The sequence below is a fragment of the Procambarus clarkii genome, chromosome 43, assembly GCF_040958095.1.
Source record: "Procambarus clarkii isolate CNS0578487 chromosome 43, FALCON_Pclarkii_2.0, whole genome shotgun sequence".
Lineage (NCBI taxonomy): Eukaryota > Metazoa > Arthropoda > Malacostraca > Decapoda > Cambaridae > Procambarus > Procambarus clarkii.
In genome coordinates, this window is record NC_091192.1 from 12,180,732 (window position 1) to 12,252,820 (window position 72,089).

General features: G+C 45.0%; 1 protein-coding gene across 1 annotated transcript; it reads right to left on the minus strand.

The window, feature by feature from the left end:
- Window positions 1-23,438: 23,438 nt before the first annotated feature.
- On the minus strand, window positions 23,439-27,226 carry LOC138373634 (uncharacterized). The gene is made up of 3 exons (XM_069339970.1): window positions 27,176-27,226; window positions 23,790-24,698; window positions 23,439-23,654 (listed from the first exon to the last, which is right to left on the minus strand). Exons 1-3 carry the CDS (start codon window positions 27,224-27,226, stop codon window positions 23,439-23,441), a joined length of 1,176 nt encoding a protein of 391 aa, XP_069196071.1.
- Between the last annotated feature and the right edge of the window lie 44,863 nt (window positions 27,227-72,089).

Here is a 72,089-nt window from a genome sequence, read left to right on the forward strand (position 1 = left end):
TCGAATACTAATGACCCAAAGTGGATAACAAATAATTTAAAGAACCTTATAGGTAAAAAGAGAGCTTGGTACAAAAGGATTAAGAATGGGGAAGTCAGGTTAGAACAGGAATTCATACAACTGGTTAGAAATGTTAAAAAAGAGATTAGGAAAGCAAAAAGAAACTATGAAGTTCGCATAGCAGAGCAAGCGAAGTCAAATCCTAAAGGGTTTTTTTCAGTTATATCGAACTAAGACAAGGGAAAGGATAGGTCCATTAAAATCTGAGACAGGTCAAATAACGGATAATGACAAGGAGATGAGTAGTATTTTTAACAAATATTTTTATATCTGTATTTACTAAAGAAGAACTTAACAATATGCCTTGAGCCGAACAAGTCTATGTGGGTGGGGATGAGGACAGGTTGACTAGTTTAGCAGTTACCAGGGAGGATGTACTTAAACAATTAGAAAAACTAAAACCAAACAAATCCCCAGGGCCGGATGAAGTGTTTGCCAGGGTGCTTAAAGAATGCAAAGAGGAGCTTTCCGAGCCACTGTCTACCATATTTAATAAATCAATAGAGTCAGGCAGAGTGCCAGAGTCATGGAAGGTAGCTAATGTCGTACCAATTTTTAAGAAAGGAGTTAGATCACTTGCGTCAAACTATCGGCCAATTAGCCTAACGTCTATTGTGGGAAAGTTACTTGAATCAATAATTGCAAATACAATTCGTCTCCATCTTGAAAAACATAAATTAATAAATGAGTCGCAACATGGTTTTACAAATGGCCGTTCATGTTTAACAAATTTGCTAACTTTTTATTCCAGCATAGTTGAGGCAGTTGATAGTGGTAAGGATTGTGATGTTGTGTACCTTGACTTTAGCAAAGCTTTTGATACAGTGCCACATGAAAGACTAATTAAAAAAATAGAAGCTCATGGTATTGGTGGTGCTATATTAACTTGGATTAGGGCATGGCTATTCCAAAGGAAACAGAGAGTTAGTATAAATGGGGTTAAGTCAGAGTGGGATAATGTTGTTAGTGGAGTACCTCAGGGCTCTGTCCTGGGACCTCTGTTGTTTATAATATATATAAATGATTTAGATTCAGGTTTGAGTAGCAACATTTGCAAATTTGCCGATGATACGAAAATCGGTAGGGAAATTAATTCGGAGGAGGACTCACTATCACTTCAAGTTGATCTAGATAGGGTTTTGAAATGGTCAAATGATTGGCAAATGCAGTTTAATGCTGATAAATGTAAAGTTCTGAGGCTAGGTAATGATGATAGAGTTACAAGATACGAGCTAGATGGTGTTGAGATTGCGAAAGGGATCTGGGAGTTATGATTAGTAAGAATTTAAAACAAAAGGATCAATGCATGAATGTTCGTAATAAGGCGAATAGGACACTGGGATTTATTAATCGAAGCGTTAGTAACAAGACACCTGGTGTGGTTCTTAAGCTATATCTTGCTCTGGTTAGGCCCCATTTAGATTATGCAGTTCAGTTTTGGTCGCCGTATTATAGAATGGATATAAATTCACTTGAACGTGTCCAACGTAGGATATCTTGAGATGATTTCGGGGCTTTAGTGTCCCCGCGGCCCGGTCCTCGACCAGGCCTCCACCCCCAGGAAGCAGCCCGTGACAGCTGACTAACACCCAGGTACCTATTTTACTGCTAGGTAACAGGGGCATAGGGTGAAAGAAACTCTGCCCAGTGTTTCTCGCCGGCGCCTAGGATCAAACCCAGGACCACAAATCCCGCGTGCTGTCCGCTCGGCCGACCGGCTCCCTCTAATGACTAAGTTAATAAGCTAAGTAGGATGACTAAGTTAATTCCCCAAATTAGAAATCTTTCATATGAAGAAAGATTAACAAAGCTTAAGTTGCATTCACTGGAAAGGCGAAGAGTTAGGGGTGACATGATAGAGGTTTACAAGTGGATGAATGGACATAACAGGGGGGATATTAATAGGGTATTAAAAATATCAACACAAGACAGAACACGAAACAATGGGTATAAATTGGATAAGTTTAGATTTAGGAAAGACTTGGGTAAATACTGGTTCAGTAACAGGGTTGTTGATTTGTGGAACCAATTGCCGCGTAACGTGGTGGAGGTGGTGTCCCTCGATTGTTTCAAGCGCGGGTTGGGCAAGTATATGAGTGGGATTGGGTGGATATAGAATAGGAGCTGCCTCGTATGGGCCAATAGGCCTTCTGCAGTTACCTTTGTTCTTATGTTCTTATTGGAGGAGCAATGATAGAGTATTTACACTCAGCAATAAACATTACGTCACTGGCTCTGTCATCTGGGACATTCAGCCGTAAACATTTGGGCATATTTCTGACTGACGCAGACATAGAAAATGGTCACCATACCTTTTCATTCGGACGGGAGACTAACATAAACAATTAGATGTCAAATCCGCTCCTCACACAGGTTTTGTAAACATTTTCTTCGTTGGACAAGCCAGCTGATCGCTCTCACGACCCTGTACTTGTGCTGAGTCTAAAGCTGGCTCGCATGTGACATACAACACGGTAACAATTAAGTTAATTTAAAGGTTTTCACTCAATAGTCAAGACGTACTATATTCTATATAATTAACCAAATATATCAGTGTGAAAGAGAACAGTTGAGTGTGACTGGTGTAAGAAGACGGAGTGAAAATATTGGGAATATAATGATAACGTCTTGAGACCTTCGTTGGCTGTTCGTTAGACAGTTAAGTGAGGCGCAGCTGTGTCTGGGTAACCAGTCACAGGATGAACAACACAGCGGGCTTTAACCCTACTGGGTGCGTGGGGGGGGGGGGGGGGGGGGGGATGTGTTGTTCATTGTGGGGGTGGGGGGTTTACACGCTGGAGGGGGGAGAGGGTTGTAACGTTTCTATTGTTACGTAAAGTATGGTGACAATAAACACAGGACACTAAAATACTATATATATATTTGGTCGAATATACAGAAGTACACAGGTGATACTTTGGTGTGAGTTGAGCGCACTGAGCGTCGGTACAGTATCTCGCAAGTGTCTGCTCTAGACCACACTTGAAAGTAGACTCTGGTTAATGTTTGCTATTCTGCTGCTTATATGCTCGGGCAACACCTCACCGTGTTGCCCGGGCAACGCCTCACCTCATTCATCTCCAAAGGTTGACAGGAATATTAACAATGCATTTGGAGCGAGTATATTATTGGGATAATCTACTCGCTACAGGGTTGTTCACGCGCTCTGTTCATCATAACGTGAGTAACATTGTCCAATAAGCTTGCTCTTTGGGGCAATTTTTGTGTGTCAATGGCAGGCATATATAGGGTTCGGATCCCGGGCGGGACAGAATGGGTTGGTAACCAGAATAGGTCACCTGGAGTAACCAGGAGTTATAGTGAGCTTGCTGTTGGGATGCATCCTGTTAGGAGAGGGACGGGGGAGGGAGGGTCAGTAATTCGGCCCTGGGGGGGGGGGGAGGGACCTCGATATAAGCCAAACATGTACAGTATGTATAAAATATATGTATATCTATGAATAACTCAATAAATAATAATAATAAAATAAAGAGCCTTAAACAGAACGTGTGTGGAAGTATCAGAGTGTGTATATATGAATGCTACACAGTATTCATCTATAGTCATCCATATATGGTGAAACACATGTGAAGAACCTCTCACACACTCACAGCTCCCTGACAAGAGGGAGCCAGCTTAGCTTAGCTGCCAACACCCACACATGGTGTCAGCAAGGCGGACAGCCCGCCTGCTTTCATACCTCTCACTGTATTTCCCACTTCTATACTTCCCTTCACCTATGCCTCTCCTTCCTCTTTATTTCCCCCCCCCCCCCCAAAAAAAAAATGTATAAAATGGTTGCCTGTCCCCCGATACAATGAATTTTTATATTTAAAGTATTGCTCGATACAATTCTTTTTCATTAAAAATTATTTTCTTAAATACATAATAATAAAAATGCACAAGTAGCAGTCAGTACAAGTGGCACAGCACTATACATATAATACTAGATAATATTATTGTTACAGAGCATCCCAGCACGGTAACTATAATGTTTAATATTTGGACCTAGCGACCCACTACTGTGTGGCGCCCCGGCAGTATGTAGCGCCCAGTACTGTGAAGAACCCGGCGCGCGAGCATTCTCTGGCACAGTTCCCTGGTGACTGTGCGACGTACCCAACACACCCCAAAGTACACTTAAGGTAACACAGCTTAAGCGACTACAAGTCGCTGGAGGGACACAATAAACCAATAAATAGTTTCACCTGGATATGACGGGAGGCGCGGACGGAGACGCCCACACATGATCTGGAGACAGGCTGGACCCCCTGTTGCACCCCCCCCCCCTACAACATTACCAAACAATGTCACGTCTTGAGACAGTAGTAGGAAGTGCTATGATAACAATCAATGGAAGAAGCCAGGCGAGACTCACTGACAACTCTTAGTAAAGAACTCACTTGAGTAACGTTGCAGGTTACGAGAGTTGCATTGCTCCCACTATAAGAGTAAGACAAGAATGTTGTCAGTAATAATTGTAAGATGTGGTGCCAACAACACTGAGGCTGGTGTTGATAGTGTAGCAGCGGTCGCTCGCCCCCACCCACCGCACCACGCTCCCAAACATCGGATCACTCCCTATATAATAACAATGAACCGAAAATATAACAATCGAAGCTCCCAGAAAAAAAATTACGTTGAATATAATTTTCACACACACACCCACACACACACATACACATACGCACACTGCTCGCGGAAAGGCTGTCGGAATGCCTTTGACACAGTACCCCCATAAAAGGCTCATGCATAAGCTGGAGAAACAGGCAGGAGTAACTGGTAGGGAGCTCCAGTGGATAAGGGAGTACCTAAGCAATAGGAAGCAGAGAGTTACAATGAGGGGTGAGACCTCAGATTGGCGTGAAGTCACCAGTGGAGTCCCACAGAGATCTGTACTCGGACCTATCCTGTTTCTGATATACGTAAATGATCTCCCAGAGGGTATAGACTCATTCCTCTCAATGTTTGCTGACGACGCCAAAATTATGAGAAGGATTAAGACAGAGGAGGACAGCTTGAGGCTTCAAGAAGACCTGGACAAGCTGCAGGAATGGTCGAACAAATGGTTGTTAGAGTTTAACCCAAGCAAATGTAATGTAATGAAGATAGAGGTAGGAAGCAGGAGACCAGATACAAGATATCATTTGGGAGACGAAATACTTCAGGAGTCAGAGAGAAAGACCTGGGGGTTGATATCACGCCAGACCTGTCCCCTGAAGCTCATATCAAGAGGATAACATCAGCGGCATATACCAGGTTGGCTAACATAAGAACGGCATTTAGAGACTAGTGTAAGGAATCTTTAAGAACATTATATACCACATATGTCAGACCAATCCTGGAGTATGCGGCTCCAGCATGGAGTCCATATCTAGTCAAACATACGACTAAATTGGAAAAGGTTCAAAGGTTTGCCACCAGACTAGTACCCGAGCTGAGAGGTATGAGCTACGAGGAGAGACTACGGGAATTAAACCTCACTTCGTTGGAAGACAGAAGAGTTAGGGGGGATAAAATCACCACATTCAAGATTCTCAAGGGAATCGACAGGGTAGATAAAGACAGGTTATTTAACACAAGGGGCACACGCACTAGGGGACACAGGTGGAAACTGAGTGCCCAAATGAGCCACAAGGATGTTAGAAAGAACTTGATCAGTGTCAGAGTAGTTAACAGATGGAATGCATTAGGCAGTGATGTGGTGGAGGCTGACTCCATACACAGTTTCAAGTGTAGATATGACAGAGCCCAGTAGGCTCAGGAATCTGTACACCAGTTGATTGACAGTTGAGAGGCGGGACCAAAGAGCCAGAGCTCAACCCCCGCAAGCACAACTAGGTGAGTACACGCACGCGCGCGCGCGCACACACACACACACACAGGGGCCTCGTAGCCTGGTGGATAGCGCGCAGGACTCGTAATTCTGTGGCGCGGGTTCGATTCCCGCACGAGGCAGAAACAAATGGGCAAAGTTTCTTTCACCCTAAGTGCCCCTGTTACCTAGCAGTAAATAGGTACCTGGGAGTTAGTCAGCTGTCACGGGCTGCTTCCTGGGGTGTGTGTGTGTGTGGTGTGGGGAAAAAAAAGTAGTTAGTAAACAGTTGATTGACAGTTGAGAGGCGGGCCGAAAGAGCAAAGCTCAACCCCCGCAAAAACACAACTAGTAAACACACACACACACACACACACAGTGATGTGGTGGAGGCTGACTTCATTCACAGTTTCAAATGTGGATATGATAGAGCCCAGTATTCTCAGGAATCTGTACACCAGTTGATTGACAGTTAAGAGGCGGGACCAAAGAGCCAAAGCTCAACCCCCGCAAGCACAGATAGGTGAGTACACGCACACAAATTCTCAGGGGAATTGACAGGGTGGACAAAGACAAACTCTTTAGCACGGGTGAAACACGAACAAGGGGCCACAGGTGGAAACTTAGTACCCAGATGAGTCACAGAGGCGTTAGAAAGAACGTTTTCAATGTCAGAGTAGTTAGTAAATGGAATGCATTAGGCAGAGATGTGGTGGAGGCTGACTCCATACACAGTTTCAAATGTAGATATGATAAGAGTCCAGTAGGCTCAGGAATCTGTACACCAGTTGATTGACAGTTAAGAGGCGGGACCAAAAAGCCAAAGCTCTACCCCCGCAAGCACAACTAGGTGAGTACAACTAGATGAGTACACATACACACCCACACACACCCAGAAACCCACCCACTATCTAACCCTCTCCCAGTCCCCCACCCCTGCCCTCTTCCTGACTCCCACCCACACCCTGACATCCACCCACTCCCTGCCATTGAGAATAGGGTGGGATACCCTGGGAATTTGGACACTCCTGGGAATAGGGTGTCCAAAAAGAACATGAAGATTTGGTACACGAACGCCGACGGAGTTACAAACAGAGCCTAGTAAATCAAAGAAAGAATTAGTGAATATGATCCTGATTTGATTGCAATAGTGGAAAGGGAAATAAACGATATGATTTATGATGCAATATTCCCAGGGAGATTCCAAGTGATAAGCAAAGAAAGACAACAAAGGCAAGAAGGAAGAGTTGCACTCCTAGTAAAATGGGAGTGGAAGTTGGAAGAACTCGAAAATTAGAGTGAAAACGCATAGACAGCCTGACAGATTGGGACACTGACAACAGACGGAAAAGTAATTGTGGTGCTGGTAATTTACAATCCCCCGCCAAACAACACAAGACCCGGGCAGGAATATGATGACAACAAAGCATGCATAGAGGCATTGCAGAGAGCAGCAACAGTGGCACACAGAATGAGAGCTAAACTTCTAGTCATGGGGGACCTAAATCATGGAGAGATTGACTGGAAATCCAGAAATTCTCATAGTGGGGAGGGAAATTAGTGGAAGTTGTAGACAGAAACTTCTTAACCCAGCATGCAAAGGAGAACACAAGAGAAACGGGAGGAGATACACCAAGTCTACTGGACTTGATCTTCAACCAGAATGAGGAAGACATTGAGAACTTAAGAGCATGAAATACCACTAGAAGCAAGTGACCATTGTGTCCTGGTGTTACACTACATGATGGACCTCACAACAGTGCCCATAAGACAAGGAGTCAGGGAAGGGAGAGCACACTATAAAAAAAGGAGACTACATGAAAGTAACAGAGTATCTGGGAAGTTGCAATGGGAGGAGGAACCTAAGGGGGAAGACGGTCCAGGAAATGATGGCCCAAGTAAAACTGAGGTGCAAAGAGGCAGAAGAGATATTCATACCACCATTAAGGGTAAAAAGTAGAACATATAATAACATGAGGTTTAACAGACAGTGTAAAGAGGTAAAATAAAAAAAGCAGGAGGAAGTGGAGGAAATACAGAAGGCAAGTGACAGAGGTAAACAGGTTGACCAGACCACACACTAGAAGGTGAAGGGACGACGACGTTTCGGTCCGTCCTGGACCATTCTCAAGTCGATTGTGACAATCGACTTGAGAATGAGTGCAATAGTGGAAACGGAAACATTCTTCAGCTACGTTATTGTGACTCATCGCCTGCAGAGGTAAACAGGGTTAGATGCAACAGGGCCAGGAAAGACTACATAACAGTTTGTTTCTGTCAATCTTCCTATGAAAATGATATTGCTTCCAAAGCAAAGAGACAACCGAAACGCCTACATAACCATATAAGAAGGAAAATGACAGTGAATGACCAAGTGACCAGATTATGAAAAGGGGGAGGCCAGTATATGGAAAATGATAAAGAAATTTGTTAGGAGCTCAATGCCAGCTTCCATGGAGTGTTCACTACTGAACCTGATTAGATGAGGAAGCAGCCCCTGATGAGACACTTCTAAATATTGAGGTAACAACAGAGGAAGTAAGAATGCAGCCAGCATCACTGGATGTAACTAAAGCTACTGGACCAGATAGAGTATCACCATGGATGTTAAAAGAAGCAGCACAGGCCCTCAGCATACCTCTAGCGCTTATCTTTAATGAGTCCCTTACAAGGGGGAGGGGGGGGGGGGTATTGCCCAGCTGCTGGAAGAAGACTACTGTGGTGCCAATCTACAAGTAAGGAGACAGAGACGAAGCACTTAACTGCAGAGTAGTGTCACTCACAAGCTTCCATCGCAAAGTACTTGAAAGAATTATAAGGCTAAGACTAGTTGCACACCTAGAAAGAATTGGATTTATAAGTAAACAACACGGCTTTAGAGAAGGGGAAATCATGCCTGACGAGCGTCCTGATAAGATAAGATTTTATGATACGATAACGAAAGTAAGGCAAGGCAGAGAAGAATAGGAAGATTGCATATTTCAGGACTGCCAAATAGCCTTTGATACATTACCCATACAGGCAGCTACTATACAAACTCGTCAGTGACAGGGGCGAGGAGTCGGACTGACGTAGAATAACAAGCGGGGTGCCTCAAGGATCAGTCCTGGGTCCCATAATATTCCTCATTTATATAAATGACTTGACTGTGCAAGAGTTGAGTCGTATATGTCTATGATGAAAGATTATGCAAAACTACTGAGGAGGATTGAGACAGATGAGGATTGTAAAATTCTCCAGGATGACTTGAACAGATTGTAGAGCTGGTCCGAGAAATGGCTGCTAAAGTTCAATACCAGCAAGAGTAAGGTGATGGATATGGGGACATGAGCCAGGAGACTGAAAGGCCAATACACAATGAAGGGAAACTACCTTCCTATAACGTCTAGAGAAAACGACCTGGGAGTGGACATAACACCAAACCTAACTTCAGAGACTCATATAAATGGAAGAACGTCAACAGCATACTCTACTCTGGCAAAAGTCAGAACATCCTTCAGAAACCTGAATAAGGAGGCTTTTAGATCACTGTATACCGTCTATGTGAGGCCAGTCTTAAGAGTATGCCGCCCCATCTTAAAAAACACATAAATAAGCTCGAAAAGATGCAGAAGTTTACAACGAGACTCGTCCCAGAGCTGCGAGGGATGAGGTACGAAGACAGACTGAAATAACTAAACCTGACGACGTTAGCAAGGAGGGAGAGGGGGGGGGGACTTGATATAGATGTGTAAAATACTTAGAGTGATTGACTGGGTGGAAACAGAGGAATTGTTTTCAATGAATATCAACAGAACAAGGGGGGACACGGATGGAAGCTTTAGACTGATACGTGTCATAGGGATGTTAGAAAGTTGTCCTTTAGCGTTAGGTTAGTGAGTAAATGGAATGACCTAAAGGAGCAGGTTGTAGAGGCTAACTATTCATAACTTTAAAAGCAGGTATAATAGGGAAATAGGCCAGGAGCCATTGCATTAGACAACCAATGGCTTGGAAAGCAGAGTCCTAGAGCTCGATGCTGCAGGCACAAATAGGTGAGTACACACCGCCTCTCAACTGTTATTAACTACTAATTTTTTTCCACACACACACACACACACACACACGCGCGCCCAGGAAGCAGACCGTAACAGCTGTCTAACTCCCAGGAACCTATTTACTGCTATGTAACTGGGGCATCAGGGTGAAAGACTGCCCATTTCGTTTCTGCCATCATCGGGGATCGAACCCGGACCCTAGGATTACGAGTTCAGAGCGCTGTCCATTCAGCTACCAGCCCTCCCCCCTCAGTGTGTGTACTCACCTAGTTGTGCTTGCGGGGGTTGAGCTCTGGCTCTTTGGTCCCGCCTCTCAACTGTCAATCAACAGGTGTACAGGTTCCTGAGCCTATTGGGCTCTATCATATCTACACTTGAAACTGTGTATAGAGTCAGCCTCCACCACATCACTTCCTAATGCATTCCATTTGTCAACCACTCTGACACTAAAAAAGTTCTTTCTAATATCTCTGTGGCTCATTTGGGCACTCAGTTTCCACCTGTGTCCCCTAGTGCGTGTGCCCCTTGTGTTAAACAGCCTGTCTTTATCAACCCTGTCAATTCCCTTGAGGATCTTGAGTGTTGTGATCATGTCCCCCCTAACTCTTCCGTCTTCCAACGAAGTGAGGTTTAATTCCCGTAGTCTCTCCTCGTAGCTCATACCTCTCAGCTCTGTGTGTGCACACAGGTATGTCATACATACCTGTGTGTGTGTGTGTGTGTGTGTGTGTGTGTGTGTGTGTGTGTGTGTGTGTGTGTGTGTGTGTGTGTGTGTGTGTGTGTGTGTGTGTGTGTGTGTGTGATATACATGTAGAAGATATGATAGAGAAAAAATTGGTTGCGAGACAAATTTTTTGACATTAGACAACCGACGGTTAGGAAGGCGGGGTCCAAGAGCTAATATCTTGAGCCAGCAGGCATAAACAGCAAACACATACTCACAAGTTCAAGTATGTTTATTGAGACAAGAAAAAAATACATCTCAAAGGGATAGAGTAGCTTAGGCTATTTCTATAAACCCCCCCCCCCTTCCCCTCACAAACCCATACAAACACCATTCACGACCCAACCTTAACTCACGCCTGTAAACCCACACTAATCTTCCCTCGGGAGATCTCGCATAAATTCCCTTAGCATTAACCTCGACTATTCATATACCATTTAGCCAGGCTTCCTTCTCTCTTGTCATTCTAAGAGCACATTAATTATAGAGAGGAGCCAGCGCGGAGGGAGATAACACGGCCCGACAAACACAAAATACACCAACATAAACACAAATAAGTACACCAGGCGAGGAAGGCGGACTCACAAGAGGGGGGTGTTCAACATACAACCTTGTGACGTGGACAAAAACAACAGCAAAAGCAGGTTAAGTAAGAGTCTGAGGAGCGCCCCCCCCCCACAAAGGAGACAACACCCCACAAAAACACTTGTGGCAAGGAAACAAATATGCGGTGAAGGAAAAGTCTCATACTGTTTCTAAAGGGTTCATCACAAGCTGTGTCTCAGCGTGTGGCGGGCATCGCTCCATCTCAGATTCCCCTTTCCCTCCCCGCGTCTCTCTCTCTCTCTCTCTCCTTCTCCCTCCTTTCTCTTTGTCCACCACCACCACCAGAGGCCAGAAGGTCACCAGCGGCAACGACGATGATGTAGTTTTAGCTACTGGGGACCAACTGTCCAGGTAGCTATAGTGAGCCAGTAATCACCGCAGCAGCGAAATGTTCTTTACAGTTATAGTCCGTAAATGGTGAGGTGGTGAACACCAGGTTATGTGCACACACGTCAGGGAGGGGCACCTGGTGAGGGAGGGGGGGGGGGGGGGGGGGCAGGGAGCGAGGGAGGGATGGAAGGTAAGGGGGATTGGTAACGCCTCATCGGAAAGTTATTCATCTAGAAGAACATATCGCCGCTGGGTGTTCTTCTAGATGAATAATTTTCCTACGAGGCGTTACCTATCCCCCTCACCTCTCACCCTTCCTCCCCCCCCCCCCTCCTCCCTCACCAGCAGCAGGTGCACCTCCCTGACGTTGTATACATAACATGGTGTTTACCACCTCATCAATTACGGGCTATTCATGCCCGTGCGACCTCTTGGGTGGCTTAATCTTCATCAATCATCACCTCACCATGTATAGTCATCTTCAATGCCCATCTCCCATAAATACTATCATAATTAACAATGTTCAGCTATCGAATTTTATACTAATCTATATCCATGAAATAGCTTGTTTGTGTGTCCAAAGTCGGAGGCCAGAGGCTAGGGGGCTAGCCTCACCAAGCTGTCTCACAAGTTACGTACTCACCAGTCACCCAGTACAGGCCACCTACCCTCTGGCAAATTCCACTACAATGAGATATATAAATCATAATAATAAACTATGAATGTTGGTACACTGCATAATTAAACCTCACGGACAATGAACTACGCGAGTCGTTACTAGGGCTATACAAATAACCAAACCACACGGGTCGTTTACAACAAAACCGGCTACAAACGGCCGCCCACCACAGATCCCTTGATCAACCTAATTGTAAGGATCTGTGCAGACCATAGCTTTCTCCCCTTCTCCTCTTTCTCCTTCTCCCCCGTTCGGCCCCCTCCCTCCCTTTCCCCCTCCCCTTGTGTGGACATTCTTCCCCCTCTTCCTGTTGGCCCCTTCCTGTCATAAACGGTTTGAAGTCAAGTTTTCCCTTAGTCAAGTGAATTCCCTGGTGGCTGGTCAATCCCTCTCATCCCTGGCGCTCTCCCAGCCCACTCATTTCCCTCCCCACCCCCTCACCCCCACTCATTTCCCTCCCCACCCCCCCCACCCCCACTCTGTTCCCCCTCTTCCCTCTGTCCTCTAAACCATTGACATATTTAGGACCAGTACAATTCAGTACAATAAACTTGTGTACTCACGTTACCGTGGGTGGCCAGCCAACCTTCCCACGAAGTTAGTTGTTACTGCTTATTTCCAGTACATGACAGAGTTTTCTGTCAAGAGGAATTGACCATTATGGTCAAGCCTGGTTCTGATTGGTTGTAGCCATGGAGGCCTAGGATTCTTGGCCCTTGTTGGCTTAGGACTCAAGGGGCAGAGTCCCCCCAAGGTAGGGCCTGACCATTCCATTGGCCAAGCTTCCAGAGCACCCAGTTGTGTTTAAATCCATTGGCTATAGGCTTGGATAGGCGGAGTTAATTGGGCCTAGGAACTAGGTGGGTGGAGCCTGTTCCCATTGGAAAGAGCTTAAGAAAATATTAAAGTCAGTGTGTCTTGGGGATTCAACTGGGGTACAGATGTCCTGATCTGTAGGGCAAGCCACTCAACATCGTGGCGGATTGCGGCATTTAAGGTAAAGTGTGCTGGAGTATTATTGTCCATCATTAGTCACACCATCGCCTCGTAGGAGATTTTATTAGAGTAGGATATATTTTTAATTTTGATTTAAATATTTTGATTTCAATATCTGTGATTTAAATAATAAATAAAGTGTATTAAGGTTAATTTGTGTTTAGTTATCTATTCCTTTTGATTAATGATGTGTTATTCATTCTTATTTGTGGTTTTCATTTGCTGTGCTAGAAGTCCCCCCTGTGTTCTCCTCCATTTTATGAATATTAAAGTTGTCCTTGAATCCTCAATCAGTAAAGATTGCATTTTTACTCCCAAGTATTTTACCCAGGTCCCCATACCATACCCTTTGAGTTTCATGATTATTGATCTCTTTCCTTCCTGGAAGGTCAATAAAAGACGCATTCAGATTCTAAACAGGGAGGTGGTGGCAGTGTTTAATGAGTTTTAAATTATTAGTTTTAAATTAATAACCCCTTCTCTTATTGTTTCCCCTCATTTAATATTTCAGAGTTAACTAATTAGCATGTAGTTCATTGGGGGTCACATTGATCTGCAAGTAGTGTTAAGCGGGAGCAAAGGGTGGAAAGAGGGAAGGGTTATTACATAATGACGTCGACTCCGTGATGTACCAAGCCTTTTGTAAAGAAGAATTTAAGCATAGCAAATCATCCTCAAATCACTATTAGTGTAATCCTATAAACAAACTTTATATGAAAATTAGAGTTTCAACTAGAAAAACTAATCAACAATCATACAGGAGGAGTGAGAGTTAGAGTGGCCTCACACTGTGTACACACTGCGGAGTGGGCGTGGGCTGGGTTACACACTCAACATCACCGCACAAATGTCACATAATCGGTGTATAACGTACACATATCTACGCGTAGAACATTATCAAAGCGCGTATACGTGAACTTGTTAATATCCGCCAGAGCGACTAGTGTAAGCCCAGCAACGTCAGTGTATCCAGCCAACGCTGTAGCGTTATCAACACTGATCCTGCTGAGCAGATACCATGATCTACATATTAAAATATCGCGCCAGATCACATCAAAATATCGCGCCAGATCACATCAAAACATCACGCCAAATTACATCAAAATATCGTACCAGATTACATCAAAATATCGTTCAGATCACATCAAAATATCGCGCCAGATCACATCAAAATATCGCGCCAGATCACATCAAAATATCGTTCAGATCACATCAAAATATCGCGCCAGATCACATCAAAATATCGTTCAGATCACACCAAAATATCGCGCCAGATCACATCAAAATATCACGCCAGATCACATCAAAATATCACGCCAGATCACATCAATATATCGCGCCAGATCACATCAAAATATCACGCCAGATCACATCAAAATATCGTGCCAGATCACATCAAAATATCACGCCAGATCACATCAAAATATCGTGCCAGATCACATCAAAATATCGCGCCAGATCACATCAATATATCGCGCCAGATCACATCAAAATATCGTGACATATCACACCAAAATATCGCGCCAGATCACATCAAAATATCGCGCCAGATCACATCAAAATATCACGCCAGATCACATCAAAATATCGTGCCAGATCACATCAATATATCGCGCCAGATCACATCAAAATATCACGCCAGATCACATCAAAATATCGTGCCAGATCACATCAAAATATCACGCCAGATCACATCAAAATATCGTGCCAGATCACATCAAAATATCGCGCCAGATCACATCAATATATCGCGCCAGATCACATCAAAATATCGTGACATATCACACCAAAATATCGCGCCAGATCACATCAAAATATCACGCCAGATCACATCAAAATATCACGCCAGATCACATCAAAATATCGCGCCAGATCACATCAATATATCGTGCCAGATCACATAAAAATATCGTGCCAGATCACATCAATATATCGCGCCAGATCACATCAAAATATCGTGACATATCACACCAAAATATCGCGCCAGATCACATCAAAATATCACGCCAGATCACATCAAAATATCACGCCAGATCACATCAAAATATCGCGCCAGATCACATCAAAATATCACGCCAGATCACATCAAAATATCGTGCCAGATCACATCAAAATATCGCGCCAGATCACATCAAAATATCGCGACAGATCACATCAAAATATCGTGACATATCACATCAAAATATCGTGACATATCACATCAAAATATCGTGACATATCACATCAAAATATCGCGCCAGATCACATCAATATATCGCGCCAGATCACATCAAAATATCGTGACATATCACATCAAAATATCGCGCCAGATCACATCAAAATATCGTGACATATCACATCAAAATATCGTGACATATCACATCAAAATATCGCGCCAGATCACATCAATATATCGCGCCAGATCACATCAAAATATCGTGACATATCACATCAAAATATCGCGCCAGATCACATCAAAATATCGTGACATATCACATCAAAATATCGTGACATATCACATCAAAATATCGCGCCAGATCACATCAATATATCACGCCAGATCACATCAAAATATCACGCCAGATCACATCAAAATATCGCGCCAGATCACATCAGGAGTGATAGCCGAGTCTTACAATTACGACCCAGGCACTGGTCTTCACACTATTGTTAGGGATAACTTTAATGTTCACTCTTACTTGATTTGCCAATTAGGTTGACTGTCATTAATAATTCCTAATTACAGCTGATGCTCGTTACACGCTGGGCAAAGACCAAAATTCAACGTAAGAGACTATTAATTAGTTGTTTATCATAAACTATAAATATTATTATTATATATACATCATATATATATAGCCAATCCTAGCTAAAATCTTACCCGTCTTAAGAAAGTTAAACAATATTGATAAAGATTATATATTAATCTCTTGCATAGTTATCACTTAATAACATTACCTCAAGATAACTAATTTAACTTTAATATCATGTTAATGATGCTACTGATATATAACTATCATTGTGACAGTTACCTTAATCAATTATTTGTTACTCTGCAATAGCTATTTAGGGATTTAGGCTAGAGATACGTTTAACAAAATCAGGCCCATTTTGTGAACGAGACTATTTACAGTAGTTATTATTATTGTTTTTATCATTCTAATCATGTGTGTACAAAGCATGTTTGTGGTACAATATCATCAGGTCCCCGACGTTTCACTCAACCTGACAGTCCATCCAGCAAGGATACATTAAGGCTTTTTTGCTGAACTGCAGTCACAGCTTAGGACTTTATAAATTCATTTGCAGCTTTTTTTTGGCGCACGTCAATTTTATGTTGCTGCATTAATTATATAGGTTTATACAGGTATACATTAATTATACACTTTTATCATGATGCATTAATTTTACGTGTATTTAACACGTTTATATGGTCTTTATTTGTTTATATTTTACCACATACTCAGTCACCCAGTACACAGGACTGTGTCACCCAGTACACAGGACCGTGTCACCCAGTACACAGGACTGTGTCACCCAGTACACAGGACCGTGTCACCCAGTACACAACAGGACCGTGTCACCCAGTACACAGGACCCTGTCACCCAGTACACAGGACTGTGTCACCCAGTACACAGGACCCTGTCACCCAGTACACAGGACTGTGTCACCCAGTACACAGGACTGTGTCACCCAGTACACAGGACCGTGTCACCCAGTACACAGGACTGTGTCACCCAGTACACAGGACCGTGTCACCCAGTACACAACAAGACCGTGTCACCCAGTACACAGGACCGTGTCACCCAGTACACAACAGGACCGTGTCACCCAGTACACAACAGGACCGTGTCACCCAGTACACAGGACTGTGTCACCCAGAACACAGGACCGTGTCACCCAGTACACAGGACCGTGTCACTCAGTACACAGGACCGTGTCACCCAGTACACAGGACCGTGTCACCCAGTACACAGGACCGTGTCACCCAGTACACAATAGGACCGTGTCACCCAGTACACAACAGGACCGTGTCACCCAGTACACAACAGGACCGTGTCACCCAGTACACAACAGGACCGTGTCACCCAGTACACAACAGGACCGTGTCACCCAGTACACAGGACCGTGTCACCCAGTACACAACAAGACCGTGTCACCCAGTACACAACAGGACCGTGTCACCCAGTACACAACAGGACCGTGTCACCCAGTACACAACAGGACCGTGTCACCCAGTACACAGGACCGTGTCACCCAGTACACAACAAGACCGTGTCACCCAGTACACAACAGGACCGTGTCACCCAGTACACAACAGGACCGTGTCACCCAGTACACAACAGGACCGTGTCACCCAGTACACAGGACCGTGTCACCCAGTACACAACAGGACCGTGTCACCCAGTATACAACAGGACCGTGTCACCCAGTACACAGGACCGTGTCACCCAGTACACAGGACCGTGTCACCCAGTACACAACAGGACCGTGTCACCCAGTACACAGGACCGTGTCACCCAGTACACAACAGGACCGTGTCACCCAGTACACAACAGGACCGTGTCACCCAGTACACAACAGGACCGTGTCACCCAGTACACAGGACCGTGTCACCCAGTACATAACAGGACCGTGTCACCCAGTACACAACAGGACCGTGTCACCCAGTACACAGGACCGTGTCACCCAGTACACAACAGGACCGTGTCACCCAGTACACAGGACCGTGTCACCCAGTACACAACAGGACCGTGTCACCCAGTACACAGGACCGTGTCACCCAGTACACAACAGGACCGTGTCACCCAGTACACAGGACCGTGTCACCCAGTACACAATAGGACCGTGTCACCCAGTACACAACAAGACCCATAGCGCACCATGCGGAATAAAGTAGAGAACAAAACCCAACTATAACAAGTCATAACAAGTGCCAGCCTAACCACCCCCAGGAGGGCCAGTTGAGTGAGCGGAGACACCGGCACCAACTAGACTGTGGCGTCGACCTCGCTAACAGTTTTGGTGAATGAACTGTTCACCGAGGAACCTCCTCACACCAGTCACAGTCAACGGCCCCCGGCTGCCACCACGCCGGGACAACAGTTATGTGGTCACTCACAGGGCGGACGGCCGGAAGAGCGCTCCAGTGAACACTAAGCAGAACATTACCTGAACACCACCAGCAGAGTGCATGTTCGTATATAACAGTAATTCTGACACAGCACGAGATGAACTCTATCACACTTCAAAATGAACAACATAACACCACATGTTGCCAACCATATGATGCCAACCACATGTTGGCATCTCAAAGCATGATACTGTTGACATGCTTGCAAAGACAGCCTGTAGTAGACCAGTAGCAGAAATACATATGGGTGTTTCATTAGCAGTGACAAAGTTCAATACTTAAATATCTGATTAAAATCTCACCGACCTAACAGATTCACAAAGACCTGAAAGTTGTAGCATTAAATATTATGATAAATATCGTGAGGAGACATTTATATGTGGAATAGAGCAATAACTCGGCAAAGTGATGTTATAGTGGCCAGAATACGCCTGGGATATAGACGTATCTGGCAGCTTTCCCTAAACCCAAGTGTCGAATACACTTTGTGTCAACTTTGTGAAAGTGTCAAATACACTTTGTGTCAACTTTGTGAAAGTGTCAAATACATCATGTGTCAATTTTGTGAAAGTGTCTTATACACCTTGTGTCAATTTTGTGAGTGTTGAATACACCTTGTGTCAATTTTGTGAAAGCGCCAAATACACCATGTGTCAATTTTCTGAAAGAGTCGAATACACCATGTATCAACGTTGTGACAGTGTCAAATACACCGTGTGTCAACTTTGTGAAAGTGTCAAATACACCGTGTGTCAACTTTGTGTAAGTGTCGAATATATCATGTGTCAACTTTGTGAAAGTGTCAAATACACCGTGTGTCAACTTTGTGTAAGTGTCGAATATATCATGTGTCAACTTTGAGAAAGTGTCCAATACACCTTGTATCAACGTTGTGAAAGTGTCAAATACACCGTGTGTCAACTTTGTGAAAGTGTCGAATACACCGTGTGTCAACTTTGAGAAAGTGTCCAATACACCGTGTATCAACTTTGTGAAAGAGAAAACATGCACTCCCTTGAACATTATATTGTAGAATGTCCCATATTGACTGACTTTCGCCCTCCTGGGCTGAGGTATGCTGAACTCTGTAACTACTACAGTATATGAATACTGGAACACTTGATATATATTGGACTTGTACCCAAGATTTACTATGTAATGCATTGGTTATACAATCTATGTGATTTAACTATAACCTGAGCTTGTAAAAGTATCTTAATCACCTTCAGTGGTTAAGTGCTTAGTGTACACTAGTTTCTATAGCAGTTATATTACACTGTCAAAGCAGATATATATATATATATATATATATATATATATATATATATATATATTGAATTGCATTTCACGTTTGTAAACGCACATTAATATGATGTAAAAACATACATCGAACATTGTTCATGTAGGACAGATGCAAATCTATATATTATGTATATTGGTTAGATTAGTATTTTAAAAGCACTATAATCACCTTCTGTGGTTGATTCTATAATAAATCATGAAACTTTAACAGATCTCTCACCCTGTTCATGGAAGAGAGAAGAAAATGTATAATGTGGTTAGCATTGTAAATGTGTGGCCACGTCTGTGGTAGAAAATAATAAAAATAAAAAAAACCATCACACCACTATACACATACCATCCTTAAACACCAACACACACTACGTAATCACCTTCACACCACTACATAACCACCAACACACACCACTAGATGAACACCAATAACTCGGGTAGATGAAGGTGAGAGAAGAAGAAGGTAGATGAAGGTGAGAGAGGAAGGAGGTAGATGGGGTTGCAAGCAGCAGGAGGAAGATGGAGACGCAAGAAGGAGACCACTATACACATACCATCCTTAAACACCAACACACACTACGTAATCACCTTCACACCACTACATAACCACCAACACACACCACTAGATGAACACCAATAACTCGGGTAGATGAAGGTGAGAGAAGAAGAAGGTAGATGAAGGTGAGAGAGGAAGGAGGTAGATGGGGTTGCAAGCAGCAGGAGGAAGATGGAGACGCAAGAAGGAGGTAGATGGAGGTGCAGGGAATCATATAGACAGACACCAAGCTGCCACCAGGGTTCCAATACTTCTATCACAATATTAAACTCTGCATCATTGCTCAACAGCACACACTAAACATTAACACATTCCGAGCACGCGAGGGTTTGGTCCGAGCCATTCGACCAGGAGGCTCTAACTATTCAGTACTTGGAGAAACATGTAATTTAGTTATGGTTAATCCGTGGTGATGGTGGTTCGAGCCCCCGTTGTTACCCCCACCAGGGCCATTAAGAGCTTAATTCTCCAGCTTTCGCAAACCAGCTGAGGCAACTCTTAATTAAGATGTTGTAAAGGAAGCCTGTTGGGTAGCAGAGAAGTTACCACACACACACACAAGCTGAAGAGTTGGTCTCAGAAATGGTACTGGAGTTCAACACCAGTAAGTGTAAGGTGAGGGAAAAGGGCGGAGGTAACCGGGGATCACAAGACGCTACACCATGAAGATTGATTGATGAAATGTTCTGGTGCCTGGGGACCGTGGGCAGGATGTCGCGGCAACATAATTATCACCAATCTCAACACAACAACGCCTGTGCTTATATGAATTAATTATATTTGTTAATTTAGCTTAATTAAGAATAATTTTGCGGTTAGTAGGATCTCTTTAACTGAAAGATTTGATGCTCTTTACTGTTTCTATAGAAAGTGTAATTACCCTTTCTAGTAGATGTCACTTATAATAGATATACTAGATATTTATACTAGATTAGTTAACACTAACCCCGCAGGCTCATATTAATATAACATCAGCAGCTTTAAATAAAGATTCGTTTAGATCGCTGTACTCCGCATACGTGAGGCCTGTGTTAAGAGTATGCAGCACCATCATGGAACCCCTCATCTAAAATAAACACAAAAGAAACTTGAAAAGGTTGAGAAGTTAGCAACGAGGCTCTTCCCACAATTGCGAGGGAAGGGATATGAAGAGACCGAAGGAACTAAACCTGACGACACTAGATAATGAGAACAGAGAGGAGAGCCATGATAGAGACGTATAAAATAATTAAGGGGGATTAACAGAGTGGATAAAGATGAAATGTTCTCAATAGAATAAAAGGGTATAGATGGAAGCTTAGGACTCAGATGAATCAGAGATATTAGAAAACTAAACTCGTACGCTAAAAGAAAGCTTAGTTCATTTATTATGCACCCCATACCCATCTTGTGGGCAGTAGTGGAAAGGGTTACAGAGGCACATAATGGGCTCAAGGACTGAACCCCACAATTCATTTAGCTAAGCAAATTAGTTTTGATAATCTAGTTAGAAATATTGAATATATAATGCTATATCAACAATGGGTTCTCGACAGACCACAAGTACAGTCTTTAAGCTAAGTAACTTACATCTGTGGTCAAGTAGTTGTTACGAATCATAATTACCTGATCCTTACAAATATTTATATATGAAATAATTACATATTGTCCCTCCCTAAGTTTCTTTGTAGGATGAAATTTGCATACTACTATGGTTACTATAAATAAAATATGAGTATTTTGTTATGTATTTGTATCATGCTGTCGTGAGTTAGTAATGATAGTATTCTCTTATATATCTTGTGGTTTGATCATGTATGAGAGGAGTGAGGTATGGCGTCTCCTGGTGGACATGATATAACTTCCATGATAAGGGAGTTTGTCACCAGCAGTGGTGAGCGCGTCCTCACCAATTATGCATCATGACATACCCTGTAATTATTTCTTTGTATTGTGCTCATATTACTGAATTACTTTTTGTATTATGTAAAGTGTACATAATTATGTTTATACTTGTGTTTGGAGTGATTATTTTCAGTATGTCAGAGCGTCTAAAAGAATTCGTATCTGATATATAGTAGTAGGCCCCTTCAGTCTCGGGAGAATATGGAGTTGTGCTCTGATTGTCAATCCTGGTGCAGCGTCTCGTGTGACTGATAAGGCCAATCCGAGAGTGACAGTCCATCCCACACTGAGCACAAACGAAGTCTGATTCTGGTCTGTCTTCAAGCTACAGGCTTTCCTTCTCTGTCTCTTTGCCTCCAATTTCTTGGCAAGTGACTCCTTGAACTTGGAGAGACCTTTCTGAACAGACTGCCCACAGGCTGACTGGTCTGCTGCCAGTGTTTCCCACGTAGCAAAAACGACGTTCATGGCTTCCAGGTCCCTCTTGCATACATCTTTGTACCGTAGCTGGGGTTTGCCTGTTGGATGCTTTCCCTGCGTCTGCTCTCCACACGGCAGATCCTTGGGGATCCTGCTGTCGCCCCTTCGCACCACGTGCCCGAGCCAGCGCATTCGTCTCTGCTTCAGCAGTGTGTACATGTTGGTGATTCTAGTTCTTCTCCAGGACGCTGATATTTATCACCTTGTCCTGCCAGGTGATGTTGAAGATGTGTTGGAGACAGCACATGTGGTAGGCGTTCAGCTTCCTTTCCTGACGGGTGCGAAGTGACCAAGACTCACTGCCATATAGGAGAGTGCTCAGGATGCAGGCTCTGTAAATCTGGATCTTTGTACATTCAGTCAGCTTATTGTTGGTTCACACTCACTTTGTCAGTCTGGACATGGTTGTAGATGTCTTACCAATGCGTTTATTTAGCTCTGTGTCGAGACAGAAAGGGAGTCAGAGATCGTGGAGCCCAGGTACAGGAAGTCATGAACGACTTCCAGTTTGTAATCGGAGATGCCAATATCGGGTGTGGAGTCCACTCCTTGTCCCATGACCTCTTTTCTTTTCAGGCTGATGTCGAGTACGAAAGCCAGACAGGCCTCACTGAAGTGGGTCATGAGCCGTTGGAGGTCTTTGGCTGAGTGGGCGGTGACTGCTGCGTCGTCAGCAAAAAGGAAGTCATGCAGACACTTCAGCCGAACCTTTGTCTTGGCTCTCAGCCTAGCGAGGTTGAAGAGCTTTCCATCCGACCTGTTTCGGAGGCAGATGCCTTCCGTGGCAGATCCGAAGGCGTCCTGCAGCATAACTGTGAAGAAAATCCCGAATAGGGTTGGTGCCAGGATGCAGCCCTGCTTTACTCAACTTTGGATGTCGAAGGTGTCTGATGTTAAGCCGTCAAAGACCACGGTGCCCTTCATGTTTTCTTGGAAGGATCTGGTGATGATGAGGAGCCTGGGTGGACATCCGATCTTGTGGAGCATCTTGAACAGGCCATCCCTGCTGACGAGGTCAAAGGCCTTCATCAGATCTATGAAGGCTACGAAGAGTGGCTGCTTCTGTTCCCTGCATTTCTCCTGCAATTGTTTGAGGGAATAGACATTGTCAGTGGTGGACCTGTTAGTTCGGAATCTGCATTGTGATTCTGGGTAGACTCTCTCTGAAAGTACTTTGAGCCTCTTCAATGTGACTCAAGCAAACAGCTTTCTAACAATGCTGAGGAGGGAGATGCCGCAGTAATTGTTGCAGTCGCCCCTGCCACCTTTATTCTTGTACAGCATGACGATGTTGGCGTCCCTCATGTCCTGTGGCACCTCTCCTTCTCTCCAGCAGAGGCAGAGGATTTCGTGCAGCTCCATGAGTAGGTTACCTTTGCAGCACTTCAAGGCCTCGGCAGGATTGCCATCTTTTCTATTGCCAGAAGCAAAGGAGTCTGGGGCCTCGCAGAATTCTTCGAGGGTCGCCTTGCTGTCGAGCTCCATTAACACAAGCAGACACTCAATGGCGCTCAGGGCGTCTTCAGTGACCACATTCTCCCTGGCGTATAGCTCGGAGAAGTGCTCAACCCAGCGCTTCAGCTGCAGTGCCTGGTCCTGAATCACCTTGCCTGTGGCAGATTTCAGGGGGGAAAAAGGGGAACGGTATGCTTCTGGATTGGGCCGAGGGCCTGCTTGATGCAGACAGAGATCCCCTTTACATTGCCTATATCTGCTGCAGTCTGTATCTGGGAGCAGAGCTGGAACGAATAGTTGTTGGCACATCGCCTGGCGCTCTGCTGCACTTTGCAGTGGACGGCCCGAAGGATCTGTAAGTTGCGCTGACTTGGGCAGGCTGCTAAGGCGTTTCTCTTCGATGACTGGTGTCATTTCTTCCGAGTGAGCCTCGAACCAATCTGCCAACCTGCTGGTCTTCTTGCCGAAGGTGGACATGGTAGCATTGAACACAGCGTCTCTGAAGTACTCCCATCTTTTACAGGCGGCGATCCCGGCCGAGTCGGGGAGAGCTTCCTCGAGCACACGTGCAAAATCTTCCACCTTGTCCTGATTGTAGGTCTTGCTGGTGTCGATGCGAGGTTTGCCCTCCTTTTTCGAGCGGTGATCTTCTTTGTTTGCATCTTGACCCTGCTACATACCAAGAAGTGGTCGGTGTCACAGACAGCACTCTGGTAGTTACGCGTAATCTTGACGCTGGGTAGACTTGCACGCCTGGTAAGAATCAGGTGAAACTGGTGCCAGTGCTTGGATCTGGGGTGTCTCCAAGAGACTCCGTGTTGAGGCTTTGTGCCGAAGACCGTGTTGATGACGCAAAGACCATGAAGGCAGCAGAGTTCTAGCAGACATTGCCCATTCTCATTCATCCTCCCTATGCCGAATTGACTCTGACAAGTGGGGCAAGAGTTGTGTTCGACACCCACTCTGGCATTGAAGTCGCCGAGGATGAACAGTAGCTCCTTTATAGGGATTCTCGCTATGACTCTTTTGAGGTCATCATAGAATTTTTCCTTTGCCTCTGCTGGAGAAGTCAGGGTTGGGGTGTATGCATTAATTACATTGACTGGTCCTGTTTGGGAATGCAGTTGCAGAGACAAAATTCGTTCAGTTTCCCCCTTTGATGGTATAATGTGTCCCAATAGTGCTTCCTGACGCCAAATCCCACACCGTGTTCTCTGGTCTCATCTGGGGGTTTTCCTTGCCAGAAGAAAGAGAAGGCCCTCTCTCACAGATCCTGCTCCTTGAAGCCTGGTTGGTCTCTTGGAGAGAAACGATATCCATCTGCAGTTTGCTCAGCTCCCTATCGATGACTGCTATTTTTCGGGCGTCATTGATTTCTTGCAGGTCGTCAGAGAAACCTGATGTCAGTGTCCTGACGTTCCATGTGCCCAGCTTTAGGGCAGTTGATAGTTTCTTTTTGGATATGGTGTTGCTTGGTGCAAACTTGTTGGGTCGTTTGTCAGTTTTCACTCTAAACCCCACGCATCCAGTAAGGTTAATGGACCGTGACAAGAGAACACTGTATTGGCTGGGGTTTGCCCAGCTTCAGGCGGGCAGTAGCTGCTCAGTGGGGCACGATGACCCCTCCCACCAACGGAAGCAACTCCTGGCGTTGCCTCTGCTGAAGATGGAGATATATCTGATATATACTGTATTGGTAATTGTGTGGAGGCCAGGCGTCGAGGCGCGGGCAACCCACCCAGTGTCAGAAGCATCAGGTGGCAGGCGCTGCCTGGACGTGTTGCTCAGATAAGTCTGTTTTGTTTCTTTTTATGTTCATTGTGTTTGATAATGAGTCTGTTCAGACAATTAATCATATGCTATATATCTTGTATAGTCAGCGATCAGTGCTTAGAGATGTTATTTCACCTGTTGTGTTATAAAATAATCCAGAAATATTTTTATATCTATTTTGTGTAGTTTTGTTACCCATCATAGAGTGAACTGATATTGTCTTTTAGACAGTTGAGTTTATTTCTTTCTCTAGACATTTTTATTAATTGTGAGACCATTTTACATGATTTACAACTGTACGGCAATATGAGCCTTACCAAGGTGACTGGGCTTATAACAGTAGTTACATAATTTATATGTTTATCCTGAACAGCCACCCCCCCCCCATCCAGTGGGCAGCGGTGGATAGGTTACAATCACCCACAGTTAGTACTTACCGTTAGCAAACTGGGGATATTTGCTTAAATTTTCTGGTAGTAGATAATGAATGAAATGAATGATTTTGAATGAAATATTTCCAATTTACAAATTTCTTAAACACTCGTTAGACCAGACAAGAAAACTTGATTACAAATCACAGTCTCTTGTGCACGCTCGTCATGGGAACGGACGTGTTCGCTCTCACAGCCAACGTGACTACTCGTGTGATAGTCAACGAGGCGCATCACACATCAGCCCATCCTCCTGTTGTGGCAGTACTTATAGTAGCGATGAGGACCATAGTATATATACCAACGTACAACAAAATTAGAAAGTAGAAATCTGAACTATTGAGTTGGACAAACCGGAAACTATTTTTTTTACTTGTGTTGCAAAGACAAAATAACCTAACCTAACCTTTGAACCTAGGGAGCCGGTCGGCCGAGCGGACAGCACGCGGGACTTGTGATCCTGTGGTCCTGGGTTCGATCCCAGGCGCCGGCGAGAAACAATGGGCAGAGTTTCTTTCACCCTATGCTCTGTTACCTAGCAGTAAAATAGGTACCTGGGTGTTAGTCAGCTGTCACGGGCTGCTTCCTGGGGGTGGAGGCCTGGACCGGGCCGCGGGGACACTAAAGCCCCGAAATCATCTCAAGATAACCTCAAGATAACCTTCCAAGGCCTAATACACGATATCTGAGGCCTAATATACTACATGTATGTGCTATATTAGGATTAGGAATATTCGTTTGTTTTTTAACCTTCATTTTAGAAGAATTCCTTACTAGTGAGTATACTACTATCTAAAAGCTAAGTACGTAGGAATTCGTGCCTATTGACGATTGTCACAATAGGTACTACCTAAACAGGAGGACAGGTTATACACTAGGTCAGTCCCACTCATCTTGAACACACACGGGAGGAGGATGACAGCCTTAAATAATGAGCATTGCCGGGTTAAGCAGTAGCATGCTTGAGCCATTGCACAAGACATCCATCGCCATTGCGACCCGTTGATGGGGTGGATACAATGCACCACAAACGACTCTAAGTCGAGACTACTATCCTTGATGGCCACGCATTTACCAAAAGCGAACTCCTGAAGTTTCTCAAAGACGTCGCCGGCGTCACACCCATCGACAGTGGGCAGGGAGGGGTTGATACTGTGCTCTACTTCTCGAGGGAGTAAGACCTCTAAAACTTAAAAGAAATGCGATTGCGAGCTCCGCCGAGCGCACCACCTCTATCCCAACTTCCCACGTTAACAGCTTGCAGCAAGAACAGTCTTCATCGGCATCGAGGCCAGCCCTTGGATCACAGACCGGAAAATAACAGAAATTATACTTAACATCGATAAAGAAAACCAGAACTTGGGGGCATTCGAAGCCGAGATCCTCAGCAGCTGAACCAACAGCAAGCGCTACACCCTCAAGATAACCTTCACCTACATAGCAGCAACTACCTAGACTGCCACATGCTCTCCACTGCTTTGGCATCCAGATTCCTCCATACCGAGTGAAGATGGAAAGCTATTACAAGATACACCAGTGCTTAAATTGCTACGATACTCCCACCCTACCAGCAAGTGAAAACAGCCCGTCCAGAAGTGCAGCCTTTGCGCCCAGGACCATCACTACTCCATCTGCAAGTCGCAAACCCAATGCTGCCTGCTGCAAAGGTGATCACCTTGCAATCTCCCACCGCTGCCCTCACAGACAAGAAGTTATTAAGATCCAGGCTGCATCCGACACAGCCAATTCTTCCACCGCCACTGCCGGCACTCCTAGCACCAGCTCTATCCAACCAACCATTCTTCAACGTTCAAGTCACCAGTTTCTAGGAGCTCCCGCGAGGAATAGCAACCGTGCAACAATCCAGCCAATGGGAGGACAGCTAACTATCCTAACACACTTCACAGCACGGTGTATGCCTTATCCACGGTGGCCGACAAGATCACCGGTCCCAACTACAGGGAATACGTGCGGATTCTCAACATCCTCTACGCTGCGAACAGCCTCCCGACCTTCACCGTCTCATACAGTCTTCACCATCTCTGCTGCAGCCACGAGTTTTACCCTGGCTCTTGACCCAGACATCACTGAACGCTGCCACTGCCGTAGCTGCAGCACACGTTCTTACAGCTTCTACTAACCCTACATCGGACCCCGTAGAGGAAGCAGCACCGGAGCTGACACCTCCATAGCCGACGAAATCGGCCGCTGTTCCACCCATCGTCCCTGCAGCTGCACAGGCTGCTACAGGCTGCCACCGTGACTCCTCCAGAACCATCTACTACCGTCGTCCCACGGACTGTGGGACGCTCACTGTACCCTCTATTCCGGCTGCAAGATCTACCACTACTCAACCTTCAAGGTGCGCCTCTTCTTTGGAGTCCACCAATTCGTCAGAAAAGGATGTCCCAGTTGGATCACCAACGGAAGTCCGGCTATGGACCTGGTGACTTCCTCCTGGACACCAAACCCACAACCTTGAACAACTGCACCGCCATATCAACACGCATCAAGACGCAGACAAAGAAGAACAAGATGACCTAGAAACATGAACACCAGTTCTGCGACGAACAGCCCGGCTTCCCACAAGACACACCTGCGAGCGACCATGAGAACACAACCCATCCACTAAATCACAACATCAGCTGCAAGTCTTATCCACTGTGGTTGGGCTACCGAGCTGTATCTCCCTCCGACTTGTATCCTGTTCCCTGCTAAAGCTTTTCGCATCCTCGCCCCAGCCTTTCATCTCCTGCTTACCTGCCTTAGGGTCTTCGTTTCGTTTCTTTGTTAGGCCAAGAGTCATAACATTAGACAACCGGCAGCTAGAAAGGCAGGGTCCAAGAGCTAATGCTGGCACTAACAGGTATGATAAATAGGAAGTACACACACACGAGAGAGAACTGTGATTGTAAGCCAGCACGCAACACTGAGCCACACAGGCGGGTCGTGGAGGAGCTGAGGAAAGCGCTGAACAATCAGGAGTGAGGGAACAACGTAGAGGTAAATATCAGAAGTTATAAATGCCACTCCTGGAGTCACCAAAGATTAGTTCTGTTCTAAGACTCAATATATTCCTGGTTTACATCACTCACAAAGGCGGAGAAACTAGAGCAATTTGTTGCTGCTGTTGGCTGAAATCACAAGATGAGGAAGAGAATCAGGACGTGCGAGAACTGCAAGAGACTAGGCAAGGTCGGAGAAATGGTTACTGGACTTCAACCCAAATAAGTGCAAGGTTATGAGGATGGAAAAACAAAAAACGGAAAGAATACATAATAAAAAGAGAAGTTATGAGGGTCAATGAGAAAAGGATCTAGGAGCAGACGTGTAAGTGAACGTGTCTCCAGTGATAAACATAAATACAGTCGCTTCATCTGTATATGGTGAGTTTGACAGTTTGTGAACACCATAGCTGGAGTCTGCTCTACCGGCCTCACAATTTGGCCAACTGGACCCTTAAGTGACAAAAGATTTGGGTGTTGGCTAGTGAACCGTCACACTATAACACCATTGTTACAATGTGAACACCAGAGCACACATCTTAGATAAAGACAAAGTTCAGAGACTTATAAAGGCTTTTAAGCCAACTCCGTCGTGTACTGTGGCGATAAAAAAAAAAACTTCAACATAAGTTAAGGTTTGGTTAGTAAATCACTGGTTTGGGCCCCGGTAAGCTGGCTCTCCCGTCCTGTGAGCTGTTGGGTCGTCTTGTACAACATGGCCGCCTTGTGTGGGGAGCACTACTGGCTGACCTAGAGGTGTACAGCCATGACCCAGCCAGATCACTCCTTTATATCAACGGTGTCCCAGTCTTCTCTCACCCTCACACACTTGTGTCCTGCTCTCACACACTTGTGTCCTGCTCTCACTCTCCTCCACTCACTCACGTCGCCACCAACCTTCTCAACACATTATAACTCCATCGACCATTAGCGTCAAAATCGGGTATAATGGTACAATAAAAGCACTGTAATACTGACGCACCAGCCGGGATTAATAGCATTAGCAGAGATGGGTTAGGGATGACTAGTCAGTACGACCCCTGTGCAACGCCCCTCGCCCCTCGCCCCACTCTTCCTTATCATAACTACTCATTACGGACTACTCGTAAAGACAAATACTATAAGGATTATCCATTAAGTTTAAGACTATCCATTAAGTTTAAGACTATCCATTAAGTTCAAAACCATCCATTAAGTTTAAGACCATCCATTAAGTTCAAGACTATCCATTAAGTTCAAGACTATCCATTAAGAAGTACTAGTTAAACACTACAGGTTGAGAGTTTGCTAGCAAGTCATCATGAATGGGATTATATCAAGCTCCTTTATTGTGGCAAGACTTCTTCGTTTATGATGGTAATACAGGTGTGTGAAGAGGGAGGTACACCTGCTGGTGATGTGCGTATTAATACAGGTGTGTGAGGAGGGAGGTGCACACGTGTACACCTGCTGGTGATGTGCGTATTAATACAGGCGTGTGAGGAGGGAGGTGCACACGTGTACACCTGCTGGTGATGTGCGTATTAATACAGGCGTGTGAGGAGGGAGGTGCACACGTGTACACCTGCTGGTGATGTGCGTATTAATACAGGTGTGTGAGGAGGGAGGTGCACACGTGTACACCTGCTGGTCATGTGCGTATTAATACAGATGTGTGAGGAGGGAGGTACACACGTGTACACCTGCTGGTGATGTGCGTATTAATACAGGTGTGTGAGGAGGGAGGTGCACACGTGTACACCTGCTGGTGATGTGCGTACTAATACAGGTGTGTGAGGAGGGAGGTGCACACGTGTACACCTGCTGGTGATGTGCGTATTAATACAGGTGTGTGAGGAGGGAGGTGCACACGTGTACACTTGCTGGTGATGTGCGTATTAATACAGGCGTGTGAGGAGGGAGGTGCACACGTGTACACCTGCTGGTGATGTGCGTATTAATACAGGTGTGTGAGGAGGGAGGTGCACACGTGTACACCTGCTGCTGGTGATGTGCGTATTAATACAGGTGTGTGAGGAGGGAGGTGCACACGTGTACACCTGGTGACGTGCGTATTAATACAGGTGTGTGAGGAGGGAGGTGCACACGTGTACACCTGGTGACGTGCGTATTAATACAGGTGTGTGAGGAGGGAGGTGCACACGTGTACACCTGCTGCTGGTGATGTGCTGCTCGCAATATACAGAAAAGAAATCAAGACAGCTGTGAGAGTGAGTCCTTGTGAGTTGAGGCGTGACACACTCCTGTGTCACGCTACAGGGGGAGTGTAGTGGGTGTGCTGGTTGCTGCCACCACCACCGTCCTCAACCACCACCATCTTTAAGTTTAACGACAATTGGACCACCATCCATTATCATCCACAATCACCACCATCATCATCACCACCAGCAGCACCATGACCACCACAATCATCATCCACCACCACTATCTATCATCCACCACCACTATCTATCATCCACCACCTTCATTATCCACAACCCCAAGCTCCACCCCATCATCCCAAACCATCACAATTACCATCATCATCATCATCCACCACCATCATCATCATCATCATCATCACACACAACCGCCTCCACCATCATCCCTACCATTTATATTATACCACCATCCCCGCCAACCCCCAACCACCAGCACCACCCCACCCTCTACCACCATTGCCACCACCCCCACCACTAGCAAGGAGCGGGAACCACTGGCTTTCACTATAGCGGCGGGCAGCCAGTGTCTGTGACGAGGGCGCCTACGCCCACAATACGCTCACCACGCCCACTTCACCCGATCACACGCCTTCTCGTTCACACCTTCATCTTCCTCTTCCACTTATATATTGACTCCCATGGACAACAGTAATGACAGGCAGGTATGAAGGAAGGAAGGCAGGCAGGCAGGTATGAAGGAAGGAAGGAAGGCAGGCAGGTATGAAGGAAGGAAGGCAGGCAGGTATGAAGGCAGGCAGGGTAGGAGGTATGCAGGGGGGCAGGCAGGTAATCATGCCAATGAAAGTAGGAGAGACTATACACACACACACACAAACTCAGCAACTGATCCGATAAAGATCTTATCTGAGCAATATGCAACAGGTGGTAATGCCACGAGGTATAAACTATGTGGTATGTTAAGGTCTCACACCCTCACCCATTATGTTCTTGATGGCCCGTTGATTAATGTATATAGAAACACTGAGATAAGGACTGTTCCGGAACAAACAGCCTGGATGTGTCACAACGGAAAGGTTGATGATATTCTTGAGACTCATAAGAAGTTTGCACCAAGATTGTAACCTTCTGTTGAACTGTCTGAATGTCTCTTGCAAATTGTCTGTGTACCTCGTCATGCAAGTATTTGTGTGTACGTCTGGTAACATACTGCATGTGTAAAGGAAGAAATGTATATGTTTCTCACTCAGAATGTTCGGTAATATGTTGATTGTTTGTGATGTGTCTGAACACATTGTACTGAACGGGGTGAGAATAGCTTGAGCTAACTCATCCCTTTGTGAGTATTTATACCTCAATAATCTTGCTTCAATTTCAATTTCAATCTGAGGAAGGAGCGTGGAGGCCCTGGACACGTCCGTGTTGGGAGACAAGAGAACACGAGGATAAGATCACCACAAACACGCCAATGAAAGAGTATCTCAAAGTAGGAAGTGTTGCTGGAAACATGAAGAGTTCAAGGTCATAGTGTAAACTACACAAGGAAAGCTACGCAACAGTTAATGGACAGTATTTCTTGATCATCATAGCGGCTGGACTGGCATTTTGTGTGAAAAATCACAGGAAGTTTTGGAACTATCATCATAATATACAAGAAAAACGGAAACAAAACTATAGGTATAATTATCTTCATGTTGAGTAAAAATAGGTAAAATGCACCCAGCAACACTTCACTCACGTTTGGCAGCAAGAGAAGAGCACCTTGACACAACACTGGACCTACCACTGGAAGGAAGCGTGTGTGCGCACACACGTATGCACGCGGTATTAGGCAGTGATGTGGTGGAGGCTGACTCCATACACAGTTTCAAATGTAGATATGATAGAGCCCAGTAGCCTCAGGAATCTGTACACCAGTTGATTAACAGTTGAGAGGCGGGACCAAAGAGCCAAAGCTCAACCCCCACAAGCACAACTAGGTGAGTACAATTAGGTGAGTACACACACACACACACACACACACACGAGCCCCCTCAGCAGGTCAACATGAGGACAGCCGTCACCACCCTAGACACGGCAGCCTTCGTACAGCACATGTACAGTACACGGAACTACAGGAAGCCCCAACATCACTAAGCGTACATACAGACAGTAGACATTTGCTACAAAACTAGTAACAGAACGGAACGATCTAAGGTGAGTAGGGGGGGATGACTCTAATAATACTGGGGGAAAAATATAGCCCATGATTCCGATATACAAAATACTCATAGGGTATCTATGAAATACCGATAGAGAGGATGTTTATGTTCAGAAGTAAGTTAAGTAGACTACATCCAAGGGAACTAGAAAAAAAAAACTTAAGTTATAGGTGTGTGAGGAACCACATGTGAATCAGACGAGTGGAACAAGTTGCAAGGGAAAATATTAGAGGCTGAACCCAGTCATATATTTATAGCAGATCTTGCACGAAACAAAGGTGGATGACGAGGGTCATGTTGAAATGCCGGGGCCCATGAGCTGAAGCTTGGTGCTGCAAGCTGGTGTTAAGTAAGAGCATGCACGCGCGCGCACACTCGGATAAGCAGTGTGACTCCAGACTCGCTTGGAAAAGTGGAGTCTTGAGTCAATCTCCACCGTGGAGCGGCTCCACCGTAACTACACCATGGAGGAATATCCTCGCTCGAGGCTGGTAGCGCAGAGTAAGTTCTGGACTGTTGGTAGTGGCTCCACTGGACTATTTATATTGATGCTTCTCATAGTGGGCGACCCACACCCACTGCCAGAGTACAGACTGTGAGAGTACCCACTGCTAGGGTAGTGAGACTGGCAGAGTAACTGGGGCGAGGAAAGTGTCCAACTATACACACTTACAACAACATATAGACTGACTGAACCTGAGCATGGCAGCGACTCGAACTATTTACTATCATTGCGAGATTCACCCATTACCGGCAATACAATTAGTCTCAAATATTTATATTCAGCGTTTTTTGGCTCCCATTACAAACAGTTGTGACCCAACGCAATAAAGAACACAAAACTGCACTATGTCCTTTATGTTCTTGATTGTCCGTTGATTAATGTATATAGAAACACTGAGATAAGGACTGTTCCTGAACAAATAGCTTGGATGTGTCACAACGGAAAGGTTGATCATATTCTGGAGAGATATAAGAATTTTGCACCAAGACTATAAGCTTTTCTTAAATTATCTGCATGTCTCTTGCAAATTGTCTGTACAGTATACTGAAGTCATAAAAGTGTTTGTGTGTACGTCTGATACCGTACTACTTGTGTAAAGGAGGAATTGTACATGTTTATCTCTCAGAATGTTCGGTAATATGTTTATTGTTTGTGATGTGTGTATATATGTATGAACACGTTGTACTGAACGGGGTGAGAATAGCTTGAGCAACCTCATCCCTTTGTGTGTATTTTACCCCAATAAACTTACTTCAATTTCAAAGGAGTTATGGAACAACTTAGGCTGAGGGAAGACCCATGGTAACCAGGAGTGCAAGCCTTCCCTGGATCATTGATTGATGCCTCCGGAGGTGGCTAGTTTATTGTGCACCCCATACTCATCCTGTGAGTGGTAGTTTATTGTGCACCCCATACTCATCCTGTGAGCGCTAGTTTATTGTGCACCCCATACTCATCCTGTGAGCGCTAGTTTATTGTGCACCCCATACTCATCCTGTGAGCGCTAGTTTATTGTGCACCCCATACTCATCCTGTGAGCGCTAGTTTATTGTGCACCCCATACTCATCCTGTGAGCGCTAGTTTATTGTGCACCCCATACTCATCCTGTGAGCGCTAGTTTATTGTGCACCCCATACTCATCCTGTGAGCGCTAGTTTATTGTGCACCCCATACTCATCCTGTGAGCGCTAGTTTATTGTGCACCCCATACTCATCCTGTGAGCGCTAGTTTATTGTGCACCCCATACTCATCCTGTGAGCGCTAGTTTATTGTGCACCCCATACTCATCCTGTGAGTGGTAGTTTATTGTGCACCCCATACTCATCTTGTGAGCGCTAGTTTATTGTGCACCCCATACTCATCCTGTGAGTGGTAGTTTATTGTGCACCCCATACTCATCCTGTGAGTGGTAGTATATTGTGCGCCCCATACTCATCCTGTGAGTGGTAGTTTATTGTGCACCCCATACTTATCCTGTGAGTGGTAGTTTATTGTACACCCCATACTCATCCTGTGAGTGGTAGTTTATTGTGCACCCCATACTCATTCTGTGAGTGGTAGTATATTGTGCACCGCATACTCATCCTGTGAGCGTTAGATTATTGTGCACCCCATACTCATCCTATGAGCGCTAGTTCATTGTGCACCCCATACTCATCCTGTGAGCGCTAGTTTATTGTGCACCCCATACTCATCCTGTGAGCGCTAGTTTATTGTGCACCCCATACTCATCCTGTGAGTGGTAGTTTATTGTGCACCCTATACTCATCCTGTGAGTGGTAGTTTATTGTGCACCCCATACTCATTCTGTGAGCGCTAGTTTATTGTGCACCCCATACTCATCCTGTGAGTGGTAGTTTATTGTGCACCCCATACTCATCCTGTGAGTGGTAGTTTATTGTGCACCCCATACTCATCCTGTGAGTGGTAGTATATTGTGCATCCCATACTCATCCTGTGAGTGGTAGTTTATTGTGCACCCCATACTCATCCTGTGAGTGGTAGTTTGTTGTGTACCCCATACTCATCCTGTGAGTGGTAGTTTGTTGTGTACCCCATACTCATCCTGTGAGCGGTAGCGCAAAAAAGTGTTACAGAGGGCACAAAAGGTCTGTATCAGACCTCAAGAGAGATTCCGGGAGATGACTTGCAGCATTTACCTGGACGCTCACCAGGGTAAATTATGCGGGAAATGTTGGGTAATGACTGGAAAATGAGAGGAAGGGAAGGGGTGTTGAGGGAGGGGAGGGCAGAGGCGTTGAGGGAGAGGAGGAATGTTGAGGGAGGTGAGGGGAGGAATGTTGAGGGAGGGGAGGGGAGGAATGTTGAGGGAGGGGAGGGGAGGAATGTTGAGGGAGGGGAGGGGAGGAATGTTGAGGGAGGGGAGGGGAGGAATGTTGAGGGAGGTGAGGGAAGGAATGTTGAGGGAGGGGGAGGGGAGGAATGTTGAGGGAGGGGGAGGGGAGGAATGTTGAGGGAGGGGGAGGGGAGGAATGTTGAGGGAGGGGAGGGAGGAATGTTGAGGGAGGGAAGGAATGTTGAGGGAGGTGAGGGGAGGAATGTTGAGGGAGGGGAGGGGAGGAATGTTGAGGGAGGGGGAGGGGAGAGGTGTTGAGGGAGGAGAGAGGAGAGGAGAGGCGTTGAGGAAGGGGAGGGGAAGGGAGGGGTGTTGAGGGAGGAGAGGGGAAGGGAGGGGTGTTGAGGGAGGAGAGGGGGAAGGGAGGGGTGTTGAGGGAGGGGAGGGGAAGGGAGGGGTGTTGAGGGAGGGGAGGGGGTTGAGGAGGGGTTGGACACAGACTCTGGGGACACAACCAGAAAATAAGACCCGAATGCGTCAGAGAAAATATTGACAAGAATTCCTTCTATGTTCCAGAAGTGAATCAATGGAATGTTGCAAGTGAACTGGCGAAGGTAAACTCAACACACAGTTAGCTATGTACACATGCAAGAGCCCACCAGGAACGTGTACCAGAAGAGTGCAAGGCGGGACCCAGGAGCTAACATGTAGCCCCAGCAGGCAACACAAGAGAGGGCACCCACACCTCCACAAACCGCGCCACCAACCAGGCGTTACATCACCCAAAAAAAATGTCGAAGTGTATTCCAGCAGAGTGAGTCATCCTTAAAGGCTGACATTACTAAGCAGAAATTTGGCCAGGTTAATGGAGACGCTGCCAACGAGATCCCGACATCTAGCGGGCGTAACCCCAACTAAATGGGGAAAGTACCGCCATCAAGTGAACATAACCTGAACTAATTTGGCAAAGACACTCAAATCAGCGAGGGTTATGCAAAGTCAAATGGTGAAGATCTAGCGAGTCTTACATCAAACAACAAGTAGACAATGCTGACATTTTATATACTAGATGCGGCCTCTGACAAGATGGAGGCAGGTAGATGGTGTAGGCAGAGAGGGGGAGATTATTGCATCTACTATCAAGAACAAGAAGACGAGAGGGGGGGGAGGAAGCAGGGGGAGGCAGGAGGCAAGGGAAGGGTGAAGGAGGCAGGGAGCGGCCTGACAAGGACGGTGGTGTACACCATACCTAGCACGGTATGGTGTACCAGGTTACAATGTGACAATGCTACACGACGGGGACCGTCTACCAGTCGTGTGCACGTCAGCCCCAACATTCCGTCACTGTTGGGTGGAGCCAGCTGCAAGTGTCTCCTGTGGGTGCGTGTCTTCACCAGCTGTGAGAGCACATCCAGATTTTTGAGACCGGAAAACACCGCAGCTTCGACACCCTGATCAATGTGGCTGAGCTCCATTCAGGTGCAAATACTTTCTGTTCTGATTGTTGCCAACACCAGATACTGAAGCCGCCTGAAGACAGACAATGTATGCTGCCAACCAGGTACTACTGGGGTAGGTCTGTTACCAGGTACCACTGGGGTAGGTCTGTTACCAGGTACCACTGGGGTAGGTCTGTCACCAGGTACCAGTAGGGTAGCACCAGGTACCACTAGGGTTGGTCTCTCACCAGGTACCACTGGGGTAGGTCTGGGTTGGTCTCCCACTAGGTACCACTGGGGTAGGTCTGTCACCAGGTACCACTAGGGTAGGTTTGTCACCAGGTACCACTAGGGTAGGTCTCTCACCAGGTACCACTGGGGTAGGTCTGTCACCAGGTACCACTAGGGTAGGTCTGTCACCAGGTACCACTGGCGTAGGTCTGTCACCAGGTACCACTAGGGTAGGTCTGTCACCAGGTACCACTAGGGTAGGTCTGTCACCAGGTACCACTAGGGTAGGTCTGTCACCAGGTACCACTAGGGTAGGTCTGTCACCAGGTACCACTAGGGTAGGTCTGTCACCAGGTACCACTAGGGTAGGTCTGTCACCAGGTACCACTAGGGTAGGTCTGTCACCAGGTACCACTAGGATAGGTCTGTCACCAGGTACCACTTTTCTAAGTAACAAACTTGAAACAGGAACTGAAATATTTATTGTTCTCTTGATTTAAAAATGTTGTAAAAAGTTATTTGACATAATTACGTAATTAATGATTGTATTTATATTGTTAAAACATGTTTATTTAAACTACTTTACCTGTCAAGTAAAATCCTCATCACTCTTCGAAGGATTATATATATATATATATATATATATATATATATATATATATATATATATATATATATATATATATATATACATATATATATGCGAACAGTCCTAAATGGTCCCCAGGCATGCATGCAACTCAACTGAAAACTCGCATTTGTTCGCATTTGTGTTCCTCACGTGTGCCCCAAAGAATGAGGTGATTTGATAAAATACTAAGCCCAAAATTACCATCAGAGTGCCGGCGGGCTGATGGGCAAATAGCCTCGGCAACCATCAGCTTTTGTTCGGTCGTGATGGTTGAGTGGATTAGGTGCCCTGTACACCAGTTGCAAAACGCTCTTGGCAGTATGGATTCGAGTCACTTCTGGGGTGTGATTTTTCAGTTATATAAATATATATATATATATATATATATATATATATATATATATATATATATATATATATATGTCGTACCTAGTAGCCAGAACGCACTTGTCAGCCTACTATGCAAGGCCAAATTTGCCTAATAAGCCAAGTTTTCCTGAATTAATATATTTTCTCAAATTTTTTTCTTATGAAAAGATAAAGCTACCCATTTCATTATGTATGAGGTCAATTTTTTTTATTGTAGTTAAAATTAACGTAGATATATGACCGAACCTAACCAACCCTACCTAACCTATCTTTATAGGTTAGGTTAGGTTAGGTAGCCAAAAAAGTTAGGTTAGGTTAGGTTAGGTAGGTTAGGTCGTCGAAAAACAATTAATTCATGAAAACTTGGCTTATTAGGCAAATAAGTGCGTTAACAACACTCCTCTTGTACCTGTCAGGGCAGTCGCTGTTGGCATTTAGGCACATTCCTATGTTTGTTTCCTTAGTGTAGACTGCAGTGTGGAAACCTCCGCCCTTTTCCATGACTGTTACATCTAGAAAAGGCAGCTTCCCATCCTTTTCCGTCTCGTAAGTGAAACGCAGCACGGAACTCTGCTCAAATGCCTCCTTCAGCTCCTGCAGATGTCTGACATCAGGTACCTGTGTAAAAATGTCGTCAACATACCTGCAGTATATGGCCGGTTTCAAGTTCATGTCGACTAAGACTTTTTGCTCGATGGTACCCATGCAGAAGTTTGCAAACAGACATAGGAAACAAACATAGGAATGTGCCTAAATGCCAACAGCGACTGCCCTGACAGGTACAAGAGGAGTGTTGTTAACGCATACGTCGACCATGCTCTCAGCCACAGCTCAGAATGGAAGCAAGTCGACGAAGAACTCTGTAGGGTAAGGCAGGTCCTAGTCAATAACGGCTTCTCCAATGGTTTCATCGAAGACATCATAAGAAGGAAAGTGAAAAGCCATGCAACCTCTGAAGAGACAACTAACACAACACCTATACCCCCTATTAGACTATTTTACAGGAACTTCTTTTCCACAGCTCATAAAACGGAGGAAAGGGTCCTGAAAGATATTGTTAATAGAAACGTTATCCCTACAGACAAAAATCAGAGGATACAACTGACGATTTACTATAAAACCAGAAAAACGGCCAGCCTACTCATGAGAAACTCTCCAGACACAAAACAGAACGCTTTAAAAGAGACTAATGTCGTCTATGCCTTCAAATGCCCACTTGGGGACTGTAAGCTCCAAAAAACCCAGTATATAGGCAAGACAACAACATCTCTTTCTAGGCGTTTAACGATGCATAAGCAACAGGGCTCCATTAAGGAACATATAATCTCTTCCCAAAACCAAACCATCGCCAGAGAAATCCTAGTAAACAACACAGAAATCATCGATAGATACAGCGATAGCAGGCGGCTTGACGTTTGCGAGGCACTACACATCAAGAAGTCAACACCAGCAATCAACAGCCAATTATTGCACAACTATATTCTACCCACCTCAAGACTCCGCTCCAATATAGAAGCATCAAGAAATATGGACCAATAGGCTTTCTACAAACACTTCTATTCAATACCCATTGTTTCTGTTCTGTCTTGTGTTGATACTTTTAATACCCTATTAATATCCCCTCTTGTTCTGTCTTGTGTTAATGCCACATCACCCCTCCCACCTCACTCAAATGTAGATATAAAATCAGAGATACGTTCTAATCAGTTGTGTATTTGTGAAGTCTTTGAAAATGTAATAAGTTTTACGAAACGCGCCCGTGTCGCGTCAGACTAGAAATAAAAATGAATTTTGGAGAAGTGATTTTTGATTTACCTCCAACAGTGAAGCGTAATGTACGAAAGATTGAGAAAATTCGTGTTAGAATTATTAATCTTACTTTTTCGGTCATATTTAATAATATATGTCTACAGGAAAGACTGCTACCAAAATATACTAATATATATATATATATATATATATATATATATATATATATATATATATATATATATATATATATATATATATATATATTATATATATAATATATATATATATATATATATATATATATATATATATATATATATATATATATATATATATATATATATTCATTGTATTATCACCTGACCTAATGCGGGTATAAAATCAACTAGTATTGTAAGATCTGTTCACTTGAGAATGAACCATGGAGGTTCGAAACGTCGTGCAAATTATACAAATAAGTGTAATACACTCTATAGTAAATCACTTCTTTTCTTCACCTTAAAAGTACGAAAATGAGTTTTGGAGAACTCCTATTTCAATTAAGCCCTGATGCTAAGAAAATAGTTAGAGGGATAGAAGCCCTAAACCAGAAAATAATAAATACAGAATATGCGGTTATATTCAATGAAACATATATATATATATATATATATATATATATATATATATATATATATATATATATATATATATATATATATATATATATATATATATATTCTTCCCTCTCATTTATCTAATTTATACCCATTGCACCGTGTTCTGTCTTGTGTTGGTCAAAAGTTTGTTCACCTCATCCAAAACTGTTGCAACATATCACCTCACCCAAATGCGAGTATATATGACAAGCTGTTCAATGTTAGCATTAAGTCGCTCCGCTCCCACAGCTGGTGGCCCAAGATGAGACGCCCCGCTCCCACAGCTGGTGGCCCAAGATGAGACGCCCCGCTCCCACAGCTGTTAGCCCAAGATGAGACGCCCCACTCCAACAGCTGGTGGCCCAAGATAAGACGCCTCACTCCCACAGCTGGTGGCCCAAGATGAGACGCCCCACTCCCACAGCTGGTGGCCCAAGATGAGACGCTCCCACAGCTGGTGGCCCAAGATGAGACGCCCCGCTGCCACAGCTGGTGGCCCAAGATGAGACGCCCCACTCCCACAGCTGGTGGCCCAAGATGAGACGCCCCACTCCCACAGCTGGTGGCCCAAGATGAGACGCCCCGCTCCCACAGCTGGTGGCCCAAGATGAGACGCCCCACTCCCACAGCTGGTGGCCCAAGATGAGACGCCCCACTCCCACAGCTGGTGGCCCAAGATGAGACGCCCCACTGTTACGAACCCGGATCCAGCGTCCGAGCCTGGAGCAGTGACAACCACGCCATCTGTGGGTCAGCTCCCGAAACCCCCGCCAAACGGACGACGACACCTGGTGAGGACAGCGTGTACTGGCCTCGAGGACCAGTTTCCAGTCTGGTTCAGCGCTCAACACCGCCGCTCCTGACCTCTGGTGAGGTGGTGCTCCGACGACAGCGCCATCTATGGACTGGATACGTCAGGTGTTTGTGCCCGAGCCCGTAAGTGAGGTGTATTAGTGTCCCGGTTATTGATGACGTGTCTGCTTACAGAGTCGACCTGGGACTGCTGTGATGGGAGTTGAGTTAGTCTACCCGAGGCAGCCAGTCTCCATACCTTGTACCTTGCTGCAGCTGTTGTGAAGTCGTCCCCCCGGAAGAACACTGTGGTGTGTTAGCCTGCCAGTGGAGTGGCAGTAAAAGGATTTACCCGGGACCGACTGTTGGAGACGATCATCCACTGGGGTATTGAGGACAGGAGGGTGATTTGTGATATCACACGAGACTCCTGTCTAGGGCGTACCCCTTATATCGTTCGTGGAGTGGCCGTACCAGCCTTGGTGGCTCAGTACCTGCCAGCAGACCAGCTGGACGTGTGGTTGACGGCTTCCACGACGGTGCCCCCAGTGGACCTGTGTTTTGGCTGACCTGTGGCCAGGGTAGGCTCAACTTCTTTGGATAATTCGTTGTGTGGCCACGAAGAAAGCACCGAGGACTCAGCACCTAGCTTCTGGATCCAGAGTCTTCAGCAGAAGACTAATTTGTGAATAATCCCCTTGTCTAGTGTTAATACCCCTCCCCCTTGTGCACTCATTTATTTTATATATTTAAACGGTGATGGTAATAATTATAATATTAAGTTCTTAGCTTTCTTTCCCTACTCCCTTTAAGTTACTTGCGTCACGGATCTCATCCCTTGATAGCCACTACTGGCTTGGGAACGGATACATTATATCTGCCTCTAACAACATCAGAGTAAGGACCCCGTTGCGTCCCGAGAGGGCCGTAACACCCACTCCCACAGCTGGTGGCCCAAGATGAGACGCCCCACTCCCACAGCTGGTGGCCCAAGATGAGACGCCCCACTCCCACAGCTGGTGGCCCAAGATGAGACGCCCCACTTCCACAGCTGGTGGCCCAAGATGAGACGCCCCACTCCCACAGCTGGTGGCCCAAGATGAGACACCCCGCTCCCACAACTGGTGGTGTCTCCCCTGGACAGGCAGGACTCTTCCCTGAACTATCAGGCCCTTCCCCCCAAGGGCCTGACTGGACCACTGAGAGTGTAGGTGGAGGGTGAGTGGGGTGACGTTATTGGTGTGGGGGGGATGAGTGCAGGGAGGGGGGGGGGGGAATGGGTGCAGGTGGGAGGGAAGGGATGACGTCAATGCAGATGGGAGGGAGAGTGTCAGTGGGATATGACGTCAGAAATGGATGACGTTCTCACACTGCTCCCATCTCCCCGATGACCGTCAGTGGGATGACATCAGTGGGAAACTCGCATTACAGGGGTGAGTGACATCAGAGGCAAGACTGACATCACAGGCAAGAGTGACATCACAAGGAAGTTATGCAGGTGGCCACATTATAGTGTGTATGTTATACGGGGCCCACATGACGGTACACATGGTATACGGGGCCCACATGACGGTACACATGGTATACGGGGCCCACATGACGGTACACATGGTATACGGAACCCACATGACGGTACACATGGTGCAACACGGGGCCCACATGACGGTACACATGGTTCAACACGGGGCCTACATGACGGTACACATGGTATACGGGGCCCACATGACGGTACACATGGTTCAACACGGGGCCCACATAACGGTACACATGGTTCAACACGGGGCCCACATGACGGTACACATGGTTCAACACGGGGCCCACATAACGGTACACATGGTTCAACACGGGGCCCACATAACGGTACACATGGTTCAACACGGGGCCCACATAACGGTACACATGGTTCAACACGGAGCCCACATAACGGTACACATGGTTCAACACGGGGCCCACATAACGGTACACATGGTTCAACACGGGGCCCACATAACGGTACACATGGTTCAACACGGGGCCCACATAACGGTACACATGGTTCAACACGGGGCCCACATAACGGTACACATGGTTCAACACGGGGCCCACATAACGGTACACATGGTTCAACACGGGGCACAAATATCTCCAGGAGGTAAGTGAGGACCCGCTCCTGGGGAGAGCTGCTCACAGGAAGGAAGTGACAGGCAGTAGAGGGCATTCTGCCGTAGAACCACTGATCTCTGACAGTGGTCCTTGAGTGAGAGTGGTCGTTGTACGACACCGGCCACGACCCGCTTCCTTGTCGTTTCTATAATTCAGCATCAAGTCAGCTGGTGCCTGGAGGAACAACCTGGATGATCACCGTAGCAGTGCAATATTCAGGCCAACACTTGAAGAAAAAATTTCATGATCAATTTGGCAGTTTGTGTTTGATCGACACTTTCTGTTCTTCGTCTCGACAAATATTAATATACGAAAGTACTTAAGGAGATTCCTGTTTCAATTCTTCCTCCGTGTTCGGGAGTCGAACCGCACGTTCATAATACAAATAAGGAGGAATTGCCTCCATGTTGCAAGCAAGCAACATTCTGAGGAATTCCTTTGGAATCGACAGTTAACTGTTTTCATTTGTGTGAGGTGAGAGACAAACTGTTTCATGCCTGGCTCACAGCTGACTGTGGCGGCTGACAGTCATCTTCACTTCTAACACACTTTAACACAAGACGCGTTAACTTGACATAGTTACCACCAACACCACACACAGTTACCACCAACACCACACACAGTTACCACCAACACTACACACAGTTGCCACTAACACCACACACAGTTACCACCAACACCACACACAGTTACCACCAACACCACACACAGTTACCACCAACACCACACACAGTTACCACCAACACCACACACAGTTACCACCAACACTACACACAATTACCACCAACACCACACACAGTTACCACCAACACCACACACAGTTACCACCAACACCACACACAGTTACCACCAACACCACACACAGTTACCACCAACACCACACACAGTTACCACCAACACCACACACAGTTACCACCAACACCACACACAGTTACCACCAACACCACACACAGTTACCACCAACACCACACACAGTTACCACCAACACTACACACAGTTACCACCAACACCACACACAGTTACCACCAACACCACACACAGTTACCACCATCAACACCACACACAGTTACCACCATCAACACCACACACAGTTACCACCAACACCACACACAGTTACCATCAACACCACACACAGTTACCACCACCAACACCACACACAGTTACCACCACCAACACCACACACAGTTACCACTAGCACTACACACAGTTACCACCAACACCACACACAGTTACCATCAAGCCAGGGAAGATGGGTAGCATGCACTAAGGATAACATAATAATTAAGGACACCTCAGTAGCTAACCTTCTGATCCATGCTGGGAGGTGTCTAAATCCACCCCTTTCACCCGTGTAATTCTGTCCACTCTAGCAGCCCATCCTCCTGTGTTGATAGCACTTAAAGGAAGAATGAGGACGATAGTACATATCTAAACAGGAGGATGGGTTGCAATCTAACCCTCTCACCCATGTACCTATCTAATGTATTCTTGAAACCTGTTAAACTGTCTCATTAAAGCTGGCACCACATTCCACTCATCTAGTGGGTGGAAAATGTCAGCCCATCATTGAGTGTGAGATGTGAAGCAGAGAGTGGTGGGAGACCTTGGTTGAGGGACATGGTAGCTTACTGCTAGGCCATCACTCACATCTTGTGACAAGTTAAGAGTGCAAGTTGTGTGCCACTTACAGCCCCCTGTAATCCTTCCGTGCAGTGTTGAGCAGCAAGGAGCACCACACCACACGTGTGTGTTTGAGAGCACGCGAACACTTTGCAACACCGTACACACATTACATATATATAACACGAATTTTCTCAATATTTCTTCTCTTCTCACTGTTGATGGTAATTGAAAAATCAGTTCTTAAAAATTCATTTTTATTTCTAGTCTGACGCGACGCCTGAACGCGTTTCGTAATTACCTATTACATTTTCAAAGACTTTAGTTTACACACACACCTGTAACCTGTAAACACGCAATTTGCTTCCATATTTATACTCGCATTTGGATGAGGTGATATGGTACAACAGTTTTGGGTGAGGTGAACAAACTTATGACAACACAAGACAGAACACGAAACAATGGGTATTTGTTGGATAAGAAAACAGAAGAATGGAAGTAACTGCAAAGGGCCTATTGGCCCATACTTCCTCTTGATGCTTCTATATTGGTGCGGAGTCTTGAAGTGGGTAGAATATAGTTGTGCATTAATTGGCTGTTGATTGCTGGTGTTGTCTTTTTGATGTGTAGTGCCTCGCAGATGTCGAGCCTCCTGTTATCGCTGTATCTATCGATGATTTCTGTGCTGTTAAGACTTCTCTGGTGATGGTCTGGTTGTGGGAAGAGATTATGTTCCTTAATGGAGCCCTATTGCTTATGCATTGTTAATCGCCTGGAAAGAGACGTTGTTGTCTTGCCTATATACTGAGTTCTTTGGGGCCTACAGTCCCCAAGTGGGCATTTGAAGGCATAGACGACGTTGGTTTTCTTTAAGGCGTTCTGCTTTGTGTCTGGAGAGTTTTTCATGAGTAGGCTGGCCGTTTTTTTTTTCTTTTATAGTAAATCGTCAACTGTATCTGCTGATTTTTGTCTGTAGGGATAACGTTCCTATTAACAATATCTTTCAGGACCCTTTCCTCCGTTTTATGAGCTGTCGAAAAGAAATTCCTGTAAAATAGTCTAATAGGGGGTACAGGTGTTGTGTTAGTTGACTCTTCTTCTAGAAAAGTAGCAGATTTCTTCAGATTAGAAATAAAAATGAATTCTGGAGAATTGATTTTTCAATTGCCATCAACAATGAGAAGAAACATAAGAAATATTATATATTATATATATACATATATATATATATATATATATATATATATATATATATATATATCCACCATTATCTTCCACAGTTATTATCTACTACTGACGCCCAACATCTGCGCCACTAAAATGCAACATCTGCAATGTGTTCGAAAAGGTTACAAAAAGATGCAGCCGCTGTGTGCAGCCTCCTCCCAAAACAACCACCGCCTCCCCCTCCCATGGCAGGGTGGCCGGACACGGACCGCCTCCCTTCCCATGGCAGGGTGGCCGGACACGGGCCGCCTCCCCTCCCATGGCAGGGAGCCAGCAGTCTCTCGCTGGAGCACATTCTCTGAGAAAGGGTATCGCTTATGAAGGAAGCAAACACTACGAGGCTGATATGATCAAGTACTGGAGAGCTTTCTACAGGCGAGGCGAGGTGCAGGCGTAACCTTTCAACAACTGTGGCGCACTGCTTCTCGCCTCCTCCTTAGTGCTGTTTCCCCTGTCATATGTGCTTCCCCCCCCCCCCACGTCATATTGATGAATTATATTAATTATCGAGGATACTATTCAACTTGAGTACATGCTTTGTCATATATTTTTGTACCAAATGACACTAAACTGTTGGATTTATCTAGTGTGTTTTGGTAATTGGTGTGGGAGTAGCGTTGGTCTTTTTTTTTTTTGGGGGGGGGGGAATGGGGGTAAAGAGGATGGAGAGGCATAGGTGAAGAGAAGTTTGGAAGTGGGAAATACAGTGAGAGGTGTGAAAGCAGGCGGGCTGTCCGCCTTGCTGACACGATGTGTGGGTGTTGGCAGCTAAGCTAAGCTGGCTCCCTCTTGTCAGGGAGCTGTGAGTGTGTGAGAGGTTCTTCACATGTGTTTCACCATATATGGATGTCCATAGATGAATACTGTGTAGCATTCATATATACACACTCCGATGCTTCCACACATGTTGTTCTGTTTAAGGCTATTTCTTTTATTATTATTATTTATTGATTTATTTATACATACAAATACACATATATACATATATGACAGTGTCAGACCACGGAGGAAAATTGAAACAGAATTTCTTTAAGTACTTTCGTATATTAATACATCTTCAGAAGGTCCTTCTGAAGATGTATTAATATACTTAAGGAAATTCCTGTTTCAATTTTCCTCCGTGGTCTGACACTGTCACATTTTTAATCACGTGTTTATTTTCGCGGTATACACAAATACATATTATATATATATATATATATATATATATATATATATATATATATATATATATATATATATATATATATATATATATATATATTATATACATATACACACACACATATATATATATACTCAATTTATTCCAATTACTGGGGGATTTCTGGTCAGTGTTTCACCTAGGAATTATGTACTGTGGAGCTGGGTTTTCATCTAGTAAATAGAGGCTCTCGGGCCACCTGCTGTGGGAGCGCGGCGTCTCATCTTGGGCCACCAGCTGTCGGAGCGGGGCGTCTCATCTTGGGCCACCAGCTGTGGGAGTGCGGCGTCTCATCTTGGGCCACCAGCTGTCGGAGCGGGGCGTCTCATCTTGGGCCACCAGCTGTGGGAGTGCGGCGTCTCATCTTCGGCCACCAGCTGTGGGAGTGGGGTGTCTCATCTTGGGCCACCAGCTGTAGGAGTGCGGCGTCTCATCTTGGGCCACCAGCTGTGGGAGTGGGGCGTTTCATCTTGGGCCACCAGCTGTGGGAGTGCGGTGTCTCATCTTGGACCACCAGCTGTGGGAGTAGGGCGTCTCATCTTGGGCCACCAGCTATAGGAGTGGGGCGTCTCATCTTGGGTCACCAGCTGTGGGAGTGGGGCGTCTCATCTTGGGTCACCCGCTGTGGGAGTGGGGCGTCTCATCTTGGGCTACCAGCTGTGGGAGCGGGGCGTCTCATCTTTGGTCACTGTGGGAGCGGGGCGTCTCATCTTGGGCTACCAGCTGTGGGATCGGGGCGTCTCATCTTGGGTCACCAGCTGTGGGTGCGGGGCGTGTCATCTTGGTTCACCAGCTGTGGGAGCGGGGCGTCTCATCTTGGGTCACCAGCTGTGGGTCTTCTCCTGAGGATGGTTTTCCACACTCTGATGGCTTGGTGCTGCAGTCTGATGTTTAGTGGCTGTATGTTCAGGAGTTCATGGAGCTCCTGGATTGTCTAATCATATGGCGGACGGAGTTTTGCTGCTCTCCTTAGCGCCTTATTTTGCACTGTTTGCAGTTTCTGCATGTTAGTTTTCTTTATGGTGTGTAGTGGTACTGGGGGATATTCTAGATGCGGCCGAACTAGAGCCTTATATAGGTAGATCTGAATGTTCGTACTGAGGTTTCGGAATCTCCTCAGTTTCCCTAAGGCTGCTTTGGCTTTGTTTAGTCGGTCCCTTACGTGAATTTTTATCCCTGTTATATTGATCATGAGTGCCAGTATTCTGCCTACCTCCACATATTGGATCGGGCGGTTGTCAAGGATAATGGGGTCCGGGTTTCTTTTTGCAATGTGTATTATCTTAACTTTTGTTTGTTTGTGCTGATTTTCCATTGTTTCTCAAAGTTGTTTATGGATTTAATTGCTGCCTTGGTCGTGTCTGCTAGTAGTGGCTTTGATGGACCCGGTTGGCATATTATTTGGGTGACATCGTCAGCGTATGTGATGTATTCTCCATGCTGGGGTTGGGGTAGGTCAGCTGTATATATGTTGAATAGAGTGGGGGAGAGGCAGCTTCCTTGTGGTACTCCACTTTTCAGTTCTATTATGTTACCAAAGTAGCTGCTAATATTAAGCCTAGCAGTTCTTTGTTTATAAAGCTGCAGAGAGTAGCAGTAAATCTCTCAGGAAGTCCTAGCTCAGATATCTTATATTTTAGGCCTGTGTGCCACACTTTGTCGAAGTCTTTCGAAACGTTTCTAAGCACTATATTACACTGATCTTTTTTCGACACTGCGTTGGCTATATGCTGGTAGATCAGGGCTATAGCTGTATGGGCCCCTCTGCGGTGTCTAAACCCATGCTGCCTGGTGTTATACTTCTCGTCCCCTTCCATGTACTTCACAAGTCTCTGATTGATTACTTTTTCAAATATTTTGCCTGGTAATCCGAGGAGGGAAATTGGCCTCTAATTTTCAGTTTGGGTTGGGGGTTTACCTGGCGTGGGGATTAATCTTATTGTGGCATTCTTGAAGTATGTGGGGAATAGTCCAGATGCAAGAGCTGCATTTATTATACATGTGTATTGACGGGGTCTATAATGTAAGTGTGAGAGGGAGGGGGAGAGGGAAGTTTGTGGGGGCAGAGTGGAGATGGGGGAAGGGGGGGGGGAAGGGGGGGAAGGGGGGAAGAGGGGAAGGGGAGGAGGAGAGGGATAGACGGGGGAGGGTAGGATAGGAGAGGAGGAAGGAGAACGGCTGAGAAAGGTCAGAGACTTGCCTCCCCGCCCACGACCCTCCCTATACCCCACAAAACCTGACCCCCCCACTCCCCCCCCCCCTCCTCCCCACAAAACTTGACCCCTGTCATCCTGGGTGAAGACACCCGCCGCACTTCACACTCCTCTTACACCTCACACTTTCCTACACAAGTGTCACTTTCCTTCACAATTGTTTTCACTCATAACCTCAGAATCTATTATAAATGTCACTTTCATATACAAGTTCACATCTGTATCACTCATTTTCCTCTCTCAACACTCACGTGGCGCAGTGGTAAAACACTCACCCTGCGCTTCGCAAGCGATTTGGCCTGGGTTCGTAACCTGGCCGGGGAGGAATGAGGATTGACTGGGAGCCAATCCTTAACTGTAGCCTCTGTTCACCCAGCAGTGAATGAGTACCTGGTTGTTAAACGATTTGGCGTTTCGTATTCCAGGGAAAATTAGAATCAAGGACCTGCCCGAAACGCTATGCGTGCTGGTAGCTGTACAAGAATGTAGGAACTCTTGAAAGAGAGTGCTTTCCCGATACTAGAGGGGTAATATCTTAGACTTACACCATCTCCTGCCTTCCTCAATAAGTCATGGACCAACAGCCTTATTATTCCCATTCCTAAACCTAACCAGCAGAGTGCTTTTCACCCAATCTCCCTCACTAGTTGTCTCTGTGTCTTGAGAGGATAGTTCTCAACCGTCTCCTTTACAGAAATAGTAACTTGTTGTCTCCGCAGATATATGGTTTTACGCATGGAAAGAGTGTATATCACTGTATTACCACCTTCCTCACCCTGCATACTGTTAGGTCATATACCACTTTTCTAGATCTTAAGTCAGCCTTTGACAGTGCTAACCGATACGTCATTCTGAGCGAACTTGCTAAAATGAATGTTGGGTGATGGCTACTGCGGTGGATAAGAGGCCATCTATCCAACAGGAAGTCATCTGTACTGTTGCAAGGGCATAGGAGTGTAACGAGAGATTTTTAACTGGGCATTTCACAGGGAGGTGTCGTCAGTTCTACTCTGTTCAATGTGTCACTCCTAAACTTAGTAACTAGGAGGCCCAGCGAACACATTATTAGCCATGTCGATGATATACTGATCCACACCAATGGTTATACCAGCACCCAAAATGTTCTGAACTCTGTATTGAACATGTCAGGAACTAGGCTTAGTCATCTCAGTAAAGAAAACAAAGCTCTTGAACCGACGTCCACCCAGAAGGGGTGGGGCCGTTCACAAGATGCAGCTGCATGATGGCTCTCTGCTCGACTATGTAACCTGATACAAATACCTTGGTCTTGAGGTTCCACTGTACCGCAATGTTGTAGCCAGACTGTGTCGCCAATGTAGAGAGAGGCTCCGTGCTCTCAAGGCAGGCTACCATCCAAGCTAATGTGAGAATTTGCAAAATGATGTATCTCTCATATATTAGGTCTCTGATAGATTATGCTACACCCATGATTGGTCTAGTGCCCGAGAAAATGCTTGGAGGGCTGGTAAAGATGCAAAACGAAGCCATGAGGATTATCTTCAGATGCCCCCGTACAACTAAATTAATAAACATGAGGAAGGAACTGAATATTTCATGTGTAAGTGATCGTTTCACTGAAATTAATGCTTTAATTGGTATCAAGATGCTTAGGCTAACCCACCCTAACCCCTGCACTGACGCCCTCCAAGCCGTCTTCCTTGAAGGTCAGCATCCCTCCAAATGAATTACCAAAACTGCCACTGTGCTCAAAATGTATAACTTTCATCACCTCTACCAAGAGAGACAACAACAACAACACTTTCCTGCCCCATGGGAAATCACTCCATCCAAATTACTGTCCCCCCTTTCCCACCCAAGAAACTGATTAAAGAACAAGCCTTGCTTCGACAAAAAGCAAAGTACAATGCCTTAAGCCAAATTGATGCTTTGGTCAGAGAGCGCTCCCTTTCCCAGATTATTAGATTATTTACACTGATGGCTCCTTGCATCAGTCCTATGGTGCAGCTGGAAGTGCAGTTGTTGTGACAGGGAGAGATGGTTCCTTCTCCTATGAGTGTGGAGCGCGTCTACGTAACTGGGCCTCCACTCTTCAAACAGAATTGGTTGCATTAATCCTTGCCCTCGAGCACGTATATGAATCCAAAGTTGACACGTTAATTACAAGTGACTCCTTGTCATCCCACAAGGAGTCTAGGGCTGGGTGGAAGGCGAAGTGTAGGGTTTCCCAGTCATATATCTGGGTTGAATATCTGGATCTGCTGTCGTATAGATGAAATGCAGAGTACATGAAGGTGAGTAGGAGGAGGCAGTTACCAGTCACCCTTCACCCAGCCCTAGACTACCAGTCAGGTGCACCTGCCGGCGCCCACCACACCAAGCTCGTCACCTGTAGCTAACTACCAGTTACACTGCCAGCCTTCACTGGCAGGCCTCGGTGACGAAGGCTGTGACGCCACCAGCAGGGGTATATATACTGGTGACCTCGCACACCTCGTCAGTGTCTTCACGTGCTCTGGGTCAAGCACTACTCCTCCATGCGACGTGGGCCTCCTCTCCGCCTCGCCTCCACGAGTTGGTGGTTTTATTGATATATTCTTATCACCAGTATTTTCTTGTATTAACCTAAATTTGTTCATATGTTCTTTTTCTTTTCTTGTTTGATAGCCAAGTGTATGTTAACAGTTTCAGGTATTATTTTTCATGTGTTTGTTAAGAGTAAATTGTGTTAATTTTTAATTTCATTATTCTTTATATCCTGTGTAATTTTCACACTGCAAGGGCCAAAGCTGCACTTTTTGTTGTATTGATGCAAAGTGCGAGGCACATTACACCTGTAGTATAGCTGCCATACTGTTTCACGTCACAATTATATACAACACCTTGAGAACATTGTATACAACACCCACCACGCCCACTGTCGGAAAAAAACGACCCCATTTACTAACATTTAATACAATAGGCAGATTGCTGCTGGATTGTACTAATAAATTAACTCATAGAAAATGTGGACCAGTGGAAATTTCCTCGGAAGAAAATGGGGGATATCATTGCCATATGTTGCCTTTAAATTCACTATATTAATGGGAATCATTTTTAATTCATCAATCTTTGGACTGTAAATATAATACAAACATTTCCCCTTGAACCACCTTAATCATCAGTACTAAAATAGAGTAAATGTAGACCTTTTTTCCACTTCTTGACGACATCTGGCCAAGACGCTCGACGGGTCAGTGAGAGGGGAGCCCGTAGTCGCCATTACTAAATTTAACACAACAGAGTCTCGCGTGGAGCTCACTTCAAGCTCCACACAATAGTGCCCTTGGACGTATTGTTATGGAGTTCAAAGAGCTCCCATCATCAATATCTTCGTCTACACATAAGGGAAGTGTTCCACGGAGGTCCATTGTCTGTACTTTCCTGGCCAGTAATGTTAGGCGTGTAAACCAATTAGGACACTTGGCGACCACGCGAACAGGGTAAATATTAATCAAATCTTACCTAATATATTGCCAATATTTCCCTTGATATAGCTGTCATATTCAGGTTACTACTATATTACTGTGTGTGACCTTCGACATGTGAGAGGGAAGAAGAATTAACTATTACCCCTAGAACAAGGAGTAAGGTGTTGAGGCCAGCCTCGCCCATGAGGAGTATCGACTGGCGTGTTTCATCCGTGTTCATACCTGGTTGTCTCGGTCACTCTACCATACAGATAAGCTGTATTTGTTGAATTTTAGTTATTAACATATCTAGTCTTATACTGTAGTGAATGTCTACTAATTAATAATTTCGATTGATAGACTATATATAAAACTATAAACTTCCCAGAAGGTGTAGAATGCGATTTGTGGGATTTTAAATCATACAGTCCATTTTAAACATCATACAGTCCATTTTAAACATCATACAGTCCATTTTAAACATCATGCAGTCCGGTATCAAAACAAATAAATTAACGTAAAAATAAATTACTATATAAATTAATATAAATTAATAATTATATAAATCTCACAAGTTAGTTTCCCCACACCCACCACGCCCACAACCAACACCCACCACACCCACCAGCAACACCCAACACACCCACCAGCAACACCCAACAGCAACACCCAACACACCCACCACCAACACCCACCACACCACCACCAACACCCACCACCAACACTCACCACACCCACAACCAACACCCAACACACCACCACCCACCACCAACACCCACCACACCCACAACCAACACCCAACACACCACCACCCACAACCAACACCCACCACCAATGTATACACACTGACATACACGAGGTGGGAACGTTGGTCTTCTGTTATGCGAGTATTGAAATATATCCGGTAGGATTATACTGGAACCTCTCAGCAGAAATACTGGAACCTTTCTACTAGGGCCATCGGATAGGAATATAATGAGACCACTATGCAATAATATATCGAGACTACCAGACAGAAATATACTTTGAACACTACGTAAGAATATATGGGAATCCACCAGCTGGAAATATACAAGGGGTATGTTGAAATCCAGCAGGGAGGAATATACTGCAATTACAACATGTGGAAGAATGTTGGGAGTATGATTACCTGTCCAGTGTGGCCTTTCCTGGTAGGGCAGGTAAGGGACCCCACACACTCTCACTCTCACTCTCTCTTACACTCTCACTCTCTCTTACACTCTCACTTTCTCTTACACTCTCACTCTCTCTTACACTCTCACTTTCTCTTACACTCTCACTCTCTCTTACACTCTCACTCTCTCTTACACTCTCACTTTCTCTTACACTCTCACTCTCTCTTACACTCTCACTCTCTCTTACACTCTCACTCTCTCTTACACTCTCACTCTCTCATACACTCTCACTCTCTCACACACACTCACTCTCTTACACTCTCACTCTCTCATACACTCTCTCTCATACACTCTCACTCTCTCACACACTCTCACTCTCTCTTACACTCTCACACACATTCACACACGTCTTGCACAAGACGAAGCTGGAAAAAGTTCAGAGGTATGCCACTAGACTAGTCCCAGAACTAAGAGGCATCAGTTACGAGGAAAAGCTGCGGGAAATGCACCTCACGACACTGGAATTACTAATTAATACATGATCACTACCTACAAAATTCTCAGAGGAATTGACAGGGTAGATAAAGATAAACTGTTTAACACGGGTGGTACGTGAACAAGGGGACACAGGTGGAAACTGAGTACCCAAATGAGCCACAGGGACGTTAGAAAGAACTTTATCAGTGTCAGAGTAGTTAACAGATGGAATGTATTAGGAAGTGATGTGGTGGAGGCTGACTCCATACACAGTTTCAAATATAGATATGATAGATCCCAAAAGGCTCATGAATCTATACACCAGTTGATTGACAGTTGAGAGGCGGGACCAAAGAGCCAGAGCTCAAACCCCGCAAGCACAACTAGGTTAGTACACGCACACACAGGCACACATACGCGCACACCTCATAACCATCCGCTACTAAAGCCAAAGCAGCCTTAGGGAAACTGAGGAGATTCAGAAGCCTCAGTACGAACATTCAGATCCACCTATATAAGGCTCTAGTTCGGCCGCATCTAGAGTATCCCCAAGTACCACTACACACCATAAAGAAAACTAACATGCAGAAACTGCAAGCAGTGCAAAATAAGGCACTAAGAAGAGCAGCAAAACACCGTCCACCATATGATCAGACAATCCAGGAGCTCCATGAGCTCCTGAACATACAGCCACTAAACATCAGACTGCAGCACCAAGCCATCAGGGTGTGGAACACCATCCTCATGTTAGAAGACCCACAGCTGGTGGCTCAAGATGAGACGCCCCACTCCCACAGCTGGTGGCCCAAGATGATACGCCCTACTCCCACAGCTGGTGGCCCAAGATGAGACGTCCTACTCCCACAGCTGGTGGCCCAAGATGAGACGCCACAATCCCACAGCTGGTGGCCCAAGATGAGACGCCTCATTCCCACAGCTGGTGGCCCAAGATGAGACGCCTCATTCCCACAGCTGGTTGTCCAAGAGGAGACGCCCCGATCCCACAGCTAGTGGCCCAAGGTGAGACGCCCCGCCCCCACAGCTGGTGGCCCAAGATGAGACGCCCCGCTCCCACAGCTGGTCGCCCAAGATGAGAGACCCCGCTCCCACAGCTGGTGCCCCAAGAGCCGCGATTCACTAGATGAAAACCCCGCCTCACAGTACATAATTCCCAGATGAAATACTGACCAGAAATCCTTTCCCCAATAATTGGAAAATTTGAGTATGTATGTGTATATGTGTAAAGTTGTGTATATGCATATGTATATAGGTATATATATGTATGTATGAATAACTCAATAAATAATAATAATAAAATAAAGAGCCTTAAACAGAATAACATGTGTGGAAACATCGGAGTGTGTATATATGAATGCTACACAGTATTCATCTATGGACATCCATATATGGTGAAACACATGTGAAGAACCTCTCACACACTCACAGCTCCCTGACAAGAGGGAGCCAGCTTAGCTTAGCTGCCAACACCCACACATCGTGTCAGCAAGGCGGACAGCCCGCCTGCTTTCATACCTCTCACTGTATTTCCCACTTCCAAACTTCCCTTCCCCTATGCCTCTCCCTCTTTACTTCCCCCCCCCCCCCCCAACCCCTAAAAAAAAATACATGAAAAACATGAAAATTTCTTTCCTTGCCATTAATGTGGAGCTGGTTCCAAGCCTCCGTGTACTAGTGAAAATGAATGTGTCTTCCCAAGGGATCATAAAAACCTTTCCATGCCAAATTTTTCATAATTAAACATAACCGTCCACGAACCGACCTCGAAAACCGAATCAAACAAATTTAACCGACTCCGAGGAATGTTTCAACTCAACCATGAGGAAATGATGTCATTTTAGAGATATTTTGCTGCAACATTTTCAACACCACCAGCTAATTGTTTTCATTCTGACATGTCTGCTTGATTGATTGATTACTTGAAACGTAACAACAATGATACAAAAAAATACTTTGTTTTTGGTGTGTGTAATATTTGAACACGTTGTCTTGAACGATTGTTTGTGGTGATTGTAATACATGAACACGTCGTACAGAACGGGGAGGGAATAATAGTTTGAGCTGCCTCGTCCCAATTAACATATTCCAGTTACAATATTGCTTAACTCCCTTGCTAACAAACAATTAAAACCTCGTTTGCCAAAATATATTTTTCTAGGTACGTTTTCAAACAAAGCATCTTTTATCAACGGTCGTCTAGTGAACCAATTATACAACAACGGTTGTCTACTAAACCAATTATACAACCAACGGTCGTCTACTAAACCAATTATACAACCAAAGGTCGTCTACTAAACCAATTATACAACCAAAGGTCGTCTACTAAACCAATTATACAACCAACGGTCGTCTACTAAACCAATTATACAACCAACGGTCGTCTACTAAACCAATTATACAACCAACGGTCGTCTACTAAACCAATTATACAACCAACGGTCGTCTACTAAACCAATTATACAACCAACGGTCGTCTACTAAACCAATTATACAACCAACGGTCGTCTACTAAACCAATTATACAACCAACGGTCGTTAACTAAACGTATTATACAAGAATGTTGGTGTACTAAAATGATGATACGAGTAACGAGCGTCAACCACTGGCATCACCATCCCTGAAGCTAGGCCTATGTCAACCCTTTACCTCGGCGATGGACCCTCACTACAAGTTATTCTCTTAACAGTACAACTTAACACATAACGTAAACTGAACTTTAACTTTATGTATACTAAGTCATGTATACAAGTAAACCATCAAAGATGAGAATTATTTGGAGGCTGCATCAGGGCCGTGTATCTTAACAGTAACAAATTACAAGTAATTACAAGTTACAAAATAAAAGTGTAAATATGAAATATAAAAAAGGTAAGCTTACATAATATACCAGTGTGACACAGTGGGCCACTTGCCGCTTGTCTTCACCTAAAGTGAACATTAATGTAAGTGTACAGTGAGCTGCTCATCATGGTTCAGTTGGCAATGCGTGTGCCTGGGAGTCCCGGACCAGGACTCATCAACCAGTCACTCGCATCTCCTTACGAACCTCTACATCTTTTCTTTATCGCTGGCGGCTGTCTTTACATTTATTACACAGTTTATGAGCTCCGAAACAATACTAGACTCGCCATTCACCTGGACTGTATGGGTCTCGAACCCTGGACCCCCACGCCTGTCAGGCCTACGCTCTATCGACTGGGCTATGAGTGGTCTTAAAAAGGAAAGTAATGTTTACATCCACTGAAGTGTGGATGGCAATACCAGGCTGTTTATCAGAATAACACTTGATTAGGAAATTTCCATGCTCATAAACTGCATAATATAAACCACGTTGCCAAGGACTGAGAAAAGATGTCCAGGTTCGCTAGTATTTGAATAACTGCTTGATGAATCCGGCCCCCAGGGACGCGGGTTCGATCCCACCACACGGCCTCAACATATTCTCACTAACGTCAGTTAAGTCCCTCAGCTTAAAATAACATCATCAAGAACACGACACTGGCGGCGAGGAGCGACCCACGACCACACAGCGACGCAACACCTTAATTAAGATGACAGGTATTAACTCAGCAACACCAAGACATGAGGCAAGAGCCCGTCACAGCCCGTCACGGCCCAGACAACACCGTCACGCTCACCTACACTTGATAATTACACATGTATCACTTAATGACACTTTGTAATTGTTCAAATGAAAGTGAGAATAGCACTGCAAAATTTGTATCCTCTTCACTGTATAAACTAATAATCATTTAGAATACATAATAAAAATAAATAAATTACATTATAAACCATTGTTTATAAACAACTGGTATGTAGCCTACATTATAAACCATTGTTTATAAACAACTGGTATGTAGCCTACAATATAAACCATTGTTTATAAACAACTGGTATGTAGCCTACATTATAAACCATTGTTTATAAACAACTGGTATGTAGCCTACATTATAAACCATTGTTTATAAACAACTGGTATGTAGCCTACAGTATAAACCATTGTTTATAAACAACTGGTATGTAGCCTACAGTATAAACCATTGTTTATAAACAACTGGTATGTAGCCTACAGTATAAACCATTGTTTATAAACAACTGGTATGTAGCCTACAGTATAAACCATTGTTTATAAACAACTGTTATGAAGCCTACAGTATAAACCATTGTTTATAAACAACTGGTATGTAGCCTACAGTATAAACCATTGTTTATAAACAACTGGTATGTAGCCTACAGTATAAACCATTGTTTATAAACAACTGGTATGTAGCCTACAGTATAAACCATTGTTTATAAACAACTGTTATGAAGCCTACAGTATAAACCATTGTTTATAAACAACTGGTATGTAGCCTACAGTATAAACCATTGTTTATAAACAACTGGTATGTAGCCTACAGTATAAACCATTGTTTATAAACAACTGTTATGAAGCCTACAGTATAAACCATTGTTTATAAACAACTGGTATGTAGCCTACAGTATAAACCATTGTTTATAAACAACTGTTATGAAGCCTACAGTATAAACCATTGTTTATAAACAACTGGTATGTAGCCTACAGTATAAACCATTGTTTATAAACAACTGGTATGTAGCCTACAGTATAAACCATTGTTTATAAACAACTGTTATGAAGCCTACAGTATAAACCATTGTTTATAAACAACTGGTATGTAGCCTACAGTATAAACCATTGTTTATAAACAACTGTTATGAAGCCTACAGTATAAACCATTGTTTATAAACAACTGGTATGTAGCCTACAGTATAAACCATTGTTTATAAACAACTGGTATGTAGCCTACAATATAAACCATTGTTTATAAACAACTGGTATGTAGCCTACAGTATAAACCATTGTTTATAAACAACTGGTATGTAGCCTACAGTATAAACCATTGTTTATAAACATCTGGTATTTAACCTACAGCAGACTACATTATATAACATTGGCATAACAATATAGTACAAAACACACTGATAATTTCGAAAACGCTCACCGCCATTTCTTATCAGGCTCCTTGTTGCTGCGTTGCAGAGTCCACATCTTGAAGAACACGCTGGCGACGGCGGGGTGACCTCTGACCTCGACGCCTCTGCTTGTCAACCCACGAGTGATCTGGCACTAATTATTGCCTCTTACTGCTGGCTTCTTGCTGTGTACAAGCTCGTCGGGTCACTGCTGATAGTCTGGGGGCTGGTGTCGCTGTCTTCTCTATCACTATATAAACATTAAATAACACTTTTAAAGTGTTAATTCACCGGAACTGATGAGTCAATGAGGAGGAAATAATAACTAATTTTCCTGACCCCTTAATGACTTGCACTCAAGAGTTGACACCCATTTAATATAAAAAAATTGCCAGATAGTTAAAGAGAGAGAGAGAAGCGTGTGTGTGTGTGTATATAGATAAGCTTGGCACGTTCTCACACCCTCCCAGGACCGTGGCGCACACCACATTGACGCCCGCCACCGCCTCCCGCAACACGCTGCCACACACACACCCGCACCTGTCGTACCGCACAACCCTAACTTTTACTGCTCACGCACTATATCACTTCTCAGTGGTGCGGGTTGCCCTCACCCCGGATACATACACCGCTGAAAGTTATCTTGTTTACGTCTAAATATTTGCCTGTTACAGAACAATAGTTCCGGCTCTTCACACAGCTACCCAACAGCTCGACATGAATCATCATATATGTGGTTATCAAACATATGCCAAAGTTGTAATTCCAACCATTTTTCTCTTTGCTTATATGTCTAAACAGCAGAGCAAATATATTAAACATTTCATATGTAAACAAATTAAATACAAATTTATCCTGTAGAATATATAAACAATACAAATTCATGCGTTAAGTCAATACAACTGATTCGGAAAACTACACTAAAAGAAAAACAAATAAATCACCAAAATGATGACAACAAACAAAATATGACTTAAAATTACTGAGTGCCAGTTAATTAACCTTAGCGACAACGGTTAATGGCTGTTAGTGATTTAAACGTGATGGAAGTAATGATCACACGGCTGGCAGCGGGGCGGTATGAGATTATCTCCCCCCCCCCCCCCACCCAGGGGTGACCGAGCCTGCCCGGCAGCACCAGCACCGTCACAGTTATCAACCAGACTCACCGGGAGTTTGTTGTGCACCTCTCAAGGATAAATGATTTCAAATATTATATTAAATAATTTACACTCTTTAATCCCACCAAAGATATGTAATTATATAATTACATTTCGTTAGGTACTCGGATATGTCTCACTGAACATTCCATCAAAGGGAAGCGTTGCCCATCACATAATAAAGGCTCCCATAAAAATATGCAGCAGGTAAAGGCTAAAATCACGGATATAATAGAGCAATAGATACTCGGATTGCCTAATTGTAAAAAAAAATATATATCTTTATTTCGCTGAAGGTTTATACGAACTATGTATGTATTGCCTCATGTACCATGACCACATTAATTACCGCATCATTACGCTCGTGTACTCTGACTGTAAATAAATACTTTGTATTTACCAATGCAACTCTTGATATTATACCTGCAACTGAACAAATCTATTTAGGTGGTGAAGAGGAGAAGTTGAATGGCTTTGTGTTACCAGCGAGGAACAACTAAACAATTACGAAATAAATGGCCAACAAGTCCCCAGGACCTGACCCATACGTTTGCCAGAGTCCTTGAATAATGTCGAGATAAGCTGATTCAGTCCTTGACTATCATATTTAATAAATCATTAGAGCCTGGATGATAATAGAGAAACCAGATAAAACTATCAACTTCAAAACATAAATATTCGAATGTGGAAAAGTTCTCAGTCATGATCAGTATCTTATCACAAAACTAAAAATAATTTATGAAAATTAATCATAATGATCAAATAATGATCAGTATGAATGATAAGATAAATATGATAGTGGGAAGGATGATAAGATATCTGGAGGAGTTAACAATACGACAGTCAACTGTGTTCTTCAGAATGATCATGTCCCTGATAGACCCACCTTACAGTGTGTGGCCAGCAGTCAGCGAGGGAGGACGTGTCTCTTGTCGCTCCTCACTCTACGTTACCCCTCATCTACCATCCTGGATGCCACGCTCATGTACTCACCTAGTTGTACTTGCGGGCGTTGAGCTCTGGCTCTTTGGTCCCGCCTCATTCAAGTATATCTATTGAGACAAGAAAGAAATACATTTAAAAGGAAAAGAGTAACTTTGGCTATTTCTACTCCCCCCCCCCCCCTAGGTCCCGCCTCTCAACTGGTGTACAGATTCCAGAGCCATCTGGGCTCACCACATCACTGCCTAATGAATACTGATAAACCACTGCACCACAGCCCACTAGAACTAACAAACATCATCCTTGATCAATGGGCACTAACATCAAGCTACAACTCACTCCTAATTAACATACAGAATAAACTTAATGACACGCCCCAACAGACAACAAACCATCAATCTTATCAATCTTGCCTGTACAGCCACTATGTGTCGGATCTTAATGATGTAACTGAATAGGAATTAAATCATGCATTAAAGATGGGCAAATCAACTGCTCCTGGAGAGGACGGTATTACTTACAGTTCACTAAGAGTCTCACAAGTACCAGGTAATCCACTTTTTGTGTTATAGAGAATGATTTTAAGTGAAGGAGTATTACCTGAAGCTTGGATAAAGTGTCATTGTTCCTATCCCCAAACCACATTCAGATATTTATAAGCCCATATATCTAACATCGTGTGTTTATAAAGTGCTTGAACGCATTGTCCTTAAGCGACTCATGTATCGTATACAAGGGCACCTGTCACCCCTACTGTTTGGATTTATGCCTGGGCTCAGTACACAACACTGTTTTGCTGAATACTTCGCTCATATTGAAGTTTCCCTTCAAGCAGTCTTCATCGACCTAGCAGCAGCTTTTGATACAGCAAACAGGGAAATCATACTAGAACAGCTTGCTGAGCTAGGAATATAAGGAAAATTATTGAAATGGATAAAGGGCTATTTGTCTAATCGAACAGCATATGTTATGTTTCAAGCTGTCCTCTTAAAAATAACGTCGCTTTTGGCCATTTGCCCGTATGGCCGAAAGTGGAGGTAATTTGAAAATTAAAACAAAATGAAAATAAATTTGGGATTTTTTTTTCAACAGTAAGTTAAGGGTCCTCTGGTAGGTTAGGTGGGCAGGAAATTCTCATAAAGTTTCAAAACGTTATGAAAAATGTTAATTAAAAGTTTCCTCTCCTAACCTTACCGAGTAAGCCGGACGCCTCAAACAGAAAACGGGACAGTACGTCACTTTTGTGAGTCGATTTCATATCAAATTACGTCCATATTTGGCCATAACGCGCTTACGAGGGAATAGCTACGTTATTTTTAAGAGTACGGGTTGTATGTTTAATGCCGTTAAAAGCACAGAGAATAAACACTTTGAACTGGGAACTCCACAAGGAGGGGTCATCAGCCCCTTGTTGTTCAACGTTCTGATGCATAAACTTATTAAAGATCTTCCAACTAATAATGAAGACACTGTCATTTGTTATGCTGATGATATATGTTTACAGGCTGCCTTAGAGTCTTCAAGGCAAGTTCTTCTCGATGCTTTTGTTACTTACTAGAATATTTTATATACCACTAAAAACATTCTAACATTTAGAATGTTTTATGTATCACTTGCTAGAAAGTTTTATGTATCATTTATACGCTCTGTGGTTGACTACAATGCTATACATCTCACAAGATATATACAGACAATATGTATACAGATACAGACAAAGAGCTAAAATCTCTTGAAGTCTTGCAAAATGAAGCTATGCGTCTCATCCTTGGGGCTCCAAAGTCCACGAGAATAGTTAATATGAGAGCAGAGTTAAAATTACCTACCATAAGTGAGAGAATTTTGTCCATTAACAGTTTTCGGCGTGAAGGCATTGAGTAGATCTCGGCAACACATGAAGTTTCAAGCTAAACTTGCTAATATGCTACACTCACCTGAGGTTTATAGAAGCAGAGGGAAATCTGGTTATGCATTTTGGTTCTACAAGGTAACCAACTCCATCAAAATATTAAATATGCACCAAGAGTACATATGTACCAACAAGTTAATCTATGGGATAACTGTGATCTATCAGTTGATTTTGTAAATGCACCCAAGAAAGATAGTGTACACACGACATTATTAAAACAGTTAACACTGTGCAGCATCACTGAGAGTACTCAGAATATGGGTAACGATGTGTATCAGTGCTACACCGACGGTTCTGTAGAAGAAGGTGGACGATGTACCGGATGTGCATGTTATATTTCAGCAATCGCTCTTACATACAGCAATGAAGCGCGTCAATGACTGGGCAAGTACAACTCAAACCGAACTTGCAGGCATATACTTGCCACTGAATTTTTAAAAGACAAGGGCAGTGGACTTATATACTGTGACTCGCAGAGTGCACTCCGGGCACTGAACGCACGGAGTAGTGACACCCAGAAGATAGTCAGTGATATTCGAATGAATGTTTTAGCTGCTAAAGAAAACAGATTTGAAATTAAATTCCTCTATATACCATCACATGTTGGCATCTCAAGGCATGACACTGTTGATATGCTTGCAAAGACAGCCTGTAGAACACCAGTGGTAGAAATTGATATGGGTGTTTCATTAGCAGTGACAAAGAGAATACTTAAACAACTATCTAATGAAAATCTCACCGACCAAACAAATTCACAAAGACCGGAAAGTTGTAGCATTAAATATTATGATAAATATCGTGAGGAGACATTCACATTATGGGACTAAAATATAGCAAGAACTCGACATTGTGATGTTATAGTGGCCAGAATACGCCTGGGATATAGACGTATCTGGCAGCTCTCTCAAAACCCAAATGTCGAATACACCGTGTGTCAACTTTATGAAAGTGTCGAATACACCGTGTGTCAACTTTGTGAAAGTGTCGAATACACCGTGTGTCAACTTTATGAAAGTGTCGAATACACCGTGTGTCAACTTTATGAAAGTGTCGAATACACCATGTGTCAACTTTGTGAAAGTGTCGAATACACCGTGTGTCAACTTTATGAAAGTGTCGAATACACCGTGTGTCAACTTTATGAAAGTGTCGAATACACCGTGTGTCAACTTTGTGAAAGTGTCGAATACACCGTGTGTCAACTTTGTGAAAGTGTCGAATACACCGTGTGTCAACTTTATGAAAGTGTCGAATACACCGTGTGTCAACTTTATGAAAGTGTCGAATACACCATGTGTCAACTTTGTGAAAGTGTCGAATACACCGTGTGTCAACTTTATGAAAGTGTCGAATACACCGTGTGTCAACTTTATGAAAGTGTCGAATACACCGTGTGTCAACTTTGTGAAAGTGTCGAATACACCGTGTGTCAACTTTGTGAAAGTGTCGAATACACCGTGTGTCAACTTTATGAAAGTGTCGAATACACCGTGTGTCAACTTTGTAAAAGAGAAAACATGCACTCCCTTGAACATAATATTGTAGAATGTCCCATATTGACTGACTTTCGCCCTCCTGGGCTGAGGTATGCTGAACTCTGTAACTACTATATGAATACTGAAACACTTGATGATATATTGGACTTGTACCCAAGATTGACTATGTGATGGATTAGGTATTGAATGTATGTGATGTAACAATCACCTGAGCTTGTAAAAGCATTTAATCACCTTCATCGGTTGGAAATGGAGTCCAAGGACTAAAACACTGATCCTCCAGTCTGGTGGATCAGACATTTATCCAATCTCTGTGGATAGTTGAATCCAAACAGATGACTGATGATGGATAGCACATCGTCCTCTAAACTCGTCACTTCCGAAGGACATGAATTTACCAACACCTGGGGTACCGGGCGGTTCATGAAGACACAGGTACAGAGCTTGAGACAAGAGGTACTCACCAGGCGCCTCCACATGCCGGCCCGCGGGGGCTCGCTCCTCTTTAATAACAACCTCACCTGCAAATTACACAACAACGATTTATAATTAGTAAAATTGATCATAGAGCAAATAGAGACTTACAGAGGTGTATAACGTATAATGATGAACATACAGTTCTGATTTCCTACAAAAATGATTATAAATGGGGGGAACACTGGTTATCTTATGGGCGACGTACCTGGCTGACACTCAGGGAACTCCTACTTGGCTGACAATCAAGGAACTCCTACCTGGCTGACACTCACGGAACGCCTGCTTGGCTGACACTCAAGGAACTCCTACCTGGCTGACACTCACGGAACGCCTGCCTGGATGACACTCAGGGTACTCCTACCTGGCTGACACTCACGGAACGCCTGCCTGGCTGACACTCAGGGTACTCCTACCTGGCTGACACTCAGGGAACTCCTACCTGGCTGACACTCAGGGAACTCCTACCAGGGTGACACTCAGGGAACACCTACCAGGCTGACACTCGGGGAACTCCTACCTGGCTGACACTCGGGGAACTCCTACCAGGCTGACACTCTAGGAACTCCTACCTGGCTAATACTCAGGGAACTCCTACCTGGCTGCCACTCAGGGAACTCCTACCTGGCTGACACTCAGGGAACTCCTATCAGGCTGCCAATCAGGGAACTCCTACTTGGCTGACAATCAAGGAACTCCTACCTGGCTGACACTCACGGAACGCCTGCTTGGCTGACACTCAAGGAACTCCTACCTGGCTGACACTCACGGAACGCCTGCCTGGATGACACTCAGGGTACTCCTACCTGGCTGACACTCACGGAACGCCTGCCTGGCTGACACTCAGGGTACTCCTACCTGGCTGACACTCAGGGAACTCCTACCTGGCTGACACTCAGGGAACTCCTACCAGGGTGACACTCAGGGAACACCGACCAGGCTGACACTCGGGGAACTCCTACCTGGCTGACACTCGGGGAACTCCTACCAGGCTGACACTCTAGGAACTCCTACCTGGCTGATACTCAGGGAACTCCTACCTGGCTGATACTCAGGGAACACCTACCTGGCTGACACTCAGGGAACTCCTACCTGGCTGACACTCAGGGAACTCCTATCAGGCTGCCAATCAGGGAACTCCTACCAGGCTGCCACTCAGGGAACTCCTACCTGGCTGACACTCAGGGAACTCCTACCTGGCTGACACTCAGGGAACTCCTACCAGGCTGACACTCAGGGAACTCCTACCAGGCTGACACTCAGGGAACTCCTACCAGGCTGCCACTCAGGGAACTCATACCTGGCTGATACTCAGGGAACTCCTACCTGGCTGATACTCAGGGAACACCTACCTGGCTGACACTCAGGGAACACCTACCTGGCTGACACTCAGGGAACTCCTACCAGGATGACACTCAGGGAACTCCTACCAGGATGACACTCAGGGAACTCCTACCAGGCTGACACTCAGGGAACTCCTACCTGGCTGACACTCAGGGAACTCCTACCAGGCTGACACTCAGGGAACTCCTACCAGGCTGCCACTCAGGGAAGTCCTACCTGGCTGATACTCAGGGAACTCCTACCTGGCTGATACTCAGGGAACACCTACCTGGCTGACACTCAGGGAAACAACGTACTGGAGTGAACGATATGGAAGAAAATGCAAGATTGAACCAGTGAAGAGCAGAGGTGCCATAGGCACAATCAGAGAGCACTGTATAAACATAAGGGGTCCGCGGTTGTTCAACGTCCTCCCAGCGAGCATAAGAAATATTGCCGGAACAACCGTGGACATCTTCAAGAGAAAACTGGACGGTTTTCTACGAGAAGTTCCGGATCAGCCGGGCTGTGGTGGGTACGTGGCCCTGCGGGCCGCTCCAAGCAACAGCCTGGTGGACCAAACTCTCACAAGTCGAGCCTGGCCTCGGGCCGGGCTTGGGGAGTAGAAGAACTCCCAGAACCCCATCAACCAGGTATCAACCAACCAGGAACTTCTACCAGGATGACACTCAGGGAACTCCTAGCAGGATGACACTCAGGGAACTCCTACCTGGCTGACACTCTGGGAACTCCTACCTGGCTGACACTCAGGGAACTCCTACAAGGCTGACACTCACGGAACTCCTACCAGGCAACTCCTACAAGGCTGATACCCAGGGAATTCCTACCTGGCTGACACTCAGGGAACTCCTACCAGGATGACACTCAGGGAACTCCTAGCAGGATGACACTCAGGGAACTCCTACCAGGCTGATACCCAGGGAATTCCTACCTGGCTGACACTCAGGGAACTCCTATCAGGATGACACTCAGGGAACACCTACCTGGCTGACACTCAGGGAACTCCTAGCAGGATGACACTCAGGGAACTCCTAGCAGGATGACACTCAGGGAACTCCTACTAGGCTGATACCCAGGGAATTCCTACCTGGCTGACACTCAGGGAACTCCTATCAGGATGACACTCAGGGAACTCCTACCTGGCTGACACTCAGGGAACTCCTACCTGGCTGACACTCAGGGAACTCCTACCAGGCTGACACTCAGGGAACTCCTACCTGGCTGACACTCAGGGAACTCCTACCTGGCTGACACTCAGGGAGCCCCTACCAGGCTGACACTCAGGGAACTCCTACCAGGCTGACACTCAGGGAACACCTACCTGGCTGACACTTAGGGAATTCCTACCTGGCTGACACTCAGGGAACTTCTACCTGGCTGACACTCAGGGAGCCCCTACCTGGCTGACACTCAGGGAACTCCTACCAGGCTGACACTCAGGGAGCCTCTACCAGGCTGACACTCGGAACTTCTACCTGGCTGACACTCAGGGAACTCCTACCATGCTGACACTCAGGGAACACCTTCCTGGCTGACACTCAAGGAGCTCCTACCAGGCTGACACTCAAGGAACTCCTATCAGGCTGACACTCATGGAACTCCTACCTGGCTGACACTCAGGGAACCCCTACCTGGCTGACACTCAGGGAACCCCTACCTGGCTGATACTCAAGGACCTCCTACCAGGCTGACACTCAGGAAACACCTACCAGGTTGACACTCAGGGAACTCCTACCTGGCTGACACTCAGGGAGCCCCTACCAGGCTGACACTCAGGGAGGCTCTACCAGGCTGACACTCGGAATTTCTACCTGGCTGACACTCAGGGAACTCCTACCTGGCTGTCACTCGGAACTTCTTCCTGGCTGATACTCAGGGAACTCCTACCATGCTGACACTCAGGGAACACCTTCCTGGCTACTCAAGGAGCTCCTACCAGGCTGACACTCAGGGAACACCTACCAGGCTGACACTCAGGGAACTCCTACCTGGCTGACACTCAGGGAGCCCCTACCAGGCTGACACTCAGGGAGCCCCTACCAGGCTGACACTCGAAACTTCTACCTAGCTGACACTCAGGGAACTCCTACCTGGCTGACACTCGAAACTTCTACCATGCTGACACTCAGGGAACACCTTCCTGGCTGATACTCAAGGAGCTCCTACCAGGCTGACACTCAGGGAACACCTACCAGGCTGACACTCAGGAAACTCCTACCTGGCTGACACTCAGGGAGCCCCTACCAGGCTGACACTCGAAACTTCTACCTAGCTGACACTCAGGGAACTCCTACCTGGCTGACACTCGAAACTTCTACCATGCTGACACTCAGGGAACATCTTCCTGGCTGATACTCAAGGAGCTCCTACCAGGCTGACACTCAGGGAACACCTACCAGGCTGATACTCAGGGAACTCCTACCTGGCTGACACTCAGGGAGCTCCTACCAGGCTGACGCTCAGGGAACTTCTACCTAGCTGACACTCAGGGAACCCCTTCCTGGCTGACACATTAGGCCTGACGGGTAACTTACAAAATAGAAGCATAAAGCAGTAGGGTTAATGAATAATAATTAACTCAAACTTTACAATAATATATTACAAGAATATCTATTACCTATTAATATTTTCTAATTACCGTTAATAAAGAATGACAGGCATTGTCAATGTACACCTGACTTACTGGTTAGTGTCACTGTACATCTGACTTACTGGTCACATTGTTACTGTAAAAAGCTGATAAAAGGGGAATGAAGTTTTGAAAAATGGTTAGCCAGGGCTGTGAAAGTTTCAGTGACTACATAACAGGCACCATAGCAATTGGGGGACAAAAATGTATAGTAGTAGTCATATATAACCCCCCCCCCCCCCGAACCAAATGACAAAAGACCCAGGCAGGAATATGATAGAAACAACATGGCCACCATTAATATAACAGAGAGAGCAGCTTCTGTGGCTAGCTGGAACGGACCCAGACTGCTAATCATGTTAGACTTCACCGACGGGAAGATAGATTGGGAGAACAGAGACCCACATGGAGGACCAGATATATGGAGAGCTAAGCTGCTGGACGTGGCAACAAGAAACTTTCTAAGCCAACACATCGAGGGACCGACATGAACGAGAGAAGACGAACCAGCAATACTTGATCTGATATTCATCCTGAATGAGTCGGATATAAGGGACGTTAAGATGGAAGCCCCCTTGGGAATGAGTGATCACAGTGTACTGATATTTGAGTACCTGGTACAGCTAGGAGTAATCTTCCCCCCAAAAGAACTAGAAAACAAGGGGGTGGCGTATCAAAACATAAATTTTGAGTCAATGAGAAAATTCCTAAGAGAAATACCTTGGGACACAAAACTCAGAACTAAGTCCGTACAAGACATGATGGACATGTTACCCAAAAGTGTCAGGAGGCACTAAACACGTTTATTCCCGGCCCAAAAGAAAAAAATGCGAAGCAAAAGAAGAATCCGTGGTTTAATAGGACAAGTATGGAAGCAAAAGAACTGAACAAAAGGGCGTGGAGGAACTTCCTAAATAACAGAACACCAGAATGCAGAGAGAGATACCCGAGAGTCAGCAATGAGTATGTTAGTGTGAGAAGAGTAGCAGAGAGACAATATGAAAATGATATAGCAAATAAATCCAAGACCGAATCAAAATTGTTCCACAGTCATATCATGAGGAAAACAACAGCGAAAGAACAGGTGATAAAATTTAAAATGAGTGAGAACAGGTACACAGAGAAATACAGAGGTATGTGAAGAACTCAACAAGAGATTCTAGGAGGTCTTCACAATAGAACGAGGTGAAGTCTCTGAACTAGGAGAAGTGGCAGTAAACCAGGCGGCCTGGGAAGGGTTCGAAATTACCAGAGATGAGGTAAAGAGGAATCTGTTGGATCTCGACGAGAGAAAGGCTGTTGGCCCAGACGGACTCTCACCATGGGTATTGAAAGTGTGTGCAGAAGTGTTTTGCTTGGCACTTTCCATGTTGTATAGTAGGTCACTGGAGACAGGAGACTTACCAGAAATATGGAAGACGGTTAATGTAGTTCCAATATACAAA

Coding starts and splice junctions, on each gene's coding strand:
- LOC138373634 (XM_069339970.1), bottom strand. CDS start 27,226: ATGGCGATGGATGTCTTGTGCAATGGCTCAAGCATGCTACTGCTTAAC. Junction 24,699..27,175: donor GCATGCTACTGCTTAACCCG/GCAATGCTCATT, acceptor GGTATGTAGCAG/GGTCAAGATGCAAACAAAGA. Junction 23,655..23,789: donor GCATCTCCCTCCTCAGCATT/GTTAGAAAGCTG, acceptor AAACAATTGCAG/GAGAAATGCAGGGAACAGAA.